At 52.9% G+C, this 54737-nt stretch overlaps 2 protein-coding genes across 2 annotated transcripts; one reads left to right on the top strand and one right to left on the bottom strand.

Annotated features, from left to right (window-relative positions):
* Positions 1 to 16999: 16999 nt before the first annotated feature.
* On the top strand, positions 17000 to 34630 carry BIK (BCL2 interacting killer). Its single transcript, XM_032140170.2, has 5 exons — positions 17000 to 17042; positions 29422 to 29589; positions 32964 to 33062; positions 33766 to 33895; positions 34502 to 34630. Exons 2-5 carry the CDS (start codon positions 29429 to 29431, stop codon positions 34628 to 34630), a joined length of 519 nt encoding a protein of 172 aa, XP_031996061.2. The 5' UTR covers positions 17000 to 17042; positions 29422 to 29428.
* Positions 34631 to 36041: 1411 nt separating this feature from the next.
* On the bottom strand, positions 36042 to 47799 carry MCAT (malonyl-CoA-acyl carrier protein transacylase). The gene is made up of 4 exons (XM_032140169.2): positions 47327 to 47799; positions 45583 to 45670; positions 41490 to 41707; positions 36042 to 37910 (listed from the first exon to the last, which is right to left on the bottom strand). The coding sequence occupies exons 1-4, from the start codon at positions 47747 to 47749 to the stop codon at positions 37467 to 37469; spliced, it is 1173 nt and encodes a 390-aa protein (XP_031996060.1). The 5' UTR covers positions 47750 to 47799; the 3' UTR covers positions 36042 to 37466.
* Positions 47800 to 54737: the final 6938 nt, after the last annotated feature.

The following is a 54737-nucleotide window of genomic DNA, read 5'->3' on the forward strand; positions in this document are numbered from 1 at the left end:
CTCCATAATTTGCTCCGAAATGCACTGGTCCTGTTTTCAGTTACATTATTCTTGTCACCTGCAAAGCTAGCCTCTCAGATCTCACCATGGCCTTGGCCTACCAAGCACCCTGGCAGCTGTGAATCTAGATCTGGATTAAAATCCTTGATCTTGACTATTTCAAGTTTGATCCACTGGGCTTTGCTTTGATTTTACTTTTTAGTATTGAGTTTTAATTGATATACCCAAAAGTGCACAGATCCTAAGCATTCAGTTCAATGTGTTTGCATATATACGTACCCCTGCAGCCACCATCTGTGTTACCCCAGAAGCTTCCGTCATGCCCCTTCCCAGCCAATACTCATCCCCACCCTGGAGAGGGAGTCACCAACCTCACATCTAATGCCATAGATTAGTTGTGCCTAGTTATGCCTAGTTATGAACATCATAGCAATGGAATTACAGCATGCTTTATCTTGTGTCCGGGTTTTTTTTTTTTTTTTTTTTTGATGGTGTTTCGCTCTTGTTGTCCAGGCTGGAGTGCAGTGGCACGATCTTGGCTTACTGCAACCTCCACCTCCCTGGTTCAAGCAATTCTCCTGCCTCAGCCTCCCGAGTAGCTGGGATTACAGGCATGCACCACCACACCCGGCTAATTTTTGTGTCTTTAGTAGAGACAGGGTTGGCCAGGCCGGTTTCAAATTCCTGGCCTCAGGTGATCCACCTGCCTTGGATTCCCGAAGTGCTAGATTACAGGTGTGAGCCACTGCACCCGGCCTTGTGTCTGGTTTCTTTCACTCAACATAATGTCTGTAAAAAAAGTTAAGTCTGGCCCCGGATGCAGTGGCTCACGACTATAATCCCAGCACTTTGGGAGGCTGAGGTGGTCAGATCATTTGAAATCAGGAGTTTGAGACCAGCCTGACCAATATGGTGAAACGCCGTCTCTACTAAAAATACAAAAACATTAGCTGGTCGTGGTGGTGCACACCCGTAGTCCAAGCTACTCGGGAGGCTGAGGCATAGGAATTGCTTGAACCCAGGAAGTGGAGGTTGCAGTGAGCTGAGATGGCAGCACTGCATTCCAGCCTGGGCAACAGAGTGAGACTCCGTCTCCAAAAAAAAAAAAAAAATGCAAAAATTATAAATAATGTTCAAGAGAAAGAAAAGACCACTGAATCATATCCACCTATTAACCACTTTATTATCATTATTATTTTTAAATTTTTTTTTTTTGAGATGGAGTCTCACTCTGTTGCCCAGGCTGGAGTGCAGTGGCACGATTCTCCTGCCTTAGCCTCCCAAGTAGCTGGGACCACAGGCACATGCCACCATGCCCAGCTAATTTTTGTTTTTATTTTTTGTATTTTTAGTAGAGACAGGGTTTCACCATGTTAGCCAGGATGGTCTCGATCTCCTGACCTTGTGATCCACCCGCCTCAGCCTCCCAAAGTGCTGGGATTATAGGCATGAGCCACCACGCCCAGCCTATTATTATTATTATATACTCTTTGAGATGGAGTCTCACTCTGTTGCCCAGGCTGGAGTGCAGCGGCCGGATCTCGGCTCACTGCAACCTCCACCTCCCGGGTTCACGCCATTCTCCTTCCTCAGCCTCCCAAGTAGCTGGGACTACAGGCGCCCGCCACCATGTCCGGCTAATTTTTGTATTTTTAGTAGAGACGGGGTTTCACCATGTTAGCCAGGATGGTCTCAATCTCCTGACCTTGTGATCCAACCACCTCGGTCTCCCAAAGTGTTGGGATTACAGGCGTGAGCCACCTCGCCCGGCCCATTATTTTTAATTAGAGACGGGGGTCTTGCTGTTGCCCAGGCTGGCCTCAAACTACTGGGCTCAAGTGATCCTCCTGCCTTGGCTTCCCAAAGTGCAGGGATTCTAAGTGTGAGCCACTGCGCCTGGCCAAGATTTATTTTCTCATGTATTCATTCTGCCAATTTTTATTGAGCACCTACTCTCTGCCAGGCACTGTCTCGGGGGCCAGGGATACAGCAATGAACGGTAGGTCTGTGTCCTGGGGAAGCACAGCACACTCCCGGGGAGGGAGGCCCAAGGCCACTTCCCATCTGCCTGCCCTCAGCTAGCATGAGCCTTTGACACCTTTCCCATTGGATGAAAGGGGGCAGCTCATCAACGTTTTCGATTACATTTCTGTAATTACCCCTCAAGGTGAAAATCATCTGATTCATTTTCCTAGCCATTTGTACTTTATTACTTTCTTTAACTACCTACTATATGTCAGGCATTGTCCTAGGCTCTGGGTATATAACAGCAAAAAGAAAAAAGCGGACAAAGATCCCTGCACTTGTGGAGCTGACATGCCAGCTGGGAGAGACAGAAGGTAAGCAAAATAAATAGAAGCACCATGGAGTGTGGGCAGGTGATACATGCAGGGGAGCCAGGGATTGCAGTGTTACATGGGAATTGAAATATTATTATTATTATTATTATTATTCTGGAGACAGAGTCTTGCTCTGTTGCCCAGGCTGGAGTGCAGTCGTGCCATCTCAGATCACTGCAACCTCCGCCTCCCAGGTTCAAGCGATTTTCTTGCCTCAGCCTCCTGAGTAGCTGGGATTACAGGTGCCCACCACCACACCCGGGTAATTTTTGTATTTTCAGTAGAGATGGGGGTTTGCCATGTTGTCCAGGCTAGTCTCGAACTCCTGACCTCAGGTGATCCGCCAGCCTTGGCCTCCCAAAGTGCTGGGATTACAGGCGTGAGCCATTGCACTCTGCCAATAATAAACATTTATTATCTCTCACAGTTTCTGTGGGTCAGGAATTCAGGAATAGGGCTGGGCGCAGTGGCTCACACCTGTAATCCCAGCACTTTGGGAGATCAAGGTGGGCAGATCACTTGAGGTTAGGAGTTCAAGACCAGCCTGACCAACATGGTGAATCCTTGTCTCTACTTAAAAAAAAAATATATAGGCCGGGCGCGGTGGCTCACACTTGTAATCCCAGCACTTTGGGAGGCCGAGGTGGGCGGAACACGAGGTCAGGAGATCGAGACTATGGTGAAACCCCGTCTCTAATAAAAATACAAAAAAATTAGCTGGGCATGGTGGCAGGCGCCTGTAGTCCCAGCTACTTGGGAGGCTGAGGCAGGAGAATGGCATGAACCCGGGAGGTGGAGCTTGCAGTGAGCCAAGATTGTGCCACTGCACTCCAGCCTGGGCGACAGAGCGAGGCTCTGTCTCAAAAAAAAAAAAACAAGAAAAAAAAATACGAAAATTGGCCGGGCAGTGGCTCACGCCTGTAATCCCAGCATTTTGGGAGGCTGAGGCGGGTGGATCACGAGGTCATGAGATCGAGCCATCAACATGTTGAAACCCTGTCTCTACTAAAAATACAAAAAATTAGCCGGGCATGGTGGCGGGCGCCTGTAGTCCCAGCTATTCCGGAGCCTGAGGCAGGAGAATGGCGTGAACCCAGAAGGCAGAGCTTGCAGTGAGCCGAGATCATGCCATTTCACTCCAGCCTGGGAGACAGAGCAAGACTCCGTTTCAAAAAATAATAATATAAGCCGGGCATGGTGGCTTATGCCTGTAATCCCAGCACTTTGGGAGGCCAAGGCGGGCGGATCACAAGGTCAGGAGATTGAGACCATCCTGGCTAACATGATGAAACCCCGTCTCTACTAAAAATACAAAAAAATTAGCCGGGTGTGGAGGCGTGCGCCTGTAGTTCCGGCTGCTGGGGGTGCTAAAGCAGGAGAATGGCGTGAACCCGGGAGGCGGAGCTTGCAGTGGGCCGAGATCGCGACCCTGCACTCCAGCCTAGGCGACAGAGCGAGACTCCGTCTCAAAAAAATAAAAAAACAAATAATACAAAAATTAGCCGGGCATGGTGGCAGGTGCCTGTAATCCCACATACTCAGGAGGCTGAGGCAGGAGAATCACTTGATCCCGGGAGGCAGAGGTTGCAGTGGGCCGAGATCGCGCCATTGTACTCCAGCCTGGGCAACAAGAGCAAAACTCTTGTCTAAAAAAAAAAAAAAGGAATTTAGGAATAGCTTAGCTAGGTGGTCTCTTGTGAGGCTGCAGTCAAGACACCGGCCAGGGCTGCCACCATCTAAGGCTCGGGTGGGGATGGAGGACCCAGTTCTAGGTGGCTCACTCACATGCTGTGGGGTGTGGGCAGGAGGCCTCTGTTCCCTGTTCCTCCCACACAGGGCTCTCCACCAACCTTCTTCAGTGCCCTCAGGACTTGGTGGCTGGCCTCCCCAGAAAACAAGGGCCAGGTGGGAACTGTTCTTTTCTGAGGGGGCCCAGAAGTTCCATAGCATTATTTTGTTAGACTCATTAGCTGCAGGTCCCAGGTGTGGTCTGCATTCAAGGTGAGGGGTATGAGAAACAGTGAAATACAACCCTGAGGTCTCTGGCCTGAGCCTCTTGAAGGACAGAGCTGCCACCGGCTGAGATGGGAAGTTAGAGAAGAGGTGAGTTTGGGGGAGACTGGGAGTTCAGTGTGACACCGAAGAGCATCTTGCAGGGAGATATCAAGGAGCTCCTTTGAAGACAGCTGCCCACCTGTCTTGTCACCCACTTTCCCGGTGGACCTGGCCATCTGCATTTAGACAGCTTTGTCCCAGTGCTCAGTGGACCACGGTCTTGGTCAGGAGCTCTCAGCCCTGCAGCAGGTGCCCATGCCAACTCTCCACTCTCAGGTCTTGGTTTGGCAGAGCTGGCAGGAGTCTGGGATGGGCCTAGGGCTTCTGTTACCCAGGAGGTGGGCAGCTGGGAGGCTGTGGGCCCTGCTCATTGCTGCTGTTTTTTCTTGTTTAAATTATTATTTATTTTGAGATGGAGTCTTTCTCTGTAGCCCAGGCTGCAGTGCAGTGGCACGATCTCGGCTCACTGTAACCTCCGCCTCCCGAGTTCAAGCAGTTTTCCTGTCTCAGCCTCCCAAGTAGCTGGGATTACAGGTGCCTGACGCCATGCCTGACTAATTTTTGTATTTTTTTTTTTTCTTGAGACGGAGCTTCACTCTTGTTGCCCAGGCTGGAGTACAATGTGCAATCTCAGCTCACAGCAACCTCTGCCTCCAGGGTTCAAGCGATTTTCCTGCTTCAGCCTCCTTAGTAGCTGGGATTACAGGCATGTGCCACTATGCCCGGCTAATTGTGTATTTTTAGTACAGACAGGGTTTCTCCATGTTAGTCAGGCTGGTCTTGAACTCCTGACCTCAGGTGATCCCCCCACCTTTGGCCTCCCAAAGTGCTGGGATTACAGGCGTGAGCCACCGCGCCTGGCCTAATTTTTGTATTTTTATTAGAGACAGGGTTTCTCCATGTTGGCCAGGCTGGTCTGGAGCCCCTGGCTGCAACTGATCTGGTTGCCTCAGCTTCCCTAAGTGCTGGGATTATTGGTGTGAGCCACCTGGCCCAACCTTTAGTTATTATTGTTATTTATTTTCTTTTGAGACGGAGTCTCACTCTGTCGCCAGGCTGGAGTGCAGTGGCGTAATCGTGGCTCACTGCAAACTCTGCCTCTCAGGTTCAAGTGATTCTCTACCTCAGCCTCCCGAATAGATGGGATTACAGGCGTGCGTCACCACGCCCAGCTAATTTTTGTATTTTAGTAGAGATGGAGTTTCACCATGTTGGCCAGGATGGTCTCAATCTCCTGACCTGATGATCCACCTGCCTTGGTCACCCAAAGTGCTGGGATTACAAGCGTGAGCCACTGTGCCCAGCCCTTTTCATTACTTTTTTAAAGAGACAAGTCTTCCTCAGTCACCCAGACTGGAGTGTAGTGGCAGAATCATGGCTTACTGCATTCTCTACTTCCTGGGCTTAAGTGATCCTCCTGCCTCAGCCTCCTGAGTAGCTGGACTACAGGTGTGTACCACTACACCCGGCTACTTTTTAAATTTATTTTTATTTTTTGCAGAGATGGGGGATCTCACTATGTTTGCTGGGCTGGTCTTGAACTCCTGGGCAAAAGTGATCCTCCTGCCTTGGCCTTCCAAAGTGCTGGGATTATAGCTCAAACCACCATGCTGGCTTGGTTTGCAGCAGGTGAAGGAGTCTAAGAGGCCAAAGGGCAGGAGGCCTTCTGCATATCCATGGCTGCGAGGGAGCTCTGGCCAGCAGCCTTGGGAGAGACTTGAGGGAAACAGAAGCCTGGGTGAGGAACCCAGCCTCTCTGTGCTTTGAAGATGTTACTTAAGGCCGGGCATGGTGGCTCACAGCTGTAATCCCAGCACTTTGGGAAGCTGAGGCGGGTGGATCACCTGAGGTCAGGGTTCGAGGCCAGCTTGGCCAACATTGTGAAACCCCGTCTCTACTAAAAATACAAAATTAGCTGGGTGTGGTGGCACATGCCTGTAATCCCAGCACCTTGGGAGGCTGAGGCAGGAGAATCACTTGAACTTGGGAGGCGGAAGCCACAGTGAGCCGAGATAGCGCCATTGCTCTCCAGCCTGGGCAACAAGAGCAAAAACTCCATCTCAAAAAAAAAAAAAAAAAAAGATGTTATATAAGCCACTAAGAACCAGCCTCGACTTTTTTTTTTTTTTTTTTGAGAGCTTTCTTCCTTCCTTCCTTTCTTTCTTCCCTTCTTTTTTTTTTTTTTTTTTTGAGATGGAGTCTCACTCTGTCACCCAGGCTGGAGTGCAGTGGCATGATCTCGGCTCACTGCAAGCTCTGCCTCCCAGGTTCACACCATTCTTCTGCCTCAGCCTCCCGAGTAGCTGGGACTATAGGTGCCTGCCACCAAGCCCAGCTAATTTTTTCTATTTTTTAGTAGAGACGGGTTTTCACCGTGTTAGCCAGGACGGTCTTGATCTCATGATCTCATGATCCACCAGCCTCAGCCTCCCAAAGTACTGGGATTACAGGCGTGAGCCACCGCGCTTGGCCTTGACTTTCAAAAATAATCTTGTTTCTACTGATTCTTGTCCTGGAAGGCCTCCCTAGGGCCTGGAGAAGCAGCTGGTGCCAGGCTCTGGGTGCGAAGTGACTCCACCCGATTTCCCAACTCCAGCATCCCCCTTTAAACATCCCCCAACACGGGCTCTGGCTATTGGTCCTCTCAGTTGATCTCTGCCACCCCGCAGCCCCTTGAGAGAGCTCAGAGAAGCCAAGCTCCATCAACTGTCACACAGCCTGGGGCCCGCAGGCATGCACAGGTCACATAACCCTGTCGCAACTGTGTAGTCTGCCCACACCTGTCAGGCAGCTGTTCTAGGCAGGGCTGGCCTGACTCCCATCCCTGGACCCATTCTCCAGCAGAAACTCCACCACACAGAAGGCTCAACTCCCCACCAAGACCACCATGCCACCGGACTCCAAGGGGCACCAACCCCCACAGTTCTTGTGAATGTCTCCACCTCACCCGGAACAGCTCCGCGGACAACATGTGACAACGCACCCCCTCCTCGGGTTGTGTATGGAGCAGCATCCCCCCTCTCTACCTGTTCTCTTAAAAACAGAGAGCACAGTGGCTCACGCCTGTAATCCCAGCACTTTGGGGGGCCAAGGCAGGTGGATCACAAGGTCAGAAGACAAGGTCAGGAGATTGAGACCATCCTGGCTAACACAGTGAAACCTCTTCTCTACTAAACATACAAAAAATTAGCCAGGCATGGTGACACATGCCTGTAGTCCCAGCTATTTGGGAGGCTGAGACAGGAGAATGGCTTGAACCCAGGAGGTGGAAGTTGCAGTGAGCCAAGAATGCGCCACTGCACTCCAGCCTGGGAGACAAAGTGAGGCTCTGTCTCAAAAAAAAAAAAAAAGTATAAAAATACAAAAACTATCCAGGTGTGGTGGTGGGTGCCTGTAATCCCAGCTACTCAGGAGGCTGAGGAAGGAGAGTTGCTTGAAGTGGGGAGGCAGAGGTTACATTGAGCCGAGATCACGCCACGGTACTCCAGCCTGGGTGACAGAGTGAGACTCTGTTTCAACAACAACAACAACAAAAAAAAATTAGATAGAGAAGCTGTGAAGCCTCAGCAGAAGCTGTTGTTTTGTGTTTGTCTGCTTTTGAGCTGGAGTCTCACCCTGTCACCCAGGCTGGAGCACAGTGGCACGATCCTGGCTCACCGCAGCCTCTACCTCCTGGGTTCAACCAATTCTTCTGCCTTAGCCTCCCAAATAGCTGGGACTACAGGTGCATGCTGCCATGCCTGGCTAATTTTTTGTATTTTTAGTAGAGATGGGGTTTCACCACGTAGCCCAGGCTGGTGTCAAACTCCTGAGCTCAGGTGATCTGCCTGCCTCCGACTCCCAAAGTGTTGGGATTACAGGCGTGAGCCACTGCACCCGGCCCAGAAGCTGTTCTTAACTGTTGTTCAAGGAGAAGCCTATGGGGGGAAGAACAAAGAGAGGGACAGAGGGAGGAAATCACCCAAAAATAGATGTGCCTCTTTGGCCCTAATGCACACAACATGCATGCATTTCTTCAACAGCTATACAGCTGGGCATGGTGGCTCACGCCTGTAATCCTAGCACTTTGGCATATGGTCCAGCCCTACTGGGCCTTGTGGGTTTTCTGTTCGTCTGCGGAGACGTAGAAAGACACGAGAGTAAGAGAGAGTATGAAGGACAGCTGGGCCCAGGGGGCCACTACCACCAATGCACGGAGTCCGGTAGTGGTCCCGAATGCCTGGACGCACTGCTATTTATTGTATACGAGGCAAGGGGGCAGGGTAAGGAGAGTGAGTCATCCCAAGTGATTGATAAGGTCAAGCAAGTCACATGTCCACGTGACAGGGGGCCTTTCCGTTTGTGGTAGCCGAAGCAGAGGGAGGAGAGCAGACGTCAGCGTTTTTTCTATGCACTTATCAGAGAGATCAAAGACTTTAATACTTTCACTAATTCTGCTACTGCTATCTTCTAGGAACTTAAAAGAGGCACCAGGTGTACAGGCGGAACATGAAATGAACAAGGAGCGTGACCACTGAAGTACAGCACCACAGGGAGACGTTTAAGCCTCCGGATGACTGTGGGCAGGCCTGGGTAATGTCAGGCCTCCCACAAGAGCTGGTGGAGCAGTGTTCTCTAACGTCCCCCAGGGAAGGGGAAACTCCCTTTCCCAGTCTGCTAAGTAACGGGTGCCTTCCCAGGCACTGGCGCTACTGCTAGACCAAGGAGCCCTCAAGCAGCCCTTATCTGGGCATGACAGAGGGCTCACACTCTTGTCTTCTGGTCACCTCTCAGTGTCCCTTCAGCTCCTGACTCTGTATGGCCTGGTTTTGCCTCTGTTATGATAATACAAAGATTAATACTAGAAACTAATGATTGATAATATCCATATATAATCATCTCTATATCGTATTTCTAATATAACTTTCTCTTATCCTAACTATTTTCTTTATTATTTTGGAACAGCTTGTGCCTTCAGTCTCTTGCCTCTGCACCTGGGTGGCTTTCTGCTCACACTTTGGGAGGCCAAGGCAGGCAGATCACCTAAGGTCAGGGGTTCGAGACCAGCCTAGCCAACATGGCAAAACCCTGTCTCTACTAAAAGTAAAAAAATTGGCTGGGCGCGGTGGCTCACGCCTGTAATCCCAGCACTTTGGGAGGCCGAGGCGGGCGGATCACGAGGTCAGGAGATCGAGACCATCCTGGCTAACACGGTGAAACCCTGTCTCTACTAAAAATACAAAAAATCAGCCCAGTGTGGTGGTGGGCGCCTGTAGTCCCAACTACTCAGGAGGCTGAGGCAGGAGAATGGCGTGAACCCGGGAGGCGGAGCTTGCAGTGAGCCGAGATCGCGCCACTGCACTCCAGCCTGGATGACAGCGAGACTCTGTCTCAAAAACAAAAATAAAAATAAAAATAAAAAATAAAAGTACAAAAATTAGCAGGCTTGGTGGTGAACGCCTGTAATCCCAGCTACTCGGGAGGCTGAGGCAGAAGAATTGCTTGAACCTGGGAGGTGGAGGTTGCAGTGAGCTGAGATTGCACCATTGCACTCCAGCCTGGGTGACAAGAGGGAAACTCTGTTTCAAAAACAAAAAACAAACAAACAAAAAAACAACAAAAAAAACCCCAGCTATTTACTAAGCACCTACTATATGAGCGGCACAGGATGAGTCTGGTTTAGACTCTAGTGGGGGATGGGAGTCAGACAATAAACAAATAGCTGAATAAATATGTAAGAGAGCAGAAGGTGCTGTGGAAGAAAGTAAAACAAGCAGGAGAAGAAGTGAAGCAGGAGCCCCACCACTAGCCTCGGACAATAGCGAAGATCACTTGGCATTGGGTCTGACATCCTGCCAACATCCTTATGAGTTGGGTATTGCAATCTCCATTTCCCAGAGAGTGCAGGAAAGACAGGCTTTGATGCACGAGGCTGTGCTCACGCTCACACAGCTGTGAACAGCAGCCTCCACCCCTCATGTCAGGTGCAGTGTCTATACCCCTCCACCCTACAGCTCTGTTGGCCTCTCAGAGCCTCAGTCTCCTCACCGATAAAGTGGGAAGGTAATAAAGTTTCCGAGGCTGGGCATGGTGGCTCACACCTGTAATCCCGGCACTTTGGGAGGCGGCGGTGGGCGGATCACTTGAGGCCAGGAGTCCAAGACCAACCAGCCTGGCCAACACAGTGAAACCCCGTCTCTACTAAAAAATACAAAAATTAGCCAGGCGTGAGGTGCGTGCCTATAATCTCAGAGCCTTGGGAGGCTGAGGCAGGAGAATTGCTTGAACCTGGGAGGCGGAGGTTGCAGTGAGTTAAGATTGCACCACTGCACTCCAGCCTAGGCGACAGAGTGAGACTATGTCTCAAAAAAAAAAAAAAGGGTGCTGGGCACGGTGGCTCACGCCCATAATCCCCGCACTTTGGGAGGCCAAGGTGGGTGAATCACGAGGTCAGGATTTCTAGATCAGTCTGGCCAACATGGTGAAACCCCATCTCTACAAAAAATTAGCCGGGCGTGGTGGCAGGTGTTTGTAATCCCAGCTACTTGGGAGGCTGAGGCAGGAGAATCACTAGAACCTGGGAGGTGGAGGTTGCAATGAGCTGAGATCGCGCCATTACACTCTAGCTGGGGCGACAATGCGAGACTCGGTTTAAAAAAAAAAAAAAAAAGTTTTCAGAGGATGTACAACAGCTCTGTCCACGGACGGCCTCATAGCTTCAGAGCTGAGTCCAGGCTGGGTGTGCAGAATGCCAGCTGACGGACATACTGCTGGCCAGCTGTGGGTCGGGGAGCAGCCTGGGTACTCCAATCAGTTGGACGGAGGCTGCAATACCTCTATTTAGGAGCCCTGGACACTCTCGGAGACGATGGCCATTACTTTCCCTTCAATACCCCTGCACATGGCTGCTGGATTCCAATTCCTTAACCTCTCCTTCCTTTCCAGCTCAGTGTCCCTCCATAGCTCCCCAGTACCAACAGGATAATTAGGCCACATTCACCTTTCTATTGTGGTTGGAATCCAGTCCCTTCTTTGAATTCCCCTAAAAAATCTCCTCCTCCATGAAGCTTTCCCTGATATATTTGTGTCCTCTGTGGGAGCCTGGCGCTTAGTTTTCCCTTGCTTGAGGCCACAGTCACTTTCTGTCTGTCCCTGCATTGCCACTGATTTGAAGGTAGGCATTTGGCATTGTCTCTGGCTTGGCTCTGGCTTCAGTTAAGACTAGTTTTCTTCCTCTTCTAAAAAAAGATAATGTTTTTGCACATCTATCTAGAAAATCCGGAAAATACATGAAAACAAGGCAGAAAACTAAACCACAGCTGGGAGTGGTGGCTCATACCTGTAATCCCAGTATGTCTGGAATTGGTGGGTTCTTGGTCTCACTGACTTCAAGAAAGAAGCCGAGGACCCTCGCAGTGAGTGTTACAGCTCTTAAGGCGGCACGTCTGGAGTTGTTCGTTCCTTCTGACGTTCGGATGTGTTCGGAGTTTCTTCCTTCTGGTGGGTTCCTGGTCTCGCTGGCTCAGCGAGTGAAGCTGCAGACCTTCGTGGTGAGTGTTACAGCTCTTAAGGCGGTGCTTCTGGAGTTGTTGGTTCTTCCCGGTGGGCTCATGGTTTCGCTGGCTTCAGGAGTGAAGCTGCAGACCTTCGTGGTGAGTGTTACAGCTCATAAAAGCAGTGTGGACCCAAAGTAAGCGGTAGCAAGAGTCATTGCAAAGAACAAAAGAACAAGGCTTCCACAGCGCAGAAGAGGACCCCAGTCGGTTGCCACTGCTGGCTCGGGCAGCCTGCTTTTATTCTCTTATCTGGCCCCACCCACGTCCTGCTGATTGGTAGAGCCGAGTGGTCTGTTTTGGCAGGGCGCTGATTGGTGCATTTACAATCCCTGAGCTAGACACAAAGGTTCTCCACGTCCCCACCAGATTAGTTAGACACAAGAGTATGGACACAAAGGTTTTCCAAGGCGCCACCAGAGTAGCTAGATAAAGAGTGTCCATTGGTGCATTCACAAACCCTGAGCTAGACACAGGGTGCTGATTGGTGTGTTTACAAACCTTGAGCTAGATATAGAGTGCCAATTGGTGTATTTATAATCCCTGAGCTAGACATAAAGGTTCTCTGAGTCTCCACCGGACTCAGGAGCCCAGCTGGCTTCACCCAGTGGATCCCGCACCCGGGCTGCAGGTGGAGCTGCCGGCCAGTCCGGCGCCGTGCGCCTGCACTCCTCAGCCCTTGGGTGGTCGATGGGACTGGGCGCCGTGGAGCAGTGGGTGGCGCTCGTCTGGGAGGCTCGGGCCGCACAGGAGCCCACGGAGGTGGGGGAAGGCTCAGGTATGGCGGGCTGCAGGTCCCGAGCCCTGCCCGGCGAGCTAAGGCCTGGTGAGAAATGGAGCGCTGCCCCGGTGGGCTGGCACTGCTGGTGGACCCAGTACACCCTCTGCAGCTGCTGGCCCGGGTGCTAAGCCCCTCATTGCCCGGGCCGGCAGGGCCAGCTGGCTGCTCGGAGTGCGGGGCCTGCCAAGCCCACGCCCACTGGGAACTCCAGCTGGCCCACAAGCGCCGCACGCAGCCCCGGTTCCCGCTCGCGCCTCTCCCTCCACACCTCCCCGCAAGCTGAGGGAGTCGGCTCTGGCCTTGGCCAGCCCAGAAAGGGGCTCCCACAGTGCAGCGGTGGGCTGAAGGGCTCCTCAAGTGCCGCCAAAGTGGGAGCCCAGGCAGAGGAGGCGCTGAGAGCGAGCAAGGGCTGTGAGGACTGCCAGCACGCTGTCACCTCTCACCAGCACTTTGGGAGGCCAAGGTGGGCATCCCTTGAGCCCAGGAGTTAGTTCCAGGCCAGCCTGGCCAACGTGGTGAAACCCTGTCTCTACTAAAAATACAAAAATGAGCTGGGTGTGGTGGTGCACGCCTATAATCCCAGCTACTCAGGAAGCTGAGGCACAAGAATCACTTGAGCCCAGGAGACAGGGGTTGCAGTGAGCCAAGATCACGCCACTGCACTGCACTCCAACTTGGATGACAAACTGAGATGCTGTCTCCAAAACAAAAACAAAAACAAAGTAATAGGACCGGGCATGGTGGCTCACACCTGTAATCCCAGCACTTTGGGAGGCCAAGGTGGGCAGATTCCCTGAGGTCAGGAGTTCAAGACCAGCCTGGCCAACAGGGTGAAATCCCGTCTCCACTAAAAATACAAAAAGAAAGAAAAAATTAGCCGGGCGTGGTGGCCCATGCCTGTAGTCCCAGCTACTCTGGAGGCTGAGACAGGAGAATCTCTTGAACACAGGAGGCGGAGGTTGCAGTGAGCTGAGATCGCATCACTGCACTGCAGCCTGGGTGACAGTGAGACTCCATCTCAAAAACAAAACAAAACAAAAACGAACAAACAAAAACTGAATACACCTGTATTAGTATTGAGTTTAATTGACATACCAAAAAGTGCACAGTTCCTCAGCATTCAGCTGTTTGCATACATATGCACCCCTGCAACCACCATCTGTGTCACCCCAGAAAGTTCTATCATGCCCCTTCCCAGCCAATACCCATCTTCACCCTGGAGAGGGAGCCACCCATCTCACCTCTAGCGCCATAGATTAGGTGTGCCTGGTAATGAACTTCATGATGCCCAGAGATGACTACTATTCCCATTTTGCTGTGCTATATTTCCTTCCAGACTTTCATACATGGATTTTTAAAGAATATAGGATTCTAATGGACACAGTGATTTATAGAGCATGCCATTTCATTCAATAGATCATGTGATCATGCATCTCCAAGACAGTTTCCTTTGTGAGCTTTTTTTTTTTTTTAGACAGAAGAATCTTGCTGTGTTGCCCAGGCTGCAGTGCAGTGGCACGATCTTGGCTCACTGCAATCTCCGCCTCCCAGGTTCAAGCAATTCTCTGCCTCAGCCTCCCAAGTAGCTGGGACTACAGGTGAGTGCCATCACACCAGCTACTTTTGTGTGTGTGTGTGTGTGTGTGTGTGTGTGTGTGTACGACGGAGTTTCACTCTTGTTGCCCAGGCTGGAGTACAATGGCGTGGTCTTAGCTCACTGCAACCTCTGCCTCCCTAATTCTCCTGCCTCAACCTTCCCGAGTAGCTGGGATTACAGGCATGTGCCACCACGCCTGGCTAATTTTGTATTTTTAATAGAGACAGGGTTTCTCCATGTTGGTCAGGCTGGTCTCAAACTCCTGACCTCAGATGATCTGCCTGCCTTGTCCTCCCAAAGTGCTGAGATTACAGGCGCAAGCCACTGCGCCTGGCCTAGTTTTTTAATTTTTAGTAGAGATGGGGTTTCGTCATGTTGGCCAGGCTGGTCTCAAACACCTGACCTCAGGTGATCCACCTGCCTTGGCCTCCCAAAGTGCTGGGGTTATAGGCATGAGCCACCATGCCCAGCCATCTCCTCCTCCTTTTGATCAGCATATTGTCTTGGGATTTTGCCAAGTAAATAAATACTGTATTTTCACCCACTCTGCCCTTGAATCATCCAGTGTCCCCAAACGGTCCTTCTTTCTCCATCTTTTCTGCTAATGTTTACTGAACATCTCCTACGTTGGCACTGTGCCTCCAGCCTCAAGACCCCTCTGCAAGCATCTCACACATATCAGGTCTTTTGGACCCATGAGACCCCGTGTCATTGCTTTACCTCCCTGAGTCTCAATTTCTTCATCTGCAAGATGCATTCAGAGGGAAGCCCCTATTATGAAGGGTTCCCCACTCCTGACTGTAAGGCACCCTGTGGCTGTTAGCCACAGTCACGGTGAGCTGCTTTGTAGGGGTTGGAGTTAATGTAGTTTGGAGGCCCTAGAAGAAAAGACTATAGGGCCAGGAGCGGTGGCTCACGCCTGTAATCCCAGCACTTTGGGAGGCCGAGGCCGGTGGATCACCTGAAGTCAGGAGTTCGAGACCAGCCTGGCCAACATGGCAAAACTCAGTCTCTACTAAAAATACAAAAATTAGCCGGGCATGGTGGCGCACGCCTGTAATCCCAGCTACTAGGGGGCCTGAGGTGGGAGGATTGCTTGAACCTGGGAGATGGACATTGCAGTGAGCTGAGATTGTGCCACTGCACTCCAGCCTGGGCAACAGGGCTAGATTCTGTCTCAAAAAAAAACAAAAACAAAAACAAAAACAAACAAAACTACGAAAGCAAAGAAGGTCCAGGGCCTGGAAAGAGGGAGGGGCTCTGAAGACTTTTTTTTTTTGAGACGGAGTCTGGCTCTGTCGCCCAGGCTGGAGTGCAGTGGCGCAATCTCGGCTCAGTTCACGCCATTCTCCTGCCTCAGCCTTCGGAGTAGCTGGGACTACAGGCGCCCGCCACCACGCCCGGCTGATTTTTTGTATTTTTTTAGTAGAGACGGGGTTTCACTGTGATCTCGATCTCCTGACCTCGTGATCCACCCGCCTTGGCCTCCCAAAGTGCTGGGATTACAGGCGTGAGCCACCGCGCCAAGCCTCTGAAGACTTTATTACGCTTTACCTCCTCTGTTCCTCCCAACAGCTCAGCTCTTGGTAGGTGCTGTTGTCCATTTCACAGATGAGAACACTGAGGGGGAGGTAATTACCCCTAGAGGTGGGAAGAACAGAGTGAGGGTACCCAACAGGTAGCAAATGACAGAGCTGGGGGAGGGGAACCCCGGCCCCTGCCCCTCCCCTAATCTCTGAGGGGATCAAGACAGAGGTAAACAAGCTTTGCTGTGCCCAGGACAATTGTTACTTTGTTATTCCAGGAGCGCTCTGCCTTCTCCCACCTCCAATATACCCCAGGGCTGGAGTTAGGTCCTACTCATCCCCACGTGGCAGGCTGCCCACCCGCCCACCCCGCCTGGAACCTTTCTGATTTCTCTGTTCCCCCTCCCCCGGGGGCTGTGGGGTCCGTCTCACCAGGTCTGCATGTGAGCCCCCTGCCCCCAATTCCTCCCAGTCCCGCCCGCCTCTTGCGGACCCGGAGCCCCGACGGGAGGGGGAAGGCGGTGGGTGTGTGATGCAGCTGGACGGCTGCGGACGGGCGGCAGTGGAGGGGCAGCCCCCTGGCTTCGGGTATGGATCACTGGATGCTTCTGCTAAGCAAATGTGAACCTCGATTTTCATATTCGTGAAATAGGCTTAAAAACACCTAAGTCCCAAAGCTGCCAGCCTAAGGAGCACACGTTTTTGAACGCTGGCTTCACGCTGTCATTTAAGTCATTTCCTCCGCTTGGAGCCTCGGTTTCCACGTGGATAAAATGATCGTGAAAAAAAGCACCGAGGAGTACTTTGAGCTCGAAGGGAGGCCATCCGTATGAAGGGCCAGATTCTGTCAATGGATCGATTCCCCCAATATTGATGGAAACCCCTGAGTGCACGCCCGTGCTGGGCGCAGGGGAAACAGCGACGCACGGGACAAAACAAGCTTGCAGAACAGCAGGGGGCGGAGAGGCTTTAAACAAGCCAACGGGCGGCACTTGTAGCGGTTCTGTTGCCAATGCCATTTAGACCCCAGTCCAGGATTCCGCGCTCGGGGTGCGAGAGGCCGCTCTGGGGGCGGGGCGGGACCCGGGCGGGACCCAGGCGGGGCGGGAGGGGCGGAGCGCCCGGGCCTATTAGGTCCCGCGCCGGCAGCCGGGCCGCAGACACGAAGCCTCCCGGGTGGCTCACAGACTCTGCCAGCATCGCCGCCGCCAGGTGAGTGCCCCCGACCCTGCTGCCGCCCGCCGCTCCGCCCAGCTCGAGCCCGGCGGTTAGCGCCCAGGCCGCGGCCCGGGTGCCGGGCGGCTGGAAGTGTGGGGACCCGTGCCCAGGTTTTTCAGCTCCAGCAAGTCGCTGGCGGGGCGACGTCTCGGGGCTCCGGCTCCGAAACGTCCCCTTTCTGCCCGGGGCTCCGGGTCCCCGACGGGCGATCGTGCCAGGCGCGGCCCCTGCGGACCTCAGTCTCCGCGCCTGTGCAATGGGGTGGTACCTCTGCGTCTCGCCGCGACGGCAGGACGCCCCATCGCCGCCGCACCGTCCTCGAGTGCGGCTTCCGGGCACCGGGCTCCGATCTCTGGGGTCGTGCGGACCCGGCCAGAGCGCAGCGCGGCACCGCCAGCCCACGGCCGTGGCCGCACAGCCCCGGTGCCCTTAAAAGAGGGAAGATGGCGTCGTGCCCGGTGCCGCCGGGACCGGCCCCCGGAGGCGCTGCGCACCTGAGGAAGGGCCGAGGAAAGGCTTCGTAACGGGACGCCCAGAAAGTCCGGAACAGGAACGTGCACACGGAGCGGCGCGCAGCCGCCCGCCCTCACTTGCCCACGCGCCCTGCACAGGTGCGCCCCAGACTGGGCGGGGACTAGAGCCCGGCTGGGGCGTGAGACCTTGTTTGGTAAATTGGGGGTGCGTCCCTGCGGGTGACCCGAGAGGGGTCCCCCGCCTGCGGGGCGCGGTCAGGACAAGGCTTGTGGGGTTCGGAGCTGGTCATCCTCTGGGCTCTGGCCTCCTAAATGCGATCGCTTTCAAGCCCTTGATTGTCAGTTTTGCTAGAATGAGCCATGATTGTCAGTTTTGCTAGAATGAGCCACTCGTGGGGTAGGATGTGGTTGTTGATGTTGTTGTTGCTCTTACTATTGTAACATTTTTGTTGCTGTTTTAACGCAGTGTTTACTGTGGCCTGGGAGCCCGAGCTTCCCAGGGAGGGTTGGTGTCAGCCTCATGTCCCCACATTAGGAGAGGCGCAGTCTGGTGGGCACTAGCGCCAGGAAGTTCTTAACATCTGTCTGCCCCTGGGAGCAGGAGGCCTCATTTTCCAGGTGGAGAAACAGAGATTTCAGTCCCAGGAGGCACAGAAATGCCAGGGTTGTCTAGCTAGAAGCCAAGGGCCCTTTATGGAACCCAAGCCAAAACCTCTTTCCACTTTCCAGCCCTGTGACCTCGGAAGGGCTATTCCATCTCTCTGAACCTCAGTTTGTTCTGTTCACTCTGCAAAATGTATCCCTGAGGTTTCTGGCCAGGTGAAAGCCCCACTCAAGTTAGTAGCCTCCCTAGAGTTAAGACTACCCCGATTTCTACTTAATCTGGGCACGCCTTTGGAATAAGTTCTCAGGAATGGCACAATTTGGGTGTTTTTTTGTTTTGTTTTGTTTTGTTTTGAAACAGAGCTTTGCTCTTGTTGCCCAGGCTGGAGTGCAATGGCTGGGAATACAGGCGTGAGCCACCTCGCCCGGCTCAAGATTCTTACACATTTGACTTGCCTGTAATCCCAGCACTTTGGGAGGCTAAGGCAGGAGAATTGCTTGAACCCAGGAGGCGGAGATTGCAGTGAGCAGAGATGGTGCCACTGCACTCAGCCTGGGCTAACATGAGACTCTATTCTCAAAAAAAAAAAATTAATAAATTACGTCTTGTGTCACAGAGCTGCAAATAAACCATTTCTCATCCCATCTCAACGGAAGGAGGTAATTGAGGAAGGGCTTGATTGGCCAGTGAGTCTTGAAGCTGACACCACTGCTGGTGGCATTTTCCCCTCTCCCTGGAAAGCATCCTGTTTTTGGCGAACTTATTAAATGTGTAGACAATTAATGGCTTTTTGCTTCCCCTGCTGCAGGCTTAGCGGATCCCATGAGATTTTGGCTACCCTCTGTGCCCAGAACAGTTTGGGCAGTATGGAGGAAGTCTCCGCACCAGTCTTTCTGTTGGTGGTCACCAGGAAGCCAGCAGTGTGTCTGAACTGGACACATGTGGCCTCTTCCTAGCCTCCCTTTGTCCTGCCACTGGTTGGTTGGGGCTGGGCCCTGGGAGAAACATAGAATGTGAGCAAATCAGTCCCCGGCCCCTAAGTTCCTTGTTGGCCCCGAGGCAGGCAGGAGAGGGGCGGGCACAGAGGGCAGCTGATTTTCCTAGTGTCAATATTAGGATGTGACAATACAAAACACCACTGGGCCTCGCCAGGCACTACATAGTAAACCTGTTTTTCTGGGGGTGGGACAGAACTTGGCACCCAGTTAGCCAGACTGAAAAGCCGTGCAGCAAAGAGAGAAAAGCTCACTTGTTTGAGTGAGCATCCTTGTCATTTTGGATATTTAAGATTAAGTATTCTTGACCCCCCCCCCTCCCCGAGACGGAGTCTTGCTCTGTTGCCCAGGCTGGAGTGCAGTGGCGTGATCTCGGCTCAGTGCAACCTCTGCCTCCCAGGTTCAGGTGATTCTCCTGCCTCAGCCTCCCGAGTAGCTGAGATTACAGGCGTGTGCCACCATGCCAGGCTAATTTTTGTATTTTTAATACAGATGGGGTTTCATCACGTTGGCCAGGTGCCAGGTTGGTCTCGAACTCCTGACCTTGTGATCCGCCCGCCTCAGCCTCCCAAAGTGCTGGGATTACAGGTGCAAGCCACCATGCCTGGCCAAGAGATGACATTTATTATGAGTGACAGTATCTTGGAGATTAGAGGCTCCCTTTCATGTGAGGGCAAAGAGAGCCGCCTGATTCCAGGAAGAGCTGAACTTCCCTGTGCAGACAGTGGCACATCATGAAGATAAATCCAAGCTCAGACTGTGAGGTGGTCAGTACGGGTGTGCGCCTCGCAGAGCAACAGGCTCACAGCTGCCTCTTAGTGGGCACTTACTGTATACCATGCATGCAGCATTTCACCTCCTTCTCAGGGCTACATCTGCCCACGGGGCTTTCCCTCCTGCCCTTTAACAGAAGGTGATACCGTCCGGTCCAAGGTGTCCCAGCCAGGAACAGCCTGCCATTGTGAGCCCAGCACCAGATTAACCCCTTCCCTCATTCTCAGGATTTTGCAGTGAACTCTCAGGCCTTCCTCGGGCTGTCTGCATCCTCTCACCAGCTTTCGCTGGGTCCCTGCTCTGTTCTGGGGCCATGCAGGTTCCCCGGCTGGCTGGGGCAGACACACAGGTAAACATTTAACGAGGCCTTGATGGGCTGAGTGCCTAATCCAGGTCTGTTTACCCAAGGTGCTGGGATAACGCAGATGAGGAGCATTTAATTGTGTCCTGGGGAGGGTGGGGAGGAAGTGACCTGTGCCTGAGCCCCAAGGAAGCAGTGAGTCCCCCGTGCCTGCCTGGGGGATGTTGGTAACAGAGGGGAGATGTAAAGGAGGAGTTGGGGTGTGAAAGGGCTGGGGTGCAAGTTCATAGGGGAGACCCAAACACTGAAGCGGAGCCTGGGGGCCGTACCTGCCTCTCAAGCCTCAGGGTCAGGGCCAGGGTGAGCAGTCTTCATATTCTTCAGCTTCAGCGTTTCGGAACTTGTTTTATTTGTTTATTTATTTTTTTGAGATGGAGCCTTGCTCCCATTGCACAGGCTGGAGTGCAGTGGCGCGATCTCGGCTCACTGCAACCTCCACCTCCTAGGTTCAAGTGATTCTCCTTCCTGAGCCTCCCTAGTAGCTGGGATTACAGGCATGCGCCACCATGCCTGGCTAATTTTTGTATTTGTAGTAGAGATGAAGTTTTGCCATGTTGGCCAGGATGGTTGTGAACTCCTGACCTCAGTTGATCCACCCGCCTCAACCTCCCAAAGTGCTAGGATTACAGGCGTGAGCCACCGCGCCTGGCCTATTTTTTATTTTTGAGTGAGTCTTGCTCTGTAGCCCAGGTTGGAGTGTGGTGGCACGATCTTGGCTCACTGCAACCTCTGTCTCTCAGGTTTAAGTGATTCTTCTGCCTTAGTTTCCCGAGTAGCTGGGACTACAGGTGCCCGCCACCACGCCCGGCTCACTTTGGTATTTTTAGTAGAGACACTGTTTCACCAGGTTGACCAGGGGGGTCTTGAACTCCTGACCTTAGTTGATCCATCTGCCCTGACCTCCCAAAGTGCTGGGATTACAGGAGGGAGCCACCGCGCCCCGGCCCAGAACTTGTTTTAAATATGAACTTTTGAAACTTAACAACTGTAGACCCAGGTGGTGGCTTGGCATTCTCTGCCTCCTTCATGGTGATAAAAAGGCACAAGCTTCCCCTTTTGGGGGTCATTTCAAAATCAGTCAAGGGAATTATTAGTCTGTTACGCTTCCCCTACGGTTAGGATTATTTTTATAGGTGTTCGAACAGGAAAGGACATAGAATAAAATCTCCTCCCCTAACTTTTTGATACAGGGTCTCACTCTGTCGCCCAGGCTGGAGTGCAGTGGCGCAGTCACAGCTCACTGCAGACTCAACCTCCTGGGCTCAAGTGATCCTCTCGCCTTGTCCTCTTAAAGTGCTGGGAGCCTCCAAAAGGCTAAGCTGTGAGGTTGGGTAGGTTACATGTATTAAATGCATTTTTTTTTTTTTTTTTTTTGAGACAGTTTGGTTCTTGTCACCCAGGCTGGAGTGTAATGGCATAATCTCGGCTCACTACAACCTCTGCCTCCCAGGTTCAAGTGATTCTCCTGCCTCAGCCTCCCAAGTAGCTGGGATTACAGGCGCTAGCCACCACGGCCGGCTAATTTTTGTATTTTTAGTAGAGACGGGGTTTCACCATGTTAGCCAGGATGGATTCCATCTCCTGACCTCGTGATCCACCGCCTCGGCCTCCCAAAGTGCTGGGATTACAGGCGTGAGCACCGTGCCCGGCCTGGTGAAACCCCGTCTTTACTAAAAATACAAAATTAGCTGGGTGTGGTGGCGTGCACCTGTAGTCCCAGGTACTTGGGAAGTTGAGGTGGAAAGATCACCTGAGCCCAGGGAGGTGGAGACTACAGCGCGCCATGTTCATGCCACTGCACTCCAGCCTGGGTGACAGAGAGACCCTGTCTCAAAATAATAATACTCCATATTGGGCCTCTCACAGGGGAATCCTGGGGGGAGCTGCAGCTCAGGGTGACTCCCATCTTGTCACTAGCCAGGTGACCCCTTCATTCTGGAGCCTTAGCTCTGAAAGCCCCAGGCGGGGGTGCCGTTTCAGACGCACCTTTTCCATTTCAAAGGCTCTGATTCTAGATCTTGAAGCCGGATGCGGCGCTGGCACTCGGCTTCAGTTTCCACTGTGACGGACGGAGGTCTCCCAGGCCCAGCCCAGGCAGCCAAGCCCATCCTGGAATCAGAACACACTGAGCACATTTTGTAGGGTGGCACCTTTTTATCCAAGTTACTAGCTACACATCAGTGTTTAAAGAGAAAAAAGTGAACTTTCTTTTTTTTTTTTTCTTGAAACTTGAGGAAACAAGGTACATACTACGGATTTTTTTTTTCTTTTCTTTTTTTTTTTTTTGAGACAGTCTCGCTCTGTTGCCCAGGCTGGAGTGCGGTGGCGCTATCTCGGCTCACTGAAAGCTCTGCCACCCGGGTTCACGCCATTCTCCTGCCTCAGCCTCCCGAGTAGCTGGGACTACAGGTGCCCGCCACCACGTCTAGCTAATTTTTTTCTTGTATTCTTAGTAGAGACAGGGTTTCACCGTGTTAGTCAAGATGGTCTCGATCTCCTGACCTCGTGATCCGCCCGCCTCAGCCTCCCAGAGTGCTGGGATTATAGGCGTGAGCCACCGCGCCTGGCTTTTTTTTTTTCTTAAAGAAAACTAAATGCATGTCTGCAGCGCGGTGGAAGTGTCTATTTTTCATACTGTGGGGGAAAGTGTGCTGCTTTTTGGAGATGGACTGGAATGTCTGGTTTCTGTCCCTGGGCCCAGCGGCTATGCCTGTTTTCTGTAGAAGGTGCCATAGTGAGACCCAGGGCCACTCCTTCCTGCCTTGGTGCTGTTTAGAGCTGGGAGCCTGTGTACTCCCGGCCTGTTTCTGCCTCCTATTCAACCACTCTGATGTGGGGAGACAAAAAGCAATAGAATTTTTGGACACTGTGGTGAACACGTTGATTTGAACTATTTTAGTAAAAGGAGTAACAAACAGGATTGTGATAGTGTATACTTGGAGCTAAAGGGCTCTTTGTGAGCCTCCAGAAAATAATAACTCATATTTATTGAGCATTCACTCATGACTACTGTACCGGATTTATCTCATTTAATCTTCACAGCAACCCCAGGAGGTAGATTTTACTGAGGAGGAAACTGAGGTACAGAGAAGCTAGCTGCTTCCCCAAGAGTAGCCCATGTATGAGTGAAGCTGAGCAGGCTGGCCCCAGAGCCCAAGCCCCCTACCCCTGCTGCAGCTGACGTTTCAGGGATGACAGCGTCAAGGGCCCTGATCCCCTTGGTCTTGAACTAAGCTCCTGCGACCTGCCCGCTTCGGCCTCCCGAAGGGCTGTGATGACAGCGCAGTGGTGCCTGCGATCTATGGCTTCAATTTTTCAGGGCTGCCAGGTCCATGCAGGGTGTGTGTGGGATGTATCCCTAGAAATCAAAGGTCATGTGCGTGTGTGACTGGTGGATGCTGATTGTCGCACTACCCTCCAGAAAGGCAGCAGCATGTGCAGTCCACTGTGGCATCCTGAGCTGTGAGTGGCCTCTGGTCTCCTCTCTTCTAAGGCTGTTCATTGTGTTAACCAGCTTTTCTGGAGCCCCTGCTAGGTGGTGGAAAATGGGCAGTAGTGTATCTTTTCATCCTTTCAGCAGCCCTGGAGGCCTGGCTGTTTCTGCAAGGCTCAGAGGTGAGCTGGTTGTTCTGCCTCACACAGCAGGGGCCGAGCAGGGGGTGGAACTGAGGTCCAGCCTGGCTGCAGGCTCAGGGCATTTCCTGCTGGGCTGCACTGGAGTTGTGTGTGCTCCAAGGGCTTTGCGTCCCCCACCCACATGGCCAGGGCCAGGCTGTGACTGGGAGGGTTGCAGGTAGAAGACTGGACCAGGGTTTTCTAGCTGGGCCCACTCAGCTGGCCCTCCCTGTGACCCCAGCGTGGCCCCTGACCCTCTCGATTTGCCTGCCTGTGAAATGGAAAGTGTCAGATCCCACCTGCTTGGCTTTCACAGGACTGGGTGAGGTCATGAGAGTCTGAGGGTCCCTACCAGGAGTTCAACCTTACCCTCAGGTCCAGCCCCACCCACCTCTGCCCCCAACCCCGCTCTGACACTCCTGCAGCCTCAGCCCTTAGACACCTGCTGAGGGCTGTGCAGGACACATTGCTACTTGCTTGTGCTTCTGCGCAACCTGGGAGGGGCTTGGGAGGTAAATGGCGTTTCCCCATCTTCCAGATGAGCCATAGGCGAGCTGTTGAGTGCAGAGGTGTTCACCAAATGCAGGCTGCTCTGTCCAGAACCTGCCCTCCCTCCCACTCTGAGCCCTGCAGGTGCCCTCAAGGCCGTGGGTGTGGCACTCTTTTCTGCACATACTAGATTTGCATCCTAACCTCTTAGGGTAAAATAGGGCTTCTGACTGGCGCCTGGTGTTTCCACTGGTGAATGTGTAGGAGGCTAAGTGTGGGCTGTAGCCTGGGTGGGGACACATGGCTAGGTGTGTCTTCCTTCACCAAAGAAGGGTTTCAACTACTCATTTGCAAGTTTTCTTTAAAAAAAAAAAGATAATAAAAACCAGTCCAGTTTCCTGGATCTGCAGCTGCAGTGACCTCACAGTGGGTCCTCTGGGAATAGATTGCCTTCATGTCTTCAGTCAACAAACATATGTCTGCTCTATGCCAGGCCTTGGGCTGAGAACCAGAAACTGATAAGAGCAGCAGCTCCTCTCTTAGCGGTTTACTCTGTGCCGGATCATTTCATCCCGACAACAGTCCTGTGCAATGGGTGTTACTAGTATCTCCATTCTAATTTTTTGTTTTTTTTTCTGATATGGAGTCTTGCCCTGTAGCCCAGCCTGGAGTGCAGTGGTCAGCTGGAGCCAGAGGGGAGCAGAGACAGGGGCTGCAGGACCCCCAGGAGGCCCCCAAGCAGACTCTGAGGGTCCAAGGAGGTGATGCCTGAATAGGCCAGCCTCATACCCATCCTCTCAGTACTTTGGGAGGCCCAGGTGGCAGTTGAAGCCAGGAGTTCCGAGACAAGCCTGGGCAACAAAGCAAGACCTTATCTCTGCAGCAGTTCTATAAAAATGAGCCAGGTGCAGTGGTACATAGCTGTCCAGTTACCTGCAGGCTGAGGTGGGATGATTGCCTGAGCCCAAGAGTTTGAGGCTATAGTGAGCCATGATCAGGCCACTGCACTCCAGCCTGGGCAAAAGAGTGAGACCCTGTCTGTGAAAAAAAAAATAATAATAAAATTTAATTTTTTAAAAAAGACCAATAGGCATAGGCATGGGCCAGTCTGAGGTTGGCTGGTGAGCTCTGCACATTGGAAGACTTTGGAGGCATGACAGGACCAGGCACCATCCATGGAAAGCGTACTTGAGTGTGGTTAGAGCAGGAACCAAGATTGGGGTGGCAGGGCCACAGGGGGAGGGCCTATTGATGTGGCACAAGCCCCCCACTTTTTTTTTGAGACAAGTCTTCCTCTGTCACCCAGGCTGGAGTGCAATCTTGGCTCACTGCAACTTCTGCCTCCTGCCTCAGCCTCCCAAGTAGCTGGGATTATAGGTGAGCGCCACCATACCTGGCTAATTTTTGTAGTTTTAGTGGAGATGGCATTTCACCATGTTAGCCAGGCTAGTCTCAAACTCCTAAGCTCAGGTGATCCACCTGCCTCCACCTCTCCAAGTGCTGGGATTACAGGCGTGAGCCGCACCGCACCAGGCCAGGTCTAGGGAGCCGAACAGAGCAGTGACAGGGTCAGGGTTGAGGCTGCTACCTTGAGATTGGGCTGGAGAGAACGCCACTGAAGGCTGGAGACCAGTAAGGCATTCAGAGCTGGTGCAAGGTAGGAGCTGACCAGGACTGGGCCTCCCTTGGGCTCGTGGGGTGGCCAGGAGAGACCAGAGCAGGAGGTTGCTGCTGTAAGGACCCTCCTGGGCAGGCCCCCCACCTTCCACTCCCTGGCTCCACACCGAGTTTCCCCATGCAGATCTGGGCCCCAAGGCCAGCCTAGGCCCGGTTGGTGATGGGATCTTCGCCATTCCTATCAAGTCAATCTTAGGGCCTGGGCTCAGAGGCCGGATGTTAAAGGCTCAGATTAGGTCATTTCTTTGATGTGGTAGAGGGTAATGAGTTAATCCAAAGTGCTGTAATCCCAGTACTTTGGGAGGCTGAGGTGGGTGGATCACTCGAGATCAGGAGTTGAGACCAGCCTGGCCAACATGGCGAAACCCCGTCTCTACTAAAAATACAAAAATTAGTTTGGCGTGGTGGCATGTGCCTGTAATCCCAGGTACTTGGGAGTCTGAGGCAGGGAGTCTGAGGCAGGAGAATCACTTGAACCTGGGAGGCGGAGGTTGCAGCTGAGCTGAGATGACACCACTGCACTCCAGCCTGGGCAACAGAGTGAGACTCTGTCTCAAAAAATAAAACAAAACAAAACACTACCACCAACAAAAACACAATAGATGGGGAAACTGAGGCTGGGGCAGGAAGGGTTGGGCTAGGGTATCAACCTAAGGTGAGACGTGAACCTGGGCCTACGCGGATGGGGAGGTTGGCGGGGTGGGGAGCTTGAAAGGGTCTTGCAGGCAGAGCGTGGGTGACTGACTCCTCAGGTGGGCCTGACCTGCACTCTGCTGCAGACCCTGGACAGCGTAGCCCACTCTGGTGGCTGGGGCCTTCTTCCTATCTGGCGCCTAAGGATTCTGGGAATGCCTGCTGGGTAAGGGGGCTGTTGGGACAGTGGGTCAAGGCGAGGCTCAGGGCAGCTCACAGCTCAGCTCACAGTGAGCCGAGGTTCCACTGTCGCTGTGGCTTTGTGGGGCATGGAGGTACTGGGGTCTCCGGGAGCACAGAGCAGGAGACTGCCTTTTTTGAGGGGAAGGGAAAGGGGGGAAAAGCAAACAAGGGCTGGAGCTGCTTTCCTAGGGAAATGGCATTTGCATAGACACCCAAGGCAGCTGGAAGTTCTGGACACAGTTCTTCTAATGCCACCTCAACACGCACACGGCTGGCTGTCTATACAATGTAAAACAACTCATCTGTGAAATTTTATTTTTTCTTTTTGAGTCAGAATCTAGCTCCTCCTCCCAGGTTCAAGCTGGGATTACAGGCATATGTCACCATGCCTGGCTAATTTTGTATTTTTATTAGAGGCGGGGTTTTACCATGTTGGCCAGGCTGGTCTCAAACTCCTGACCTCAGGTGATCCGCCCGTCTCAGCCTCCCAAAGTGCTAGGATTACAGGCGTGAGCCACCGCACCTGGCCCATCCATCTCCCTTGAATGCTGAAAGCAAGTCGTGAGCACACGCTTGTGCCTAGGTCTGTGGGAGGGCGGCCCTATGCGTCCTGCCTGCCGTCAGTTCTCTCTCGCCTGAGGGGCAGGGAGACTTGGAGCTCTGTCCCTTCTTGGTTTAGTCATGAACTTCTCTAAGCCTCAGTGTCCTGTGTGAACAAACAGTTCAGTGAGATGGTGGGAGGGCGGAGTGTTCTATCAGCAGGCATGGGGAATTAAAAATTAAGAACACCCAGGGCATTATGGTAAGAAAACAATGAGTTGAAGCATAAAGGTAATGGTTAGTGCCAACTTCCTCCCAGTGTGCCAGGCCCTGTTCAAAGTACATGAAGGAGTTCCTTATCTCGTCTTCCCAATAGCCCAGGGCGGGGCTCTCAGACCATGAAACCCATTTCACAGATGAAGAAACTGACACACTGCTGCTAACTGCCAGAGCCTGGCTTTGAACTAGGCCATTAGATTCCCATGCCACAGTCATCATCATCATCATCTAGATCTAAGGCTGTTTGGTACCCTGTGGGGTAAATGTGGCGTACATGATGGTGAATCAGGTCGCAGAACCCTTCTCTGCCATCATGATGAAACACTTGTTGGCATGGGAATTTGCAGTGATCATAGTTAGGAAGGCCTTTGGTGGCAAAGAACAGGAAACTCAGTGAATGGTGATGAGGACACATTTGGGTTCATTTTTCTTACACACAGTTGGAGCAGACAGCTCAGCGACACCCTCAGGCCTGGCCGCTCTCTGCCTCCCCGCTCTGCTCTTCTTGGCCAGCCTCTGCAGCTCCATCTTTGAAGGAGCTGCCCTGGCTGTATCTGCTCCCTGGCATCCAACCCCTGCCTCCAGTCTCTGAGCCCTCATTGACCAGAACTGGGTTACACGGTTGTCACCAGCTGCAAGGGATGCTGGGAAGCTGAGGGAGAGGAGGGCCATGGTTGGCTTAGATGAATGAGGATGCAGGGCCACCCCGAAGAAAATTGGGGTTCTATCAGCAAGGAGCCAGGTGGAATGGATATTGGAGAGGTAAATAGCATCTGCCAGTAAAGAAGGCTGTAAAACACTGTATGGGGTGATCCCATTTGTGAAGAAGGATGTGTGATGCGCACACGTGTTTAGGAAAAACACTAGAAGAATTAACGATGGTCTCTCTGGGGATTGTGGTACGTTTTTCTCATGCTGCCTCTCTGCCTTTCTTCTCAAGAGAAACAGCAGACACCAAAGAACAGGTGTAGCCTTCTGTTAAGTGGTACAGAGGAATCGCCCTGCAGCCTGGCCTCTGTCCCCTGTGCTGACAGCAGGTGCCTGGGTTTTCTGCTTTGACAGGTTCTTGAGGGCTGGTGTCGGGAGAGAACTTCTAATATTATACTCTGATTTTGTTTCACAAAGAAGAAAAAGGCCGGGCGTGGTAGCTCACGTCTGTAATCCCAGCACGTTGGGAGGCCGAGGTGGGGCGGATCACTTTGAGGTCAGGAGTTCAAGACTAGCCTGGCCGACATGGTGAAACCCTTGTCTTTACTAAAAATACAAAATAATTAGCCAGGTGTAGTGGCGCATGCCTGTAGTTCCAGCTACTCGGGAGGCTGAGGCAGGAGAATTGCTTGAACCCAGGAGGCGGAGGTTGCAGTGAGTGAGATTGTGCCACTGCACTCCAGCCTGGGCGACAAAGCAAGACTCAGTATCCAAAAACAAAGAAGAAAGAAAGGGCCCTTATGAATCATCTTCAAGTCCCTCCCTTCCAAGAACAGAGATGCTGGGCAACTTGCCCAGAGGCACACAGCCAGCATGTAGCAGGATTTATGCCCGTGGGAGCTGGGGTTGGGGGATATTGACGGCTTTAGCGGATCAAAAGAGCGGGTGAGTAGGGCTATGCAAACTGGGGGTCATCCTGTGAGAGAGCCCCCAGACTGCTCAGTTCTTAGGGGTCCAGTCATATGCTGTCTTTTTGCCCCAGAGGAGAAATGTCCGAAGTAAGACCCATCTCCAGAGACATCTTGATGGAGAGCCTCCTGTATGAGCAGCTCCTGGAACCCCCAACCATGGAGGTTCTTGGCGTGACTGGCCCTGAAGAGGACCTGGACCCTATGGAGGACTTCGATCCTTTGCAGTGCATGGAGGGCAGGTAGGTCCCCATGGCCTGCCCCACCCCATGCCTGATAGTGACTTCAGGGTGGGCTGGATGAGCAGACCTTCTGTGAGTGGGGGAGCACCTGCAGATGCCTCCCAGGCGGGGCCTCCGAGAGGAAGATTTCTCGGATGTGGGCATGGAGGCTTCTGCCCTGGGAGCGGCTTCACTTTGCTGCCCCACCCTCCCCTGACTGACACCCACTCACAGACCCCTGGACAGCCAGCATGTTCACAGTCCCAAGATGGACCTGGGGCCACTGGCTGTCAAAAGGGCACAGTGTTTGGGCCTCAGGGAGCTAGACAGGCCCTTAGCGACCTGCTGAGTACATCAAGGCCTCTTGAAGGAGGTGGCTCTGTTGCCAGAAAGGGGACCTGATCCAGATCCCAAGAGAGGGTTCTTAGATCTCAAGCAAGAAAGAATTTGGGCCACACGCAGCGGCTCGCACCTGGAATCCCAGCACTTAGGGAGGCTGAGGCAGGAGGATCACTTGATGTCAGGAGTTCGAGACCAGCCTGGCCAACATGGCAAAACCCTGTCTCTACCAGAAATACAAAAAGTAGCTGGGCCCGGTGGCACATGTCTGTAGTCCCAGCTATTCGGGGGGCTGAGGCAGGAGAATCTCTTGAACCCAGGAGGCAGAGGTTGCAGTGACCCAAGGTTGCAAAAATGCACTCTAGCCTGGGCAACAGAGCCAGACTCCATCTCAAACAAAGAAAACCGACTCTGTAGGCAGAGCAGCGGCATGGGCTGCTCAACTGAATATACTTCGTTATTTCCTGATTACATCCTAAACAAGGGGCGGATTATTCATGAGTTTCTGGGTAAGGGGTGGGCAGCTCCCGGAACTGAGGGTTCCTCCTCCTTTTAGACAATATAGGGCAACTTCCTGACGTTGCCGTGGCATTTGTAAACTGTCGTGGCACTGGTGGGAGTGACTCCAACATGCTAATATAGTTGGTGCACAATGAATAGTGAGGATGACTGGAGGTCACTTTTGTGGCCATCTTGGCTTTGGTGGGCTTTGGCTGGCGTCTTTGCTGAATCCTGTTTTATCAGCAGGGTCTTTGTAACCTGTATCTTATGCTGATGTCCTATCTCATCCTGTGACTTAGAATTCCTAGCCTCCTGGGAATGCAACCCAGTAGGTCTCAGCCTTTTGTTACCCAGCCCCTATTCAAGATGGAGTCGCTCTGGTTCAGTTGCCTCTGACGGCTCTCATTTTAGAAAACCAGAACCGGGCGGGACGCTGTGGCTCATGCTTGTAATCCCAGCACTTTGGGAGGCTGAGGTGAGCGGATCACCTGAGGTTGGGAGTTCGAGAGTAGCCTGGCCAACATGGTGAAACCCAACCTCTACTAAAAATAAAAATATTACTCAGGTATGGGGTGGGGGTGGCGGGGGGAATGGGCGCCTGTAGTCCCAGCTACTTAGGAGGCTGAGGCAGGAAAATCACTTGAACCCGGGAGGTGGAGGTTGCCGTGAGCCCTGAGATCGCACCACTGCACTCCAGCCTGGGCAACAGAGTAAGACTCCGTCTCACAAAAAAAGAGAAAGAAAAGAAAGAGAAAGAAAAACGAAAGAAAATCAGAACCTATGGAAGAGCCTGAGGAGGCCATGCAGTTCCTGGTCCCGGTTTCAAAGAATCGCTGAGGCATGAAGAAGAGATCTTCCTCAGACTGACAAGGGCCCTGGAGGCAGCAGGATTTGCTTGGGGTTTCAGGGGCCAAGGTCTAGTAGGACCTGACCCTTGCACTTTGTCAGCTGCTCCCAGCTATGTCCAGCACATGGCAGCATACCCAGATGTCCAGGCACACCCTGCCTTCCCAGCCTTTTTTTGAGACAGACTTGTCACCCAGTGGGTGTATGGCATGATTTGGTTTTGCAACCCACCCCCGGTTCAAGATTTTCTGCCTTGTGTTGCCCAGGCTGGAGTACAGTGGCATGATCTCTGCTCACCCCAAGCTCCACCTCCCTGGTTTATGCCATTCTCCTGCCTCAGCCTCCTGAGTAGCTGGCACTACGGGCACCCGCCGCCACACCCAGCAAATTTTTTGTATTTTTAGTAGAGACGGGGTTTCATCATGTTAGCCAGAATGGTCTCGATCTCCTGACCTCGTGATCCGCCTGCCTCGGCCTCCCAAAAAGTGCTGGGATTCCAGGCGTGAGCCACCGCGCCCGGCCAGGACTGGCACTTTCATTATTCCCCTGGTACAGATGAGGAACGTGAGCAGCTGACCTCAGTAGTTTCTACTCTGACCCTGGAAGAGAATGGTCAGGTCTGACCTGGGCTGTTGCTTTCTGCTGGGGAATCCTGGCTCTGATGTGGCACCTCCCACAGGCCAGGGACCAGCTCCAGGTTCCCCAGGATTCTTTTCTGCTCAGGATTTTTTTTTTTCAGCCTCAGGATTTTTAGTCATTAAGGATTGGGCTGGCTGGGATTTTAGAACTGGAGGCACCTGTCCATTAATGGACAAGGTTGGAGGACATGAAGCCTGGGGCAGTGTTTTCCTGAGGTTCCCCAGGGTAACAGGAGGTAGGACCACAGCCCACCCCTGTACCCCTCCCACCTGCATCCCCTCCAAGTAGGGAGTGTAGGCCCAGGGCATTGGCAGGTCAGGTGGTGGGGCCAGGGCCCAGGCCCGGCCTCAGCTCAGGGCCCCTTGGAGTCCCACTTCCCTGGGAATTCCCCCGCTGTAGTCACTGGGATGGAATGCACACAGGTCCCTGGTGGAAGCCCAGACCAGCAAGCTGGGAGGGTGGGGAGTGTCTTAGTCTTTGTGTGGGAGTGGATGCAGGTGGGGTGTAGGATCAAGGATGTGGCTTAGTGGGGGGCCCACTAGGGGCTTCTTAGTCCCCCCATTCTGAGAGGGGTGGTGCCAGCAGGGCTGGTTTCAGGATTGGGAACCAGGACACAGGTCTTAGAGCCCCCTCACCTCCCACAAAGGAAGGTAAGCTGCAACCCCTGTGGGAAGGGGGCTCAGCCATCCGGGGGACTCAGCACGCCCAGACCTGCCCCATCCCCTTGGCCGGCCTCAGCCATCCGGGGGCTCAGCACTCCCAGACCTGCCCGTTCCCCTTGTCCACCGTTTCCACCAAAGCCCACAGGTGGGCCTGCCCAGGATTCTTTTTGAAATAGCTTGCACCTCTGGGGCCACCCACGGATGGGACATCACGGGTATCTCTGAATCCAAGTGGGAGCCGGAAGGGGGATACAGGGAGGCCCACTCACTGCCTGCCCCGAATCTGACACCATCTCTTATCCTCTGGGCCACTCCCAGCTGCACACAATCCATCGGCTGGGTGGGTCCAGGTGCATGTGGCCTCCACGGCACAGCCACACCCCTAACTCCTCTGTGTGCTCCCTGCAGTGACGCGTTGGCCCCGCGGCTGGCCTGCATCGCGGACGAGATGGACGTGAGCCTCAGGGCCCCGCGCCTGGCCCAGCTCTCCGAGGTGGCCATGCACAGGTAGCCAGCCTATGCCCTATGCCTCTACACCTGGGGAGGGGCCCTGGGCGGTGGGTGGAGGCCCTGAACACAGCATAGGGCTGGGCCCTGAGGAAGCTCTGAGGGGGATGTGCCTTGACACACTCTGGGGTTGTACTGAAACCCTTGGCTGCTTCCCGCACCTCCCCTGGGAGCCCCCAGCTCCTGGCACTCGCCCCCTGCCACCTGTCCCTGGCATTCCTGGGCAACAAAGCAGAGCCCAGGGCCCTTTTCTCTCTCGCTGTCCTCCTCGAGCCCAGATGGTACATTTCCACTGTGGTCTGAAAAGGAGGTGCTACGTGAGCTCGGATCCTAGACCCTGGGGGCTGGGCCTCTCAGCTAGCCTCCAGTGGGGGAACAGAGTGGGCAGTGGCTTTCGAGGGCCCTGTAGAATGCGGGTTATTTTCCATGTGGCCAGCTCCGGAAGACAGGGCCAAACATCCGGTGGGCTGGCGGGCGGCTGGCTGGCGGAGGAAGCAGGAAATTGGAATGAATTTGACCACAAACAGCCCATACCACGCGGCCCCTGCAGGTGGAGGCGCCCACGGAAAGGGCCCCGGGTGGCTGTGGGGTGAGAGGGCACAGGCCCCTGCTCCCCACAGTTGTGATGGTGTCATGTAAGTACAGGCTGTCCCTACCTGTTCCTGCAGTAATGGCTTTGTGCCCCCATCCTCTTTGTCTGTAGCCTGGGTCTGGCTTTCATCTATGACCAGACTGAGGACATCAGGGATGTTCTTAGAAGTTTCATGGACGGTTTCACCACCTTTAAGGAGAACATAATAAGGCTCTGGAGATCCCCGAACCCCGGGTCCTGGGTAAGAGCCTTGAGATTCCTGATCCTGACTTGCGCTGCGGCCAGTGGGGGCTGTCAGAGCCATTCCTCAGGGCGCCACAGTCCCCACCACTCCCCACAGTCCCCACCACTCCCTGTCATCTTCTGTGTCACCTATGTCCACATCTGCCTGGTCCCATGGGCTTTTGGGTTTGAGATTCCTGGTTGTGAGTGCACAAACCAATGCAGGGTCCTGGGTCTCCCTCTGGCCCGAGAGCCTTCACCTGGCAGGCAGGACTCTCGTCTCCTGGCCACGGCAGGGGCCTCCCTGAGCAGCCTTCCTGGTAGCCTGGTCCCATGGTGCCCACTCTGCACCGCCCACCACCAGAGCAGCTGACCGCCCTCACCTGTGTCCACCAGGTGTCTTTGCCTGTGTCCCGCAGACTGGCAGGCCCAGGCCACGCTGGCCTCTCTGGCCATGTCCTCAGGGCCACTTTCCCCCTCTCCTGAACTCCTTCCTTCTCTGGTGCCCTGGAGCTCCTTCCCAGTCCCCACCTCCCTGGGCTTCCCCTTGGCACTCCGCTGTCACCCGTCTGGCCCCATTGCTGGGGCGTGCCCCGAGCCTGACTCCTCTGCTTTGCTCCCACAGGTGTCCCGCGAACAGATGCTGCTGGTGCTGCTGCTGCTGCTGCTGCTAGAGCTGCTGCTGCTGCTGGTGGTGCTGCTGCTGCTGCTGCTGGCGCTGCTCAGCGGGGGCCTGTACCTGCTGCTCAATTGAGGCCCCGGTGTCTCAGGGCGGGGCGGGCCCCACCCCCGTGACCACTGCCCTGGAGGTGGCGGCCTGCTGCTGTTGTCTTTTTAATTGTTTTCTCACGATGCCTTTTTATATTTAAACTCTGAGATAGTGCTGGAACACTGCTGAGGTTTTATACTCAGGTTTTTGGGTTTTTTTAATTCCAGTTTTCGTTTTTTCTGAGATGAATTCCTATGGCTCTGAAATTGTTACCTGTTAACTGTGGCCTGTGCCCAGGAAGAGCCATTCACTCCTGCCCCTGCCCACACGGCAGGTAGCAGGGGGAGTGCTGGTCACACCCCTGTGTGATGCCCTTGGCAAAGAATCTACTGGAATAGATTCCGAGGAGCAGGAGTGCTCAATAAAATGTTGGTTTCCAGCAGTCTCTGGTCCTCTCTGGGGGGTTGGCAGCATGGGCTTCCTCTTGCCCCAGGGAGGCACACTGTGTTGGTGGGGAGGGCAGGGCCTGTGTGCTCCTCATCAGATCCTTCCTGCAAACGGGGACCGCAAATGCTGTCTTGGTTTGGCCCGACAGTTTGCCTTCTCCCTTGTCCTGGTCTGTGGCCTAAAATCCACTGTTGGGGGTTATTTCCTTTGGGCTTTCAGTTCCTCTTTAGGGGATGCCTGTCTCTCCCTGCACAGACTCCCCGCCAGAGGGATGCAGCCATGGCTCCACTCACAGGGAGAGGTATGGTGGGGATGGGGGTGCAGGACAAGGGGCACCAGGGGCAGGAGGGCCAGGCCCCTGCTTTGTACCTTTGTAGGCTTGGTACCTGCCCTGGGCCTTGGCCTCGTGCCATTTGTAGACCCTACCAGGCCTCCCTCCCAGGACGTGGGCTCTGTGTCTTCCCTCCACCCCAAATGTCAGAGCTGGGCTAGGCTGGCCACCATCCTCCAGCCCTCAACACCCCCATCCCCAGAGCTGGGAGATGCAGCTGTTCATACCTCCCAGGCTAGCTGGGCTGACCTTGCATCCTGCTCACTCCTCCCTCCGTCCTGGCCTCCAAACCAAAGTGGACCCCCAATAGACCTTCCTGCCCCCTTATGTCTTCTCTCCCCAAGGCCTGGCCCTTTGCAGCCTTTTTGTTTTTAAGAGACTGGGTTTTCCTGTGTTGCCCAGGTCGGCCACCAACTCCTGGGCTCAAGCAGTCCTCCCACCTCAGCCTCCCAAATAGCTGGGTCTGCAGGCACACATCACTGCACACAGCCCTTTGCAGCTTTGAGGCCTGACTTCACACCCCGTTTTGTTTTTTTTTTTTTGAGATGGAGTCGCCCAGGCTGGAGTGCACTGGCGCGATCTCGGCTCACTGCAACCTCTGCCTCGTGGGTTCAAGCGATTCTCCTGCCTCAGCCTCCCGAGTAGCTGAGACTACAGGCATGCACCATCACGCCCAGCTAATTTTTGTATTTTTATTTTGAGATGGGAGTTTTGTGATGCTTGCCCAGGTTGGAGTCCAGTGGCTTGGTCTTGGCCCACTGCAACCTCCACCTCCTGGTTCAAGTGATTCTCCCGCCTCAGCCCCCTGAGTAGCTGGGATTACAGGCATCTGCCACCAAGCCTGGCTAATTTATTTTGTATTTTTAGTAGAGATGGGTTTCGCCACGTTGGCCAGTCTGGTCTTGACTCTTGGCCTCAGGTGATCCACCCACCTCGGCCTCCCAAAGTGCTGGGGTTGCAGGCTTGAGTCACCATGCCTGGCCAATTTTTGTATTTTTAGTAGAGATGGAGTTTCACCACATTGGCCAGGCTGGTCTTGAACTCCTGACTTCAGGTAATCCACCTGCCTCAGCCTCCCAAAGTATTGCGATTGCAGGTGTGAGCCACCGTGGTTGGCTGGAGACCACTCTTGTTGGCCAGAGGTGGGTGGGCTTGTGAGTGAAATGTAAAGGCAGCAGGCCAGGCCAGGATGTGCTCAGCAAAGAGAGGCTGAGCCCTGATCTGGACAGAATGTTGTTCCACGGAGAACAGACTTCTTTTTCGCGATGGAGTCTTGCTCTGTCACCCAGGCTGGAGCGCAGTGGTGCCATCTTAAGCTCACTGCAACCTCCGCCTCCTGGTTCAAGCGATTCTCCTGCCTCAGCCTCTCAAGTAGATGGGATTACAGGCGCACACTGCCACGCCCAGCTAATCTCTCACCCCTTCATGGGCTTGGATCTTGTCCCAGGCCATGAGGACAAGGGCAGTGCACAGAAAGCAAGTGGTAAGGCCTGCCGTCCCTTACTGCTGTCCTCCTGGAGAGGCAGACCCTTCCCTTATTTGGGATTTTGTTCCTCAGAGCTGAACGTGGCCATCCTTTTCCTGCAGCGCTGCCAGAGAACCTGGACGTGGAGAGCCTGGGTCTCCTGAGGCTGCCATTGCTTGAAGCTTTCAGGGAAGGAGCTTCAAACATGCTCAGTACTTAAAATAACCAAGTTCCCCGTGCAATAAAGATTTAAGACATAGTTCTTTCCAAAGAACTATCGCGCTCCCAGGGACATGCATGCAGGCTGCAGCGGCCAATCCTCCCCTTCCCGCTGAGATGGCACACCCGCCTATGGTGCAGGGCTGGCAGAGGTGGGGCCGGGCTTCCAGCTTCCCCACACACCAGCCCTGTGGCATCATTCTTCCCAACATCCAACGTTTTTCCAAGGGGGAGAAATGGACTGGGTCATGGAAAGAAATACTCATTTTTAGGGCTTTTTATGTGGCCTTCAAAGCACGTTGCAAACAAATCCCTTTCACTCCTCAGAGGAGGAGCCGTTAGGAAGGGAGGGTGTGGCAGGCACAGCCTACAGCCTCTCCTCAGGACAGAGCGGGTCATTCCATTTGAGCCCCCTGCAGTCATCTCCGGGGCTCCTCAGGGTCCAGGTCCACATGTTCGAGGGTTTGTAGCACATCCACGGCACTGTAGGACTTCCAGGCCTGCATGTTACAGCTCTTCAGGATGGCTCCCAGCTGCCTGCCAGGGCCTACTTCGAAAGTTTGGGGGAACTCCCTGCCCTTTTTCCTTTCGTATATGGCATGCATCGTCTGCTCCCACTTCACCGGGGAGACCACCTGCTGGACCAGCAGCTTCTGGATGTGGCTGGGATGCATATATCTATGCCCGTGGACGTTGGAGTAGACAGAAACCAGAGGCTTCTTAATGTCGATTGCCTTTAAAACTTGCGTCAGGGGCTCTACGGCTGGCTCCATGAGGCGGGTGTGGAATGCACCACTAACCGGCAACATCCTGGTGCGTCTGAAATGAAACTTAGAGGAATTCTTCTGGAGAAACCGTAGAGCCTGGGGAAGGAAGGAAGTTTCAGCCGAGCAATGTCCCAGAAATCCGCCTTTAGGGATCTGACCATTCACACAGCCAAACTGGGAGGGTGACCACAAAGAGACCCACAGCTGTTAGACATGGACATGTGACCTGTCTGTCCTAGCACCATCCCCAGGCAATTCACTTAACATCCTAGAATCTCTTCTGTCCCAGCCCTCAAATAAGCACAGTTCCATCTCCTTCACAACGTTGCCAGGAAGAGCAAACCCTACAAGGCATGCAACAGTGTCTGGTAGAGGAAAAAGCACTATCTAAGAAGTGTTAGTTCTCAATGAGAATTCCTTTCTTTTTTTTTCTGAGACGGTGTCTCGCTCTGTGGCCCAGGCTGGAGTGCAGTGGCGCAATCTTGGCTCACTGCAAGCTCCGCCTCCTGAGTTCACACCATTCTCCTGCCTCAGCCTCCCGAGTAGCTGGGACTACAGGTGCCCGCCACCACGCCCGGGTAATTTTTTGTATTAGCCGATCTCCTGACCTCGTGATCCGCCCGCCTCAGCCTCCCAAAGTGCTGGGATTACAGGCATGAGCCAGCGTGCCCGGATCTCAATGAGAATTCTATCACTCCTTTCATAATTTTTGACCAGTCTGTTTGCTTTTTATTCCGTAATCTTCAAAATAAAAATTCAGAACTAAAATTCAAGCCCCATTTCACAATGCAGGGTCTAGAATATTGTCACCTTCATCTGGGGTTTCTCTGGAGAAGGAAAGAGCTCTCCTCTTGATGCCAAAAACCTCCCTTGAAGGCATCTGAGCTCAGAAGGGGCCTCAGGCGAGCCAATAGCTCCAAACCCTTGCAACAGTTAGCAAGCAACAGAACTTGCAAAGGTCTTTATTATTTTTTGAGATGAAGTCTTGTTCTGTCACCCAGGCTGGAGTGCAAAGGTGCGATCTTGGCTCACTGCAACCTCCACCTCGCAGGTTCAAGCAATGCTCCTGCCTCAGCCTCCTGGGTAGCTGGGCCTCTAAGCGTGTACCACCACGCCTGGCTAATATTTAGTAGAGATGAGGTTTCACCATGTTGGCCAGGCTGGTCTCAAGTCATCCACCTGCTTTAGTCTGTCAGTGAACACTGGAGACTGTTCCTGTAGCCTGAGTCCTGGGCTGAAAACACCCAGCAGAACCCAGCCTGGGGAGCACAGACCAGGAGTGGGACCTGTGCTTGTGTGCTGTGACCACTGAGGTATGGGATACTTGTCACTGCAGCAAAACCTGGCCTGTACTGACTCACCCGTGCTTCCCTTCCACCATCACCCTCTATGCAGCTCCATCCCACTGAGGGCTGGACTGCAGGAACCAGGAGCCTCTTTGGTCTGGGCCTTCCAGACTCTGTAGCCCAAGCCCCTCCCTCCACACCTAGATTGTCTGAGTGACTGGCAGGTATGGGGATGGCTACTCAGTGGCACTTCCTGGAGCACCTGTGGTCTCAAAGTGCTTTCCGTGTAAGGTCTCTGGACTCTGGCTCAACAGCTGAGCCCTCTCAAGTCCCAGGCTAGGGCCACAGGGCTCAAGGTCACCATCGCAGGGGCCAGCAGTCTCCTCTGCAATGGCCAGTCCCTGGCCCAGGCATTGGGCGAGCAGGGCCCAGGAGCCTTTTCACATCAGTTATTGGAAAGGGGCTTCCCCACTGAGGGGTACCCCTGCCCTCACCTGAGCTCTTTGCTGTGGCACTACCAAGAATACCAAAGGGAAACTGGGCACAGTGGCTCAGGCCTATAATCCCAGCACTTTGGGAGGCTGAGGTGGGTGGATCACCTGAGGTCAGGGGTTCAAGACCAGCCTGACCAACATGGTGAAACCCCATCTCTACTAAACATACAAACAATTAGCTGGGCGTGGTGGCATGCACTTGTAGTCCCAGCTACTTGGGAGGCTGAGGCAGGAGAATCACTTGAACTCAGGAGGTGGAGGTTGCAGTGAGCTGAGATAGTGCCACTGCACTCCAGCCTGGATGACAGAGTAAGACATTGTCTCAAAAAAAAAAAAAGTACCAAAAGGACAAACCTAGGAGTTGTCACCTAGACTGGGTGCACCTGTCTGGTAGCCTGTTGGGGAGACTCCTGCCCTGACTGGGAGGTCCTTCCTGAGCCACTTCTGGGCTTCCTTCCAAGGCTGGTAAAGGGAATGCATAACTAGCTCCAAGACTGACCTGGGGCCACCATACCTGACCTGCCCACCATCTCAGAACAGTCACAAGAGGCTCCTGCCAGCTCTCACTGCTTCAGAGGAGGCAGTTGAGGACGCCTGGCACATGGTGAGCCCTCAAAGGAGAAGGGGAGCCAAGCACGGTCAAGTGGAGGAAACAGACTCCAGAGTGAGACAGACTCAGGTTCCCATTCTGCCTCTACCATCCCCAAGCACTTGCCTCTCTCTGCCTCAGCATCCTTGTGTGGAAAATGTAATTAAGAATCCCTTCCTTTAGCTGAGTGTGGTGGCCTGTGTCTGTAGTCCCAGCTACTTGGGAGGCTGAGGTGGGGGGATCACTTGAGCCCAGTAGTTCAAGACCAGCTTGGGCAACATGGTGAAATCCCGTCTCTACAAAAAAAATACAAAAGTTAGCCAGGTGGGGTTGCCCGTGTCCGTTATCCAAGCCACTCACGAGGCTAAGGTGGGAGGAACACTTGAGCCCAGGAGGTCCAGGCTGCAATGAGCCGTGATGGTGCCACTGTACTCCAGCCTAGGCAACAGAGTGAGACCCTGTCTCAAAAAAAAAAAAAAAAAAAAAAGAATTCCTTCCTTCCATATAGCACAGGATGGGCTGTGAGGGACATGAAGTAAGACAGAAATGCCTGGCCCAGGCAGCAGCTCCTCACACGGGCTGCAATCTGCGCTCACTCAGCATTCCCCGAGCCAGGCACTCAGCACCCACTGCTCTTTCCGTAGGGGGCTCCTGCCGCTCTGCTCAGGATGCCCCCTGCTGGCGAACACATGCCCGTCCTCCAGCTGCTGCCTCCTGGGTTGCTCTTAGGCCCATGAGCAGTCAGCCAGACCCTCACTACGCCCCTCGGCCTGGAGTCATCCATTCACGGGGCTCTTCCTTTGACGGCAGGAACCCTGGCTAATCAGTCTGTGCGTCCCCAGCGCTTGATAAATGTTTGGGGAAGTAGCAAATGGAAGGAAAGACGGTGGAAAGGAAATGAACTCCAGTGCAAAAACAGACACCTAAAAAAAGCAGGGCAGGCAGAGCGATCTAGCAGAAAACAGGTCTCTTTTATCTAAGGAAGCAACCAGATCAGAGGCTCCTCAGAAGCCCAGAATGTACTACGGGAAGGCCCTGGAGATCACCTGGCCCTGCCCCTTTACTTTAGACATGGGCTGGCTGGTTGGTTCCAGACCCCATCCTACACATGGTGGAGCAGGGCAGCATTCTTGCTCCTGCCTGCTTTGCAGCACTCGGTCTACCTCACTGCCCTGGCCCCAAAATAATTCCTAAAGACTGGGCTGGACAGAGCACCCGCCACACTGCTTGGCCCCATGGGTGTGGAGCAGCTCCAACCCTCCGTACCGGACTGGGGTCTATGAAGGCAGCTCCCATCAACACCCACCTCTTGGTGTCCTGAAATCACCCTGCAATCTGGAAAGAGGTAGTTGGACACTTCACACACGGGGTTCTCCACGCCTAAAGACTTGCAGTGTTCCCGGGCTTCCAAACAGGCGAAGTTGAACTTGGACTGAGGCTGGCCGAGGACAGACAGCATCCCACTGGGGACAGCTTCTGAAGCTTCCTGCATGGCCTCAGCTCGGATTTTCACTGCATACAAACCTGTACAGAGAGAAGCGCATTTGGAAAAATGAGGGCACAGAATGAAGGAGAAAAGGCCAGGCCTGAGAAACAAAGCCCAAGCTCCACTCTGCACTAGAGACAGAGGCACTGGTGTCTGCTGCCGGCCCGCAGGGCCACAGTTCCACACACCTCCATCGACTGCACAAGTGCTCACCACCAAAAGTACGCTGCTGTGCTTGGCACTATACAAACTAACCCAAGGAGCTTCCTGCCATAAAGCTGGTTTGGAGTAGGACAGTGGTGCTCAACAGGCCGGGGGCAGTGTCCGGAAACATTTTCTGATTGTTCCGACTAGGGGAGAGTGCTACTGACATCTAGCGGGTAGAGGCCAGGGATGCTGCTCAACATGCTGCACTGCACAGGTCAGCCCCCACTTCCCCCCCACAAAACAAATGACCTGGCCCAACAGTGCCACTATTTTTTTTTTTTTTTAAATAGTGCCACTATCGAGAAACCCTGGTAAAGGGTAAAGAGGAACAGGGTGGAAGCCACATTGCCTTAGCGAAGTCACAACCTCGAGGTTCAAATTTTTAGTTAGTAAAATGAGGATAATAATATCTAATCTGCCTGGGCTGTTGTGAAAGCTGGGAATTATTATTAGTTAGTTTATTAAGAGAGATCAGGCCGGGCGCGGTGGCTCATGCCTGTAATCCCAGCACTTTGGGAGGCCGAGGCAGGAGGACTGCTTGAGTCCAAGGAGTTCGAGACCAGCCTTAGCAACATAGGGAGACCTTGTCCCTAAAAAAATAAAATAAAATAAAAGCCACGCATGGTGGTGCATGCCTGTAGTCCCAGATGCTTGGGAGGCTGAGATGGGAGGATCACTTGTGCCCGGCAGGTTGAGGCTGCAGCTGTAGTAAGCTATGATTGCTCCACTGCACACCAGCCTGGTGACAGAGCAAAACCCTGTCTCAATACAAGAACAACAGAAAAGAACCATCAGAGACATGAGCTGCTGTACTACATGAATTTCAGTAACACAACTGTCATAAGTCAAGTGTTACTGTCCCCACTTAGAGCTGGAGAACCTGACACAGCCAAAGCAGATGAACGAAAACCTATGACTCCTGATTCAGTGTGGCTCAAGAGCATGGAGAGAGGGCAGGCTGTGCCCGGGCAGGCAGTGCCAATAATAAGAGTGGCCTGAGGGCTGGTAGCTGTGGCTCGCACCTGTAGTTCCAGCACTTTGGGAGGCCGAGGCAGGCAGATCACTTGAGCTCAGGAGTTCGAGACCAGACTGGACAACATGGTAAAACCCTGTCGCTACCAAAAATACAAAAATTAGCCGGGCATGGCAGTGTGTGCCTGTGGTCCCAGCTACTTGAGAGGCTGAGGTGGGAGGATTGCTGGAGCCCAGGAAGTCGAGGCTACAGTGAGCTGTGTTCATGCCACTGTATTCCAGCCTGGGTGACAGAGCGAGACCCTGTCTCAAAAAACCCTACAAAGCCACACATAAGAATGGCCTGAAACTGCCAGACCCCCAACACTCTGGTCCTGCTTCCTGGGCAGACAGAAGAGATGACCAGACCAAGAAGAGATGAAGGGACGTGCACAGTGTTTCATAGGTCAACAGAGAGGTCTAAGGAGCAAATCCTGACAAATCTTCATTCACTTAGCACTTCTATGTACAGGACTGTCAGCTCCCTTACACAAGAACAGTAGGACAAATACATGAAGAGCCTGTGACATCAGGTACTTGGGAGGCTAAGGCAGGAGGACTACTTGAGATCAGGAGTTAGAGGCTGCAGTGAGCTACGGTTGCATCACTGCACTCAAGCCTGGAAGACAGAGGAAAACTCTGTCTCTTAAAAAACAAATGAACAAGAGCCTGTGACAAGAAGCAGAAGAAAACATAGAAGAAAAGGGAGGAGAGCACGTAGAAGTCCTCCCACAGAGACATTCAATAACTATGTAAAATGTCAACGGAAAAAAGTAGGTCAGGCACAGTGGCTCACGCCTGTAAGTAATCTCAGCACTGTAGGAGGCTAAAGCTGGAGGATCACTTGAGTCAGGAGTTCCAGACCAGCCCTGGCAACACAGCGAGGCCCCATCTCTACAAAAAGTTTTAAAATTAGCTGGGCATGATGGTGTGAGCCTGTAGTCCCAGTTAGTCTGGAGACTGAAGCGGGAGGATCACTTGAGGCCAAGAGGCTGAGGCTGCAGTGAGCTACAACTGCACCACTGCACTGCAGCTGGGGTGACAGAGCAAGATACTGTCTCAAAAAAAAAGAAAAAGAAAAAGAAAACACAAAATTGTAAATATGCTATAATTCTACACTTTTTTTTTTTTTGACACAGAGTCTCATTCTCTAACCTAAGCTAGAGTGCAGTGGCACAATCTCGGCTCACTGCAACCTCTGCCTCCTGGTTCAAGCGATTCTTGTGCCTCAGCCTCCCAAGTAGCTAAGATTACAGATGCATACCACCACACCCAGATAATTTTTGACTTTTTAGTAGAGATGGGGTTTCACCACATTGGTCAGGCTGGTCTCAAACTCCTGCCTTAGGTGATCCACCCACCTTGGCCTCCCAAAGTGCTGGGCTGGGATTACAGGCGTGAGCCCACACCAAGCCTAATTCTGCACATTATGTACACATAAAATGATACATATAATAAAATTGTTTCATAAAATGTGAAATTATGAAACTTTCCTTAATAATGCTATAACGCTTAAAAAAAAGCACTGCAGTGAAATTCACATAAAATATAATTAACCACTTTAATGTGTATAATTCAGTGGTATTTGGGGTATTCATAATGTTGTACAACCACCAACTCTCTCTAGTTTCAAACACTCCATGTCCACTGTGTAGGCACTCTCCATTTCTCCCTCTCCAGTCCCAATAACCTCTCGTGTTTCTATACTAGATTCCTTTTTGTTTGTTTTAGACAGGGTCTTGCTCTGTCACCCATGCTGCAGTGCAGTGGCACAGTCATGGCTCACTGCAGCCTCAGACTCAGGGGCTCAAGTGATCTTCTTCCCTCAGCCTCCTGAGTAGCTGGAATTACAGGTGCATGCCACTAAGCCCAGCTAATTGTGTGTGTGTGTGTATGTATGTGACAGGGTGTCACTCTGCCACCCAGGCTGGAATGCAGTGGCACGATCACAGCTCACTGCAGCTTTGACCTCCTGGGTTCAGGTAATCCTCCCACCTCATCCTCCCAAGTACTCGAGCTGGGACTACAGGTACACACCACCATGCCTGGCTAATTTTTGTATTTTCGGTAGAGTTGGGGTTTTCACCATGTTGCCCAGGCTGGTCTAAAACTCCTGGGCTCAAACATCTATCTGCCTCTGCCTCCCAAAGTGCTGGCATTACAGGTGTGAACCACTGCACCCAACGTAATTTTTGGTTTTTGCTGGGGGCAGAGATGAGGGTCTCACTATGTGGCCCAAGATGGTCTGGAACTCCTGGCCTCAAGTGATCCTACTGCCTTGGCCTCCCAAAGCACTGGGATTACAGACATGAGCCATGGTTCCTGGCCAGCAAAAATCTTAAGAAGTAAAACTGATATGGCTCCAGATCCAATATTTACTCTTTAATTCAACGAACATCTACTGAACACGTACTCTCGTGTGGCAGGTGCTGCAGGTATGAGTGCACAGGATAGTGGGTGAGACAGTTCAGCAAGCAGACTTCATGAGATTACAAAAATAAGGGAAATCCCTAATGAATCCTTCAGTCTTGAAAAGGAATCACAGCAAAACCCTGTCCTCATGCGCCAATGTCACCCCTGTCCACGTGCTCCCTTCCCATCACCTGAGTGGGTCCAGTATCATTTTTGGCAGTGTCCCTTACCCCTAATGAGCCCAAGACCACAGCCTTGCATAAAACCAAACTCCTTCCTGTACCTTCAGCAAATTCCATGGCTCCAGCAAACACTAGGGCTGCAAACTCTCCCACGCTGAATCCAGCAGCAGCAACACAGTTCTCAATCACCTGTGGGGACAGACGCAGAACGTGAGCCCTCATTCTCCTGGGGAGCCCAGTTCCAGGGCTCTGTACCTGAGAGCTGGCAGGGTGTTCAGCATCTCAGTGAGCCGGGTTCTACGAACTTGGTGCACCAGCTGGAAGAGGACACACAAAAGTGACCTTGACAATCATTGAGTCCTGCCCCTTTATTTAGGAGGAGCTTTCCTGGTTAGTTACAGTCCAGTCAACTCTGTCCATGGTCACACTGATGCTAACCCAGGGCTCTGGATTCCCTTGCCATGGCCCTGCAGCAGGCTCTCAGGCCATATCGTTGTGCACAAGTTAAGAGCATGACTTTTCTTTTTTGAGGTGGAATTTTGCTCGTTGCCCAGGCTGGAGTACAATGGCGTGATCTCGGCCCACTGCAACCTCCGCCTCCCGGGTTCAAGCAATTCTCCTGCCTCAGTCTCTCGAGTAGCTGGGATTACAGGTGTCCACTACCACGCTCGGCTAATTTTTGTATTTTTAGTAGAGACGGGGTTTCACCATGTTGGCCAGGCTGCTTTTGAACTCCTGACCTCGTGATCCACCCACCTCGGCCTCCTGAAGTGCTGGATTATAGGCGTGAGCCACCTCGCCCGGCCAAGAGCATTTTTATCTCATCTGTGAAATGAGGGAAGAACAGGACCTACCCCAAAGGGCAGCTGAGAGAATTATGTGAATACAATGTCTATACAGTGCTTAGCACAGACCCAGCCTAGGGTAAGCAGTGAATGAATATTATGATGACGATTCAACAGGACCACTTAACTAATTCTTTTAATATCCCTGAGCCTGCATTCCTCAACCATCAAATAACAGTATTAACCTCACAAGGTGGTGTGAAGGTGAAATAGGGTAAAGGATCTCAGGTGCTAGCTTAACATTTACCGTCTTATTAAATATTAATAGCAATCAATCTACCACCTTCAAGTGAAGTGACATTCTCAATTCATCTCAATGTTCCTTCATTTAGGCTGGTGCAGTGGCTCATACCTGTAATCCTAGCACTTTGGGAGGCTGAGGTGGGTGAACCTGGGAGGATTTAAGTAAAGAATAAAAAAATTAGCCAGGCGTGGTGGTGTGCACCTGAAATCCCAGCTACTGGGGAGGCTGAGGCAGAACTGCTTGAACCTGGGAGGCAGAGGTTGCAGTGAGCCAAGATCGCGCCATTGCACTCCAGCCTGGGTGACAGAGCAAGACTGTCTCAAAAAACAAAACAGGCCGGGCACGGTGGCTCATGCCTGTAATCCCAGCGCTTTGGGAGGCTGAGGCGGGCAGATCACGAGGTTAGGAGATCGAGACCATCCTGGCTAACACGAGAAACCCCGTCTCTACTAAAAATACAAAATATTAGCCGAGCATGGTGGCGGGCGCCTGTAGTCCCAGCTACTTGGGAGGCTGAGGCAGGAGAATGGCGTGAACTCGGGAGGCAGAGCCGAGATCGCACCACTGCACTCTAGCCTGGGCGACAGAGCGAGACTCCGTCTCAAAAAAAAAAAAAAAAAAAAAAACTCGATAGAATGAGTGAGACGTGGGAGCCCCCCGGAATGGCAGGCGGAAGCCTCTGGCAGGGCCAGCCTGGTGATAAGAGCTCAGGCAGAGCTCACCTTCCCCCTCCTGTCACGGGGCCTCGGGCCTCACCGACGGCTGCAGGTGGTGTAGTTTCTCGACAGCGGCCAGCGATGCCACGAAGATCGCGGGCTGGCAGTGCACGGTGCGGTCCAGGGTCTCCTGCGGCCCATGCAGGCTCAGCTCCAGCAGGTCGTAGCCCAGCACGCGGCGGGCGGCGGCGTAGAGTTCGCGGACGCGCGGGTAGTTGAGCAGACCGCGGCCCATGCCCACCACCTGGCTGCCCTGGCCGGGGAAGAGCAGCACGGAGCACTGGCCCGACATTCGCCGCTCCGTCGCCGCCCAGGGCGCCTCCTCCTCTGCCCCGGTCGCATCTCGCAGCAGCTCCGCTACACCCTGGGCGCCCGGCGGAGGCACCGGGAAGCTCGAGGCGCCGCGACGGTAGCTGGCGCCCAAGCCCCGGGCCCACGCTACCCGCACGACCCGGACGCTCATGATCAGACACCTAACCGCGCGCGTTACCGTGGCGACCCAGGCCCGACTGCGGCGGCGCGGCGCAGCGTGGTCCCTGACGCATTTCCTGCCGGGGCTCCCGGGGCACCGGGAGCGGGAAGAAAGGTTCCGCAGACGCTGGTTCCGCCCCGGCTCTGAGGCCCTTCGGGCTGCGCTCTGGGGACCTGGAAGGACCCATGCGTTTACTTAAACATCCATAGCTGCTGAACGGAACACGATGCCACACCACAATGGGTCCTCAACAGATATTTATGGAATACATAACGCAAAGCAATGTAATATTTACGCTTTCTACCTGGCACATGAAGAGCACTTGAAACTCTTCCACATTGATAGTTTTTGTTGTTGTTGTTGTTGTTTGTTGTTGTTTTTTGAGACGGAGTCTTGCTCTGTCGCCCAGGCTGGAGTGCAGTGGCGTGTTCTTTGCTCACTGCAACCGCTGCCTCCCAGGTTCAAGCGATTGTCCTGCTTCAGCTTCCCGAGTAGCTGGGATTAGCAGGCGCCCGCCACCATGCCCAACTACTTTTTGTATTTTTAGTAGGGACAGGGGTTCACCATGTTGGCCAGGCTGGTCTTGAACTGACCTCGGGTGATCCACCCGCCTCGGCCTCCCAAAGTGCTGTGATTACAGGCGTGAGCCACCGCGCCTGGCCAGCAACCACATTTCTTGCATATGATTCTCCCAACCACAGGAGTTGGCATGGCCGACCATCCGTTGCCAGCTCCCAACTATGCAAGGTAACAGCTCTCTTTTACAATGTTTTCTTACAAACCACAGAGTGCCTGGCACATAATAAGCATCCAATAGATCTTTATGCTATTGAACAAAGCCTTGAGTATGTTTCAGATAATAGCTTATTTAATTCCTCACAGCAACGCTGTAATGGATAGTTGCTCAGAGATTGAGTGACCGGTGGTTACTGACAGAATGGAGGTTGGAAATTGGGGTTATCTAATGTGAACCTAAAAGCAACTCAAGAGACACAGCCTGGCCAGGTGCAGTGGCTCGCACCTGTAATCCCAGCACTTTGGGAGGCTGAGGCAGATGGTTTTTTTTTTTTTTTTTTTTTTTTTGAGACAGAGTCTCGCTCTGTCGCCCAGGCTGGAGTGCAGTGGCGCAATCTCGGCTCACTGCAAGCTCCGCCTCCCGGGTTCACGCCATTCTCCTGCCTCAGCCTCTCCGAGTAGCTGGGACTACAGGCGCCCGCCACCACGCCCGGCTGATTTTTTGTATTTTTAGTAGAGACGGGGTTTCACCGTGGTCACGATCTCCTGACCTCGTGATCCGCCCGCCTTGGCCTCCCAAAGTGCTGGGATTACGAGCGTGAGCCACTGCGCCCGGCCGAGAAACCCCGTTTCTACTAAAAATACAAAAATTAGCTGGGCATGGTGGCGGGCGCTTATAGTCCCAGCTACTCGGGAGGCTGAGGCAGTAGAATCGCTTAAACCCGGGCAGCAGAGGTTGCAGTAAGCCGAGATCCCGCCACTGTACTCCAACCTGGGTGACAGAGCAAGACTCTGTTTCAAAAAAAAAAAAGGCCGGGTGCGGTGGCTCATGCCTGTAATCCCAGCACTTTGGGAGGCCGAGGTGGGCAGATCATCTGGGGTCAGGAGTTCAAGACTAGCCTGGCCAACGTGGTGAAACCCCATCACTACAAAAAATACAAAAATTAGCTGGGGGTGGTGGCGCATGCCTGTAATCATAGCTACTTGGGAGGCGGAGGCAGGAGAATTGCTTGAACCCAGGAGGCAGAGGTTGCAGTGAGCTGAGACTGCGCCATTGCACTCCAGCCTGGGCAACAAGAATGAAACTCCATCTCCAAAAAAAAAAAAAATATATATATATACACACACACACACACACACACACACACACACACACACACAGGACACTTTCAGGTTAAGACGCGTAGAGAGAGCACTGCCTCTGGAAGCCTATAAATCCACAACAAAGAGATATTTAAAGATATAAATCCACAAGGACAGGAAGAACAGGAAAGGGGACCCCCAGCAGCAGAATCTCTGGAAGCTGGAAAGCAGGTAGGCTGGTATTACCTGACTGAGCTGATCTCAGACAGCTAAATCCCTCCCAGGAGTGGGGAAGGCTGCGAGCCAATCCTTATGCATACAACAGAATCCTCAAAAACTTAAGAACAGGCAGCAGCTGCTGCTGCTTCTAGATCTAAGAGTGAAAGAATGCTAAAACAAAGAGGATTTTTTGGAGGTGCCTTTGAGAAACAGATCTTTAGGTCCCCTCCACCTCCCTAGCCACTGGGTGATGCCCCTCCCCCACTTTGGGACCCATCTGGGGTTTCACCGGAAAGGGACAAACAAAGGGGTCTCTGGGCGCGGTCACTCATGCCTGTAATCCCAGCTACTCAGGAGGCTGAGGCAGGAGAATTGCTTGAACCCAGGAGGCAGAGGGTGCAGTGAGCCGAGATCGCGCCATTGCACTCCAGCCTGGGCAACAAGTGTGAAACTCTGCCTCAAATCAAAAAAAAAGAAAATTATTGGCCAGACACAGTGGCTCAGGCCTGTAATCCCAGTGATTTGGGAGGCCGAGGCAGGAGGATCACTTGAGGCCAGGAGTTCAAGAGCAGCCTGGGCAACATAGTCAGACTGTTTCCTTTTTTCTTCATAAAAAGGTGATACTTGAAAGACCCTGTTTCTACAAAAGGAAAAAAAAAATAGCTAGGTACTGTGGCTCGTGAGTGTAGTTCCAGCTACATAGGAGGCTGAGTCAGGAGAACTGCTTGAACCCAGGAGTATGAGGCTGCAGTGAGCCATGACTGAACTATTGCACTCCAGCCTGGGTGACAGAGGGAGACCCTATCTGAAAAAAAAAAAAAAAAAAGAAAGAAAAGAAACAAAGAGAAGAAAAAAAAAAAGCCAGCACAGTGCCTCACACCTGTAATCCAAGCACTTTGGGAGGCCAAGGTGGGCGAATCACCTGAGTTCAGGAGTTCAAGACCAGCGTGGCCAAACATGGCAAAACCCCATCCTTACTAAAAATACAAAAATTATCCAGGTGTGGTGGCACATGCCTGCAATCCCAGCTACTTGGGAGGGTGAGGCATGAGAACTGTTTGAACCTGTGAAGTGGAGGTTGCAGTGAGCTGAGATCACACCACTGCACTCCAGCCTGGGTGACAGAGTGAGACTCTGTTTCAAAAAGAAGAAAAAAAAAAGAAAGAAAAGAAAAGGCCGGGCGCAGTGGCTCACGCCTGTAATCCCAGCCCTTTTGGAGGCCGAGGCGGGCAGATTGCCTGAGCTCAGGAGTTCAAGACCAGCCTGGGCAACATGGTGAAACCTCGTCTCTACTAAAATCCAAAAAATTAGCTGGGCGTGGCGGCGTGTGCCTGTAATCCTAGCCACTCGGGAGGCTGAGGCAGGAGAATTGCTTGAACCCAGGAAGTGGAGGTTGCAGTGAGCAGAGATCAAGCCACTGCACTCCAGCCTGGGTGACAGAGCGAGGCTCCATCTCAAAAAAAAAAAAAAAAAGGGCCGGGTGTGGTGGCTCACACGTGTAATCCCAGCACTTTGGGAGGCCGAGGTGGGCAGATCACGAGGTCTGGAGTTTGAGACCATCCTGGCCAACATGGTGAAACCCTGTCTGTACTAAAAAATACAAAAAATGAGCCGGGCATGGTGGCACACACCTGTAGTTCCAGCTACTCAGGAGGCTGGGGCAGAAGAATCACTTGAACCGTGGAGGTGGAGGTTGTTGCAGTGAGCCAAGATCGCGCCACTGCACTCCATCCTGGGCGACAGAGCGAGACTCCATCTCAAAAAAAAAAAGAAAAGTCGGCAAGAAAAGGAAGTTACGTGGATGCAGCTAGAAGCCATTATCCTAAACAAATTAATGCAGAAACAGAAAATCAAATACTGCATGTCATCACTTATAAGTGGGAGCTAAACATTGATATACCTGGACATAAAGATGAGAACAATGGACACTGAGAACTCCTAGAGGTGGGAGGGAGTGGGGCAAGGGTTGAAAAACTGCCTACTACTGTTATGGCCACTATCTGGGTGACAGAATCAATTGTACCTCAAACTTCAGTGTCACACAGTATACCCATGTAATAAACCTGCACATATACCCCCAAATATACATATATTTTAGATAGTATATCTAAAATAACAAGTGATATTATAAAAAAAAAAAAAAAAAAAAGACGGCCGGGCACAGTGGCTCACACCTGTAATCCCAGCACTTTGGGAGGCCGAGGCGGGTAGATCACCTGATCTCAGGAGTTCGAGACCAGCCTGGCCAACATGGCGAAACCCTGTCTCTGATGAAAATACAAAAATTAGCCAGGCATCATGGCACATGCCCGTAATCCCAGCTACTCGGGAGGCAGAGGCTGGAGAATCCCTTGAACTCGGGAGGCAGAGGTTGCAGTAAGCTGAGATTATGCCACTGCACCCCCACCAGCCTGGGCAACAGAGTGAGACTCTGTCTCAAAAAAAAAAAAAGAGAGAGAGAGAAAAGGAAGTTAGAAAAACAGCCCTAGAGGCCCTACATTCTGAGTAATAGGAGTTCCAGAAAGAGAAGTGATTGCTGCACAACAAATTTGAAAAAGAGAAGTGAGAAAATAGAGGGAAGGAAATCAAAGAAATAATCCAACTTCTGAAAAGTAAGGAATGAGCTTCCAGCGGGAAAGTGCCTGTTGAGTGCGGGCACAGTGGAGGAAACGAAGCTGGGTGTGTTGGAGCTCGCCTGTAGTCCCAGCTACTCGGGAGGCTGAGGCAGAAGAATTGCTTGAGCCCAGGAGGCAGAGGCTGCGGTGAGCCGAGATCGTACCACTGCACTCCAGCCTGGATTACAGAGTGAGACTCTGTCTCAGGAAAAAAAAAAAAAAATTAGGCCCACATAAGGGAATATCAGTGTGAAATTGCAGAACTCTGGGACCCAAAATCTTAAAAACTTTCCAGGAAGAACAAAATCGGTTCCATATAAAGGATCCACAGCGTGGCCGGAGCAGGGTTGCTTGAGCCCAGGAGTTGGAAACCTGTCTGAGCAACATAGCGCGACCCTGTGTCTACAAAAAAATAAAAACAAAACAAAAAACAACCAAAGGCTTCTGAAACAGAATGGTTTTAGCCTGCTCAGCCACAGTGTGGCAGCTGGCCGACAGCATCTCTTCATGATTCTGAAGGACAATGATCTCTAGCTCAGCCAAGCGTCAGCCATCTATGGGGTAGGATGCAAGAATTCAGCAATGTTACCTTCCGGGCAGTCTTTCTCAAGAACTCCTGGAGGACAGGCTCAACATAAGCAAGGGGGGACCAAGAAGGAGGAAGATGTGAAATACAGGAAATAAGGACCCGTGCAGGAGGGGGCGGGGGTGGTGAAGAAAGACCTGGGCATGGTGTGTGTACTGGACCTGTGCAGCCCGTCCAGCGGGGAGCAGCGTGACTTGAGGTGTGTTGAGAGCTGGCATTACCAACACTCCTGCTGCCATGCTGCTCATTTAGGTACAGAATGCCCCACGAGCCTGGCCCAGATTCTTTTTTTTTTTTTTTTGAGACAGAGTCTCACTCTGTTGCCCAGGCTGGAGTGCAGTGGCACAATCTGGGCTCACTGCAACCTCTGCCTCCCGGGTTCAAGCGATTCTCCTGCCTCAGCCTCCCGAGTAGCTGGGACTATAGGTGCCCGCCACCACTCCCTGCTATTTTTTTGTGTTTTTAGTAGAGACGGGGTTTCACCATGTTAGCCAGGATTGTCTTGATCTCCTGACCTCGTGATCCGCCCACCTCGGCCTCCCAAAGTGCTGGGATTAAAGGCGTGAGCCATTGCGCCTGGCCCTGGCCCAGATTCTTGCCTGCACCTGACTGGTCCCTATCACAGGCTGAGGAAGCCCTGTTCTCGCCCTGCTGCCTGGGTCTGCTGAGGACACATGGCCCACCTGACAGGCCTCACCTTGCCCCTGAGGCCTGAGCACCCTACTCCTCATGGCACTGTGAGCTCAGAAGCAAGAGACAGAACAGCTCATGCCCCTGACCATTTCCTGCTGAATGTCCATGCCACAGCTGTGCTCAACGTCCTAACAGGGGAGCCCCACCCATAACCATGCCCTCTGCCTGCCCCAGAGGGGCCTCTTGTCAGTGCCCACAGAGGCTGGGCCCAGCCTGTACCCCAGGCACTCAGCTGAGTTTATCTTCCCGGGAGTCTTCTGGCCTGGACATGGCGCCTGTTCTGCCCCAGCCGGGGGTGTGCTGCCTCTCTGCACACATAGTACTCAGGGAAACACACCCGGGTGGGATTCAGAAAACTCTAAAGGAAAGCAAGGGCGTGTTCAACCCAAGTCAAAGTTAAGGTGATCTCTGGGGTGGGGAGGTCACCAGGGCGCTCCTAGGACGCTGGTAATGTTCTGGTCATAACTGGGGAATGGGCACACCTGGTATTATTGTTGTAATGTATACACGTGTGTGGGTTTTTTTTTTTTTTTTAATTGAGTTTTGCTTTATCACACAGGCTGGAGTGCAGAGGTGTGATCGGGACTCACTGCAACCTCCGCCTCCCGGGTTAAAGTGATTCTCATGCCTCAGCCTCCTGAGTAGCTGGGATTAAAGGTGCCCGCCACAACGCCCAGCTAATTTTTGTATTTTTAGTAGAGATGGGGTTTCACCATGTTGGCCACTTCCTGACTTGAAGTGATCTGCCTGCCTCGGCCTCCCAAAGTACTAGGATTACAGGCGTGAGCCACTGCACCCAGCCACATGTGTGTCTTATTTTTATTTTATTTTATTTTTTGTTTTGTTTTTTGAGAAAGAGTCTCACTGTGTCACCCAAGCTGGAGTGCAATGGCGTGATCTCGGCTCACTGCAACCTCTACCTCCCGGTTCAAGCGATTCTCCTGTGTCAGCCTCCTGAGTAGCTGGGATTACAGGCACCTGCCACCATGCCCAGCTAATTTTTGTATTTTTAGTAGAGACTGGGTTTCACCATGTTGGTTAGGCTGGT

The sequence above is a fragment of the Hylobates moloch genome, unplaced genomic scaffold (genome assembly GCF_009828535.3).
Source record: "Hylobates moloch isolate HMO894 unplaced genomic scaffold, HMol_V3 SCAFFOLD_19, whole genome shotgun sequence".
Lineage (NCBI taxonomy): Eukaryota > Metazoa > Chordata > Mammalia > Primates > Hylobatidae > Hylobates > Hylobates moloch.

Bases quoted from the DNA above. Each gene is read 5' to 3' on its own strand.
- BIK (XM_032140170.2), top strand. From the start codon at position 29,429: ATGTCCGAAGTAAGACCCATCTCCAGAGACATCTTGATGGAGAGCCTC. The intron at 29,590-32,963 runs GTAGGTCCCCAT...TGCTCCCTGCAG, and splicing joins TTGCAGTGCATGGAGGGCAG to TGACGCGTTGGCCCCGCGGC. The intron at 33,896-34,501 runs GTAAGAGCCTTG...TTGCTCCCACAG, and splicing joins CCCCGAACCCCGGGTCCTGG to GTGTCCCGCGAACAGATGCT.
- MCAT (XM_032140169.2), bottom strand. From the start codon at position 47,749: ATGAGCGTCCGGGTCGTGCGGGTAGCGTGGGCCCGGGGCTTGGGCGCC. The intron at 45,671-47,326 runs GTGAGGCCCGAG...CTGTCCCCACAG, and splicing joins TACACCACCTGCAGCCGTCG to GTGATTGAGAACTGTGTTGC. The intron at 41,708-45,582 runs GTACAGGAAGGA...CTCTCTGTACAG, and splicing joins AGCCATGGAATTTGCTGAAG to GTTTGTATGCAGTGAAAATC.